The sequence below is a fragment of the Brassica rapa genome, chromosome A02, assembly GCF_000309985.2.
Source record: "Brassica rapa cultivar Chiifu-401-42 chromosome A02, CAAS_Brap_v3.01, whole genome shotgun sequence".
Taxonomy (NCBI): Eukaryota; Viridiplantae; Streptophyta; class Magnoliopsida; order Brassicales; family Brassicaceae; genus Brassica; species Brassica rapa.
The window spans coordinates 20613497-20674444 of record NC_024796.2 but is presented as its reverse complement, the minus strand read 5'-3'; the positions used below and the strand labels follow the sequence as shown (position 1 = coordinate 20674444).

Sequence of the window (60948 nt, the reverse complement as noted above, 5' to 3'; positions counted from 1 at the left end):
GTGGAAAAGTATTTATATATGGTTTATTTAAAAATATTTTTTTTAAAATATTTCTCATTAAATAATTACTATTTAGCTATATTTCTCATTTTTAAAAACAGTTATGGCGTCTGATTGAGAAGCCGAATACTTTATTCTCTCGTGTTTTCAAAAGTCGGTATTACAGGAATGCATCACCCCTGGAACCGATCCGTTCATACTCTCCGTCATATGCCTGGCGGAGTATCACATCTGCTAGATCTCTGGTTAGCAAAGGACTAATCCAACGGGTGGGATCAGGATCATCCATTTCGGTATGGAATGACCCCTGGCTCCCAACCACTCGCCCGAGACCAGCAAATAAAAACCAACACAATTTTTATCCTGTCCTTACAGTGGATGCTCTCATTGATCCTCATTCGCGAAATTGGAATATGCAGGCAATTCGGAATCTAGTGGACCCACATGATGTGAAAATTATCGAAAGTATACCTCTGAGTAGAATTCAGAGGATTGATAGAGATGGTTGGCATTTCACAAACAATGGGAAATATACGGTCAAATCAGGATATCAGGTAGAGCGGGTTTACCCAGATAGAGATAAACCACCAGTAATGTTTGGACCTACAGTTGATGCGTTAAAGTCGTTTTGCTGGAAGATTCGATGCCTACCGAAGATGAAACATTTTTTATAGCAACTGGTGACCGGATGTATTGTAGTCAAGAAGAATTTGCAAGCGCGAGAGCTAAATGGTGATATATGTTGTGCACGATGTGGCGCTGATGAAGAATCAGTTAATCATGTATTTTTTGAATGTCCTCTAGCATTACAGGTTTGGGCGCTATCCAAGATATCATCAAATCCCGCTATCTTTCCAACAGGATCTCTTTTTACAAATATGGATCATCTTTTTTGGAGAATTTATCCGCAGCTAGATGATCATCAGTTTGCATGGATTCTATGGTATATCTGGAAAGGAAGGAATAATAAAGTTTTTAGTAACCTTGATATGGATCCAAGGGAGACGATTAAACTGGCAGAAACAGAGTCCACACTATGGGCTGAGGCGCAGATAGTGAAGGAACAGAGAGGGCCACATGTAGAGGGTTCGGCAGTACCGTTAATCCAAGGAAGATGGTGCTTCACTGATGGGTCCTGGAAAGAGGATAGTGGTTTCTCTGGCCAGGGGTGGTTTAGTACTTTAGAAGGCTTTGAGGGTTTGATGGGAGCAAGGAATGTTAGGGCTAGTCTATCTCCTCTACATGCAGAGATGGAAGCATTACTTTGGGCAATGGAGTGTATGAGGAACTTACGACAATTTCAGGTTATATTTGCAACGAATTGTTCTCAATTGGTGAAGATGGTTTCGTAACCAGAAGAATAGCCAGCTTTTGCAAGTTATTTAGATTATATTAAAGTCCTGAAAGAGAGTTTTTCCCGATCAGAGATTGTCCATGTGCCAAGAACGCAAAATACAAAGGTGGATAGCCTAGCACGTAGTGTCAGGAAGCAGCCGTCTATCGTCGTTCACATGGATCGCCATCTCCCAGTTTGGTTCACAGAGTTTGTATGAGTCTGTTTATGCTGATGACAAAAAAAAATAGGTTTAATGGCACAAAATTTATATTCCAAGAAAAAATAGGAGTAAAATATATCAATGATTCTGAATTAATAATATTGAAGTATAAATCTTTGGTGTATTATAGTAAGTTGAGTATTAAATAAGAGCACTGGTTATTTTATAGTTAGAGAAATATAAGGTAATTGATTAATGTATAGTTAGAGAAATATAGGGTGAGACCAAAAAAATAGTTAAGTCTAGTGAATATGGTTCTCAATTTGCATGGATTCTATGGTATATCTGGAAAGGAAGGAATAATAAAGTTTTTAGTAACCTTGATATGGATCCAAGGGAGACGATTAAACTGGCAGAAACAGAGTCCACACTATGGGCTGAGGCGCAGATAGTGAAGGAACAGAGAGGGCCACATGTAGAGGGTTCGGCAGTACCGTTAATCCAAGGAAGATGGTGCTTCACTGATGGGTCCTGGAAAGAGGATAGTGGTTTCTCTGGCCAGGGGTGGTTTAGTACTTTAGAAGGCTTTGAGGGTTTGATGGGAGCAAGGAATGTTAGGGCTAGTCTATCTCCTCTACATGCAGAGATGGAAGCATTACTTTGGGCAATGGAGTGTATGAGGAACTTACGACAATTTCAGGTTATATTTGCAACGGATTGTTCTCAATTGGTGAAGATGGTTTCGTAACCAGAAGAATAGCCAGCTTTTGCAAGTTATTTAGATTATATTAAAGTCCTGAAAGAGAGTTTTTCCCGATCAGAGATTGTCCATGTGCCAAGAATGCAAAATACAAAGGTGGATAGCCTAGCACGTAGTGTCAGGAAGCAGCCGTCTATCGTCGTTCACATGGATCGCCATCTCCCAGTTTGGTTCACAGAGTCTGTATGAGTCTGTTTATGCTGATGACAAAAAAAAATAGGTTTAATGGCACAAAATTTATATTCCAAGAAAAAATAGGAGTAAAATATATCAATGATTCTGAATTAATAATATTGAAGTATAAATCTTTGGTGTATTATAGTAAGTTGAGTATTAAATAAAAGCACTGGTTATTTTATAGTTAGAGAAATATAAGGTAATTGATTAATGTATAGTTAGAGAAATATAGGGTGAGACCAAAAAAATAGTTAAGTCTAGTGAATAAGTCCAACAACCTTTCATAAATAGATTTTTGGGACTCCTTCCCTTTTAATAGTATAGATACATATTCCATTTTTGATATCAAACGGTTGCGAAAAACCTGATACGTCGGTACGGTTGCCAAAAACCTGATACGTCGGTAGCTGAAGTAGAGCTGGGTTGCGGGTCAAACCCGCCCCGCTGACCCGCCAACCCGCGGGTAAACTGACTTTTTTTACTCAAAAAATTTGACCTGCTTGACCCGCAAGAAGAAAATATGAAATCCGCACCCGCCCCGCTTAAACCCGCGGATGATCCGCTAGACCCGCGGATAATATTAATAATATTAAAAATTATTAATTTAAATATTTTTTATTAAAAATAACAATAAAATTTAATATTTAAATATTTTATATTAAAAATAACAATAAAATTTAATATTTTAAATATTTTTTATTAAAAATAATAAATATTAATCTATTTATAATTAAAATTAAATTATTTTTAAAAAAAATTCCATTTAAAAATAATATTTAAAAAAAAATCTTTTTTTTTAGTTTTTGCGGATTGGCGGATACCCGCACTGAATTTTGGCTGATCCGCACCCGCTCCGCATAAAAATCACTCAACCCGCACCCGCGAACCAAATTTTTCAAATCACTCGACCCGCACCCGCCCCGCAGCGGATCAAATAGGGCGAGGCCCGCGGATAATGATTCATATTCCCAGCACTAAGTATACACTCCGTTTCCCATGAGAAGTGATGCAGCGTACTCTTGCATTCATCTATGGTTCGCGCCACTACTCTTCGTACGTGGAGGGAAACATCATTATCTTTTAGTTGGGTTTTATTAGTTAGGTGGTTTTCATCATTATCTTTAGGATGTCATTAGAGCCGGGCATAAGATTCCGGAAACCTTATCCAAAATAAAAAAATATATTTAATTTTTTTAAAGATATTATTTTGATTTTTTTTTTTGAATTTTTTTTAAAGATAAAACCTCTTTTGTTTACTTAAAAATTTAAAAGAACATTTTAAGTCTATTATAAATTTTTTTATATAATTATAATTTTTAAAATCTGTTTATTTTTATCATTTTTTCTATTTTACATTAAACATTTATATATTTATTGTATATATATATATAAATAGTATCTCCACAAAATACTATGAAATCATATTATATATACATATATTTTCGTTTTTCAATTATTTTTTTAACTTTATTATATGTGTATATTTTCAGAACTTTTTTAAAAGGAAACTAAATAAAATAATAAATAATAGTATTTTAAGTGTAAGTTAATTTATTAAGGATATCAGTGTAATCAACTATCGTGAGAATTAACGTGAAAGCGACACATAAGAAACTGATTTCTCAAATAATATTATAGAGATTATCTTATTAGGAGTTGAGATTTGGTTCTTGTATATATACAATCTTGTAACGTGAGGAAAGATCACGCTTTTAATATTAATCTGAAGAACTTTCAAGTTCATCTTTTCTCTTTGAGTTTCCGTTATTCTCTTCGAAAAAACGAAACTCAAAGCTCAGTTGACGTTCGGGTATTCCTAGTCTAAACGAACCTCTTCTTTATTCCTTGTGCTGCGCCAAGAAGGCTTCGAGTTCCGTGTGAGGGGATGAGATTTTTCGCCCCTGGTTTCGTGCTCCCAATAGCTAAGTTACTCTTGTAAAATTTATTCATGTCCATCCATAACCACTGAAGAATGCATCATGTTTCCATGATCCACATCTATCATGTATCTGTCAGAAATTGTTATTTGTTGTGAGTTTTGTGTAACTTCGGGTTCTTCATGTTTGCTGTTTACTTCTAAACCAAGCATGACAATGTGACTTAGCATATTGGACAGTTTCCAATAGGTCTCTATTTATTCTTCTGAATAATTTATTATTTTTGGTTTTCCAAACATACAATATAATCCAAAAATATGGATCTTCAGCTCAAGGTCTTCTATATCGTTTTTCCTCAAAAAAAAATAGTCTATGTTCGTGTAGTGGCTCGCGCAGGGGAATATCAATGGTGGAGTTGAGATTGCTGCATGTGCCCATGTCTGTAAAACTGGGGGACACTCAAAAATGACATGATTTATAGTTTTGTCATCTGCTTCGCATCTAGGGCAATGTTGTCGCATCGCATATGACGATGTGCTAGTTTGCTTGTTACTTAGGGCTGGATTGCGGGTCAAACCCGTCATGCTGAGCCGCTAACCCGCAGGTTTCAAATAATTTTTACTGTCAAAAAATCTGATCCGCACAACCCACGAACAAATATATTTATATCCGCACCTGCCCCGCTTAATTCTGCGGGTAACTCGCAGAACCCACGAGTTATATTTATTTTAAATAATTATTTAATTTATTTTTTTCTAAAAAATACTATAAATAATATATTTATAATTAAATTTTTCTATATTTTAAAAAATTTTAATTATTATTTTTAAAAATTCCCCTATTTTCTAAAAATATAAACTCTTTTTTTTAAAAACGCATTCAAAAAAAAAAAATTTGCGAGTTGGTGGGTACTTGCACCTGCCCCGTTTAAAATAATCACAACTGCACCCACACCTGCCTTGTGACACGGATCAAACAGAGCGGGACCCGCGGGTTAAAACTCAAATTCCAAACCTATTGTTACTGTTAATTGTCCAGAGATTGTGTGCTAGATAAAATGTTTTAGTTTCAATGGAGTTTGTCTCTTCCAAGCAAATGCTTGGAACTTTATAATACTCGATTCTACCTCGTTGTCCAATATATCCCTGTTGAGAATGTTCCTGGCTATCCAATATCCTGACTTAACTGCGTACGTCCCATCCAATAACTAAGTATATTTATAGTAACACACACAAAATATTTAATATACATATTTTATTATGTTTCATTTAATAATATAGTTTAATTTTTATTATTAATTTGTTCAAATTTGTAACTAAACATAAATATATTATAGTATTCATATTTTTAAATTAATTTTAAATAATTAAAATATTTTTCTACTATTTTCATGTAGGAAATTACTAAATGATTAATATCATTTATTTCATATTGTAAAAAATAAAAAAAAACATAGAACTTTTATATTTTATTTTGAATGATATAAAATTTAATTATTATTTTATAAATATAGAAAATAATAATATAAGCTGGATAAGATTAAATGCATATTAAATTAAAAATAAACACTTAAAAACATAAAATAAATATATTATTTTATGTGCTTTTCATAATTAATAGGTTTAATTTTTAATATAATACTTTATATTAAATAAATACATAAAATTTATAATATTGTTAAACTGAAAAATATAAATAAAATTTATAAATATAAAATTACAAAAATTTAACAAACATAGTAGCTAAGGGTTATAAATATAATTATTTATCAATTACAAATAATAAAAATATAAAAAATTATTAAAATAAAAAACTTCAAATAATATATAATATTATTTTTGGTGTAATATTATTTGGTGTTACGGTTTGAGATAACAAAAAAAAGTATGACACCAAAACACCCAATTTAGTGTAATTTTAACATCAATCTTAGTGTCATGGTTGGAGATGTCTTTAGCATAGCCACAATATCCAAACACCAATTTAAAGTTCACAATTATTATTTTTTAACTTAAAATTTTACAATCTTAAAACTTAAAGCTGATTATTTTATTTATATACATACTGCCGACAAAAACCAAATCAAATCTTTAATACATTTGCTTTTACGTTTTGTGTACCAATACATTGGAATAGTGCGTTCCTCAAAAGCGACAAGATCTCATGGGGTTCTACTACTCTTTCTGAAGTCCCAACATAAGTTAGTTGTGTTTTACCTGGTCGCAATTTTCCAGTCAGTTTGGAGGTGACTGCATTCTAGTGAGTCGTGGACTTTATCCAATGCTCTCCTCCGGTGTTGCAACAAAGCTTCACTCTGACTCATCTCCTCGCCTTTCTTTCTCCTCGGTAACTTTCTGGTGAAGATCTTCCATTTCGATTCAAACGAGGAAGCTGGATATTTCAGACAAGAGAGGCTCATCATTCATAAGGCAATGTTTAGATTGTTATAGATGAAGAAAAGTAAGAATACCTTTGCTTAGACAAGTGAATCCAGTGATGATGCAGGCGCAGAGCCAAGGTCTTCCTGCACTTGAAGCTTTTGCACCTCCTTTGATTTCACCATTGTGCTGCTTTAATCTGCAACAAACAAGAACAAGCATTTTGCCTCTAGAAAAAAAAATTAGATTCAATTACAAAGGAGAAGAAAAGATGAGGAACCGGCGTGCGAAATCGGTGGTGATGCCGACATAGGTTTTGATGGGTTCCTTGGTCGAGAGAATGAGATAGACGGACCATGATTTGGGGTTTGAAACCTTGGAGTTTTGTTGGGAAGAAGTGGATGAAGAAATCGGGAATTGGGTTTTCAACGTTTTCGATTTAGAGATAGGGTTGTGATCGCGAGGCTTGACGGACGGGAACGTCCCCGATATCAATCTCATCATAACCTCGGTTTGAAATTATGATTGTCCATCATGATTTCGTGAATACTAAAGATTAAAAGCAAAGAAAAAGATCGGAATCTGCATATCACGTTCTGTTCCGTTGTATTTTGTTGTGGGCTCACCTTTCTCGTCAAAATGGGCCAAAAGATAAAATCAAACCCAAAGTGTCAAAAAGAAAAAGTCGCTAAAGAAGTCTCCTTATAATTTTCTTGGTCTCCAAACAGAGGTCAAAGGTTGTTTTGGTCGAATAACAGAAATGCACGAAAATGCAGAGCAACAAACGAAGTATGTATTGAAAAAAAAGATTTTCGAAAGATAAACGAGTATGTAAACCAAAATCTATACATGGCCCCTGTGCTGGAATTGCGGTAAGTCTAAATCGAGCGGCCGATCTAGATCTACTGACTTAATAACAAAACGAAAATAAAATTCGAAGTACTCAGAAACTAGTTTTATAATGATTTAATTTAGAGTTATTCTTGGGTTCTAATTATTTCATATTCGATATTTTATAGTAAAAGAAATAAAATATTGTCAAGTTATATTATGTTTTGAAAATAAAAAAAAATAAATATAAAAAATAATAGTAATTAGAAATTTTTTCTTTTTTGAAAAACTATTTTTACCCTTATCTGGAACACAATAACCCTAAACCCTTAGATAAACCCTAGACTCTAGATCGAAAACACTAAACACTAAAACACTAAACCCTAAACTCTAAATCCTAAACCTTAAACCCTTGAGTGTTTTAGTGTTTAGTGTTTTTTATTTAGATTTTATGATTTATCCAAGGGTTTATGGTTTATGATTTAGAGTTTAGTGTTCTATTGACGACGTAAAAAATATATTTAAAAAAATATATATATTTTTTTTGTAACTACTACTATTTTTTCCTTTTCTTTTTCTTTTTAACTTTTTATTTAAAAAACATAATATAACTTGACAATATTTTATTTCTCTTTAAAAAAGATATTGAATATGAAATAACAAAATCATATTGGTTGGTGAACCTAGAGGTTCACTTTAGGGAGTGAACCCAAGAATAAGTCTTTAATATCTATAGAAGCCGGAAAACCGGACTGAGATAAACGATATAATGAAAGCGATGTTAAGGAAATTGATGATTCTAAAGATGAATACAAGAAACGATAAGAAACCGTATTCGCAAACGGACATGGAGTCGATATATAATTTATTTCCTAACTCTAAATATTCGCTCTGTAGTGACACAAGACTGTACGAATATCGAGTCCCATGATAGCCAATAATGCTTTCGGAAACTCTGTCATATCCGCAACATGTTGTTTCAAAGGCATGGTTGAAAATAACTCCAAGAACGTTTCGTGTCGGATACCAACTAATTGATAACATAAGCTTAGATGCAAGAAAGTGTAACGAAAACAATAGATTTTTAAGCTGTCGATACGCTCGACCGAACAAGAAGGTCCTTTGATCTTGGTGATACTCTCAAAGTCAAAATATGGTTTAGAATATTCATCTAAGTGTTATAGATCTCTTGATTGCTGTTGTAAGTTTATAAAGTATATTATAATATGAGAGTTTTTGCTCGTTCCTAAAGGCATCCACATCAGCATGTTTTTTATTTGTGGGTCCCACCTTCATTTCCGAGCTTGGTTTGGTTTTCAGATCGATATGTTTTCAATTCGGTATAAGATTTCGGTTTAATTTCCAGAAAAAAAGTCCAAGTCAGGTATAAAGCCATTCGGCCAATGTTTAGTTATATGGCCCATTTTGAAAAAAAAGTCTAATGTTTTATGTTTTATGTTTTATGTTTTAGTAGGGGAAAGTGTGCCATTTTTATTCGTCAAACAAGTTTTATGATTAGGTTTTCAAAGTTCTTATTCTTCAATATCACAATCTCAGACCAGATATTCGTATAAGAACTTCGTAGAATCCCTTTTGTAAGATGTTCCCAAACCTGACTAGCATAAGAACATTCATAGAAGAGATGATTCATTGTTTCGACAACACTCTTACAAAGCACACATGTTTCATCAACCCCCTGATTCCACCTAAGTACTCTATCCATACTAGATAGTCTGTCCACCATTGCAAGCCAGGTCACAAAAACAAATTTGGGAGTAGCTTGGGAGAACCAAATACCCTTTGCCCAATTACAAATAGGCTTAGTTTCTCGTGTAAGCATCCACGTTTCCTGCGTCGAGAATGTTGATTTAAAACCAGACTTTCTCTTCCACAAAGCTACATCCTCAACATCACTTCTCATTTTCTCCTTTATTACCAATAACTCAGCTTCTATGTTGTTAAGCTCCAGAGTGCGATGTCGTCTTCTTCGCCTTGTACTAAGCACAACTTCCTCTACAGTAGCATCTCTACTTATCCCCATATCAGTAATACCCCTCTCACCCAAATGATCAATCAACACTCCTTTGGCTGACCAGTTATCGTACCAGTAAGAGATGTGCCGACCATTCCCAACTTCCTTCTTATAGAAATTCTGTGCCACCTCTCTCAGTTTTAATATCTTTCTCCACATCCAAGATCCTGCTTGAGTTTTGACTTTCACTTGCAAAAAACTTTTTCCTTTAAGTAAATTAGCCTTTATCCATCTCCCCATAACGATTCCCCTGATACCATTCTCCATATTTACTTCAAACCATAGACCATATTAACTTCCTTTAGGTCTCTTATACCCAAACCACCTTCATTTTTTAAATTGCAGACCTCTTTCCATGCGACTTTTGGCCCTGTAGACTTAAGAGCTGGTCCTGTCCAGAGGAATGCAAAACATAGTTGCTCCACCTCCTTCAAACATTTACTGGGAATTCTGAAAACAGCGGCCCAGAAATTCTCAATACTCATCAAAACTGACTTAATCAGTTGAAGTCTTCCTGCATATGATAGGAACCTACAAGTCCAAGTGTTGATCTTGCTTCTAATCCTTTCAACCAACGGAATACATATTTTTTCATTAAAGCTATTTACAATCTAAAACAACTATCTGTTTCCCTTCGGATACAATGAAACCGAAAATTCACTTCAACCCTTATAAATTGGAGAGGCTTAATAGCAGGATTGATCTTCACATACGCTCTCAGTTTATCTTCTATCTTCAATTGGAGCTGCACATCCTCATCCTCGACGAACATGTATGATTTTTTTTTCTCTGAAATTTACTTCTTACGAAGCCCAAAGAGATCTATCGAGTTGCTGATCTGCGTGTAACATTTGTTTCTGGCACAGATCTGTCCTCTTCCATCTTCACCACATATGGATCCCTATCAATGCTGACCGGTTCAGATTCCACGTTTTAAGTCCAACTGTGGACTCAGTGGAGACCTCTATGGTAATCTCTGAAACGGTCTTCAGCTTATCTTATATGCGTTGTATTTGATGCATATTATTGAGCTTCTTTTCTAATTTCACTTTATTACCACTATTGTTGTTTACGGGTTTAAGATACTTTGGTAGCAAATCGTATAAACAACAAGAAAACGTAGAACTAGAAATTAAAACTTTTTGTTTTGTTTACGTTCTAATTCTTCTATATTCTTCTATATTTTGCCTACTGCTTTGTTACTTTTATAGATGATCTCCATTGAAAAAAGGCTTACGTTTACATGAACAAGATGAATCAGGTAAAGTATTGTTTTCCATGTTTCTAAAACGCTACGAGATGAATCAGGTAAAGGCTCCATATTCCCACAATATATGTTTAATGTCTCCAAAGCTCTGTCAAACATATATTTATGTACAATATCTTAATACAAAACTGGCTTACAAACTGATAATTGATTGTGCATAAACAAACGAACAGGTCAATGGAATATAGCAGACTTAAGGCTAGGGTTGATCTTTGGGAGAGGAACCAAAGGTACTGATACATTTTAGTAATGAAAATGTATAAATATGTTATAATTTTCTTACTTAACATTGGGGATTAACAAAAGTGAGGATGATATGGATTCATTGCCGACATTATGTGGGAAAAGATTTAGAATCAATTGCGCAAGGAAACTCCAGACTGGACATTTCTCTTGCTCCAGAAAAGCATGTATGTATATCTTCCTTATGGGCACATACACACGCACACATCTCTGTAAAATGTTTGAGTTTGTGCAGATATAAATATATGCCTAACTATTGTAAGTGATTTAAAAAGATTCTTTTTTTTTATCACTAAAACTATAGTTATAGGTCATAATATAGTGTTATAGAGATGAATGAATGAATATAATTTTGACTCATTGGTGTGTAATCAACTTATGTACGAGTCCCTCAACCACCTTCAAAAAAAGGTACGTTAACACCACTTCATCTCTGAAGTCGTGACTTATGTAAGCGGGGATGCCGGCACCAATACATCTCTTATATTGGAAGACTCATGAGGGACTTAGGCAGTACCGTGCGAAGAGTTTTAAGGACCTAAGGCAAGTTTTAAAAATAAATTTATTTACAACCGCAATGAAAACAATTTTCTAATATGATATATTATTTTCATCAAATACACAAGTTTAATACTGTAAAAGAATAAGTTTATAATGTAAATATGTTATATTATGTCATATAGAAAAAAAATACATGAATTCAGAAAGTAAGTTAATTAATTTTCGTAGAAATGTTTTTTTTCTTAAATAAGTCTAAACCACTAGACTATAAATTATTTTAAATTTTGGGACTTTAAAAAATTATGTTAATCGGAGGCCTGAAGCGAATGCCTTTTTCAATACACTGTAGGCACACCTCTAGACTTAGGTATGGAGATTTTTATTGGTGGGATTTTCAAGTTCATGTGTTCTACTCCACTTCATTCTTGAACTTGAGCTAACAACTTTATATTTCTATAAAATTATTTTACCAAAAAAAAAAAAAAAAAAAAAAAAAAAACTTGAGCTAACATCGCTCCACTTTGGGCACCAAATGATTCTTAAAATGAAGAATTAGTTATTTCTTTTTATTTGCATAATATCATGCTGCAAGCTTCACATAAGGTGGGCTATGTCCGTTTAGTATTAAAGTGTCTCCTAGGTTTGAACTTGAACTGTCTTGTCTTCACATTATCGTGGTCTATATGAATACACTGCACAAACAATAATCATGAGCTTTATTATAGGAAAGACACGTGTGGTTTTTATTAAATATGATTGCACACACCATCTCTGCTTCTTTTCTCTCTCGACGAAATTGAAACTAAAAGCTCGAAAAAGGGAAACATCTATTTTTTTTTTTTTTTGGGCTTTTTGCAGAATTGACCTACAACTTAAAGTCAAACACAAAACTAACCTCTTTTTTTTTTTGAAAATTGGTTTTGCCCTATTCACCCCACAAGTTCATATAATTTACGAAAATGCCATCAATTTTTTTTTTCTTTTCGAAAATGACATTTTTACTCTCTCACCCTCATCATCTTCAAGTAATTACAAGATTGTCATTGTCATTAATACCACAACCACCATGAACAACCAATTTGAAGCTCTTAATGCTCCCAAAATCGATTTACCCTTCTTCTTTTTCCATTCTTGTGAACTAAATACAACATATCTCTCACTTTCTCTCCACAATGAGCTAAAAAAACCCAAGATTTTGATTCTAAATTTTTTATGGTTCATAGAGTCATAGAAGCTAATGATTCTGGGTGGGTTACTTTCGTTTGTGATTATGTGTGCTTGGAGAAGCCTTATGTATGCTAAGGAACTTATCTCACCAATTTAAGGTATGACATCGAGTTTTTTTCCAGATCTGTTCGTCAGACGACTTACTTGGGAAGTCGTCTGGCTGTAGACGACTTACCTGGAAGTCGTCTGGTCAACACAGAGGTTATTTTTGCAATTGACTTTGAAATCTGTAACCTAAGACGACTGAAAGTTAAGTCGTCTGTTTTTGTTTGGTTTCAAAAAAATTTCCAAAGAACCTAGACGACTTACATTTCAGTCGTCATAGGTTAGTTTTGCATTTGACTGGATAATTTCAGAAGTTTGACTTCCCCAGACGACTTACATTTCAGTCGTCTGGCAAAAATTAAAATAATAATATTTTTTTAAAAGTAAACGACTTACAATTAAGTAGTCATAGGTTAGTTTTGCAATTGAAAAAAAAAACTTCAAGATTTAATTATACAGAGACGACTTATAATTCAGTCGTCCACGAGACGACTTACTTGTAAGTCGTCCAAGATTTTTTTCCGAGATTCTGGTCAAACCTCGTAAATCCTGGACGACTTACATTTCAGTCGTCTCGTGGACGACTGAATTATAAGTCGTCTGTATATAATTAAATCTTGAAATTTTTTTTTTCAATTGCAAAACTAACCTATGACGACTTAACTGTAAGTCGTCTACTTTAAAAAAATATTATTATTTTAATTTTCACTAGACGACTGAAATGTAAGTAGTCCAGAAAAGTCGAATTTCTGAAATAATCCAGTCAAATGCAAAACTAACCTATGACGACTGAAACGTAAGTCGTCTAGCTTTTTTGGAGTTTTTTTTAACCAAACAATAGTAGACGACTTATTTTTCAGTCGTCCGAAATAACAGATTTCAAAGTCAATTGCAAAAATAACCTCTGCGTTGACCAGATGACGTATAGTTTAGTCGTCTGAACAACTTAGATTGAAGTCGTCCGCGTCTTCTCTGCTAGTTTTTAAGTGTTCTACGTTAGTTTTTGAATAACTTGTATTTTTAAGAGTGATAAGTAACTTCAAGATATGTAAAACTCATATTTACAAAATATGTTCTGTCCCTTAGTTTTACTAAATTTGACTAAGTTTTTCAACGTAAACTTATAAAAAATATGATATGCTTTGACTAGTTACTATTGTTTGTTTCCATCTCTTAAATATTATTGTTATAAGCAATAATGATGACTATTGTTATGAGTTGGAAGAAGGATTAAAATGTTTCTTAAAATGTTGTATCAATATAAAGCTACCAACATTCTTGTTTATTAAGATGAGAAAAATGCCATTGGAGTTTATTATTGCATATGAGAGATCCAAAGATAAGAAAAAGGCTACTGAAGTCTATTATTTCATTGATTTGTAAATGTGTAAACACATTGTTAGCACATTTAATACATCTTGGAAAACATTATTACTGATTTTACAAAAAAGTCACAACTAAAAGAGTAGACATGCAATTCACAAAACAGACCACAAACAAAACTATTATAGATCATTCCTATATAAAGACAAGCTTGGATTCCATTTGAGTAGACAAGACCAGACGACTTTTAAGAAGTCCAGACGACTTCTAAGAAGTCCAGACGACTTCCAGGAAGTTCAGACGACTTTGTCAGAAGACTTTTAGCAAGTTTAGACGACTTCCAGACGACTTTACAGGAAGTCCAGACGACTTTACAGGAAGTCCATACGACTTTACAGGAAGTCCAGACGACTTTACAGGAAGTCCAGACGACTTCCAGGAAGTCCAGACAACTTTGTCAGAAGACTTCCAAGAAGTCCAGACGACTTCCAGACGACTTCCAGACGACTAACAGGTAAGTCGTCCCAGAAGTCTTCCAGATCTGAAAAACCTGCATATTAAATCCAGATCTGAAAAACCTGCATATCCAAAAACGTTCAAATGGCTTAAAAACAGAAAAAAATGTGTGGAAGATTAGATAAATCTACCTTTACAGAACACACAAAAATACATATCTAAAAATAATAGATCTACCTTTAAATTAGTGGAAGATGAGTACCATTTAATTAAAAACCTGCAAAAAAGATAGATTAGTAAGAAAGACATGAGACAAAACTGAAAAATTCATATAAAGTTTGGTGTTTTCAAGTCAAAGAGATTAGAGTGGGTTTGGAGAGTTTTAGTTTGGGAAAAAAGTAAGAACTTTATACAACAAGAAGTTACCAAATGAAGAAAAATCAGACATAAGAACTTACCAAAACGCTCAGATCTATTATGAAAGGGAGACTTCGTCAGAAGACTTCCATGATGTCTAGACGACTTCCTGGAAGTCCAGACGACTTCCTGGAAGTCCAGACGACTTCCTGGAAGTCCAGACGACTTCCTGGAAGTCCAGACGACTTTGTCAGAAGACTTCCAAGAAGTCCAGACGACTTCCAAGAAGTCCAGACGACTTCCAGACGACTTCCAGACGACTAACAGGTAAGTTGTCCAAGAAGTCTTCCAGATCTGAAAAACCTGCATATCAAATCCAGATCTGAAAAACCTGCATATCCAAAAACGTTCAAATGACTTAAAAATAGAGAAAATGAGTGGAAGATTAGATAAATCTACATTTATAGAACACACAAAAATACATATCTAAAATTAATAGATCTACCTTTAAATTAGTGGAAGATGAGTACCATTTGATTAAAAACCTGCAAAAGAGATAGATTAGTAAGAAATACATGAGACAAAACTGAAAAATTCATATAAAGTTTGGTGTTTTCAAGTCAAAGAGATTAGAGGGAGGTTGGAGAGTTTTAGAATGATGAACATTACATTTTTGTTGCAGCCATTTGAGAGGAGGAGAGAGAATGTGTAAATTTTTCTTTATATAGGGAGACAAAAAATCCAATTAGGTTAAATATTTTTGACTCAGACGACTTCCTGGACGACTTACATTTCAGTCGTCTGGTGAAGAAATTAAAACAGACGACTTACATGTAAGTCGTCCAGAAGAGTTTAATATTTTTAGCGGGAAATTAAATATTTTTACCGGGAAACTAAAATAGAAGACTTTCCAGACGACTTACAAGTAAGTCGTCTGGTTTAAATTATTTAAGCGGGAAAATAATTTTTTTAAAAAATTTTAGGCGGGAATATTTGGACGACTTACATGTAAGTCGTCTGTTTTAATTTCTTCACCAGACGACTGAAATGTAAGTCGTCCGAGTAAAATGATCCGGTTAGGTTAAAACGTACATTGGTAAAATTAAAGGTTCGGTACGATGTGGACGACTGAAATATACGTCGTCCGAGTAAATTATTCAACAGACGACTGAAATATAAGTCGTCCACACCCTAAACATAACCCCTAAACTTAATTATCTAATTAAACACTTCATAAAATCAAATCAAACTTGAAAAGTGTTTACTATACACAGAAATAAACACATATAGGTGAAAACTAATTTTTGAAAAAAATATTTTAGTTTTCCAAAATCTAACCCTAACAATACATACAATACTACAACATATTTTTGCCAAACTCCTAAACCAAAGCATTTCATGATTCACTACTTCCACTCATCTATCTTCAAAACAAATCAATTTTATCATATCTTAATTTATATCACTTAAAACTGTTTATAATTACTTGATATTTATTTTTCACGCATCAAAATATTTTTTTACAAGATTTATAAATTATTTTTAAATTAAATTGGTACCAGACGACTTACACTTCAGTCGTCCAGACGACTTCCAACATCTCAGACGACTCAGACGATTTATTGGGGCTATATTCGTAAAAATGGCTTCTGTTTTTTTGTTTGGTCACAATGGGCTGAGCTGTAATTTCACTAGGCTTTTAGGTTAGTTTTGCATTTGATTCAAGTTTGGATATAAGTTGGGGTTAAAATCAAGTTGTAGGTTAGTTTTGGCAAAAGCCTCTTTTTTCTTTTGGTCAAAGACAAACAGCTATTCAATTTTTTCCACCGCCAATAAAAGGAACATGGCTCGATTTCATAACCCCAAGCCCATTTAAAATATGCATTTATTTTAAACTTAAAATTCATTATTATATCTTAGTTTAAAAAGATATGATTCATAGTATGGAATTATGAGTAAAGTTAGTAAAATAGTTGGCATCCGATCTAATTGTCGCAATAACGGTAAAGAGAAATATCAAACTCAACAACTCCGCGTGTGCGCGGGGCTCTGTGTATGAATAAGGTGAAGCTTACCTTGTATAAAGCTTGCTTTTTAAACTACTCTAAAAAGCATTCGTCTAATCCCCTATATATTAAAAGAAAAGTATTACAACATATTTTTGTAGACACATGTCATCACCACAATCATTCCTAGAATCTTTAGAAAAATATGTTGGTCCATATAAATATATAATAAGGTTTTTATGAAACTAATCATAAATTAATCATAAATGATTTTCATTGTTTCCTTAAATAAAAACCACGGAATTACTTAATGTGGCTAAAGTATATATGACAATTAATGATTTTGAATAACAATGATTTGATAAAAATAAGTCTATTTTTTATCATTATTAATTCATTTTAAAATAAATTAAACAACCACATTAACTATATAATAAAAATTTAGATTTTTTTCGTATATGTTATATTTTGAATTTTAAAAAACAAATATAAATGACTAAAGTTGTTAAAAAATTTCACACTAAAATTTTTGTGATCCATGGTTTAAAATTTATGTTATAACAAGATACAAATGATTACGAAATTATATAAGTAGGAAGTCTCATTTAATAAATATTATATATATGCATATAAATATTTTTTTAAAAATAAATTATATACCATATAAAATACATAAGTATTTTAATTTCGAATTTGATTTGAAATTTTTTGATAAATATTTTGAACAATTATTGACAACTTAATATTTAGATTTTAAACTTTGCATTGAATGTTTTTAAAATTATAAATTATTAAAACTATTAAACATCCAATAAATGTTTTATTGTTATCATTGATTTAAAGTTTTTGTTATAAAGAAATACAAACGATCAAAAATAATATGAGTATAAAATATTTTTTAAGAGATGTCAATATTAAAAATGTACTATATATCTATGTTAATATCATTTAAACTTAATTTTATAACATATAAAATAGAAAAAAGTGTTTGTCTGGATAAATTTAATTTATTTAAGTATTTGTACCAATTTAATTATATACGTAATAGTTACTAAATTTTAATTATTCAATATATATTTATTATTTTATAATATGTAAAAAAATATATAATACTTAAAAATAATTTATATACTCCGCGTAAGGCGCGGATCTTAGCCTAGTCCTATTAATAAAAGGAAAACAAAACTTAAAGCACATGTAAAAGCCTAATGACACTTAAGCCCGCAAGAATGACGGTGTCGATTATGAAGATAGGCATCACATGTTCATCACATTACAATCATATTATACTACTAGATTACTTGCAAAAGAACCCTTAGAGCATATGCAATGGTGAACCTCACCAATGAATCCTTAGGAATATTTTAGTAATTTTTTTTTTGGTTTTTGTTTGAATAGTTAAGGATTCGAATCAAAACTGGTCGTACAATGGTGTTCCCGAAGATGGGTCCTTAGAAAAAAAAAATATTATTAATTTTTTTTTTAAAACTGAAATTGAAATTTTATTATTTGCATGATTAAAAATAAAGATACAATGATTAAAAATAAAGATATAAAGATAAAGTAATTATTAATCTTCATCACCAAATTTGTTCCAAATATTTTCGATTAAATCATTCTTCAATCGTTCCGATTGGGAAACATATTATTCAGATTGAGATTGACTAAACAGAAGGTAAAAGAGAAGAGAATAAAGAGAAGCAAGATTGTAGTTAGCTAAACAAATTTAAACTTACAAGAGTAGAGGAAAAAGATTTAAACTTATAAGTAAGTTGATATTCGAGAAACACAAGAACTTGAGTCTAAACTGAACTGATCATACAAGTACATTGTAGCAAGGAAAACAAGAGGATAGAAGCTCTAAACAAGTCCGAGATACATAGCAAAAGAGACGCAAGCTAAAGAGATGGAAGACTACTTGACCATTCTCCTAATTCACCCGTGAGCCAGAAGCAATGTCACCTGCAGAACAAAACCAAACAAGCAAGTTAAACCAGAAGCAAAGAAAGAACAAGCATCTTAAAGACGTCTCAAGCAAGGCAATGGAGAAGACTCACCATGCTTTCTGCTCAAGTGTTTGCTCAGTAGTTCATAAAACTCTTTACTTTCCGGACATACACACAACAATGGAGTAGATTTCCCATCTCCAACCAGATTGAACACAAATAAGTCTCCTATGTCGCATTTGTTATCACGACAGAACTTTCTCCAGCCTCTTGTGATGTAATACATGCCGCCTGATTCGCTAAATCGCAAACTCGCAGTCCATGAATTCCCTTCTTTGTTCACTAGTATCATCTCTTGGCATTGTTTGTTCAAAGCAGTAGAACTCGTAGCTCGCTTAGGAAGATACTGCAAACACAGAATATGGTTTATACATATGAAAATTGACTAACTAAATATGGTTTATACGTATGAAAATTGACTCACAAGTTTGTCTGCTTTTAGATTTGAAGCAGTGACCTCAGCCAAAAAACAGTAGTCGAATGAGAAAGAAGACATTGCCCCTGTTCCTCCTGAAATAAAAGAAACAAGTTTCCACGTCAAAACATCTCACAACAGGTAGGACCAAAACGATGAACTTTGATTGAGACTTACTAATCTCAATGTCATCAGCATCACCCGCGTCGGCTTCTTCCTTGATGATGTGAGGATGTGTATACTGAATCTCACAACAGCTAGGACCAAAAGGAATGACATGAAACACCATGTCTCTTTTGTGTTTGAAGATGACAAGGTCACCGATTTGAAGGTCATGTGCTGTGGTGAAATATTTCCAACCTCCGGTGCGTGTCCTGCCTTCTTGTATCACTTCCCAAGTTTGATCTGAAGCGTCCGATCTTAGTTTCCATGTTTTCTGGTTCGTCTTCCCTTCTATGTGCTTTGAGAAGAAGGCAAGTGGTATTGTCTGCAAGAAAAGACAAAGTTAATCAAACAAGGAATACATCTAATCAAGAAACGCATGTAAACAAATAGAGAGTGTGAGGTTCTTACGATGCCACTGTGGAAACCAGGAAGCAGAGGCTTAAAGAAATGAGGTTCATGTGGATTCGCCATCTGCAAACAATAAATGAATGTAAACAATATCAACAATGAGTTTCCAAGCAGACGAAAACCCCACAATCGAATCCATAAACACTGATGAAAGTGACATACATCAACTCCAAATGCAAAAATAAAGAACTAAATAGTCCGGGAGAACCCGAAATCAATGAAGCAAATGATCTTTTTTGAACCAATTATTAATACAAACTCAAAAAGCCCCAACTCCTTTTGAAATCCTAATTTCAAACCAAAAGAACCCAAAATCGATGCTAGCAGTATCGTTTTCAAACCGATTATTACAAACACAAAAAGCCCCAAATTCGAATTGAAACCCTAATTACAAACGTAACAAACCCCCAAATTGTGTTCAAACCCTAATTTGAAACGAGATCGATTCAACATGTAAACTAATATATATCGATGAATCTACATCAGAAGGGTGCGATTTACCTTGTTCAGTCGACGGAGACAAATCACCGTCGTTCGCCGTGGGAATAGCCGTCTGTCGTCGCGGGATTCGCCTTCGCTTCGTCGAGAGAGCAATCGCCTCTCTTCATCGGGACTTTTTTTTTTCTGCTTCGGTCGAGAATGACCAGTGTTTTACGCGTAACCAAACCGAAAACCCTTCCATTCATTCAAAACACGCCACATACCCTAAGGATCAAGTCCTAAAAATCCTTAATAATGTATCAATCCTTACTCCTATTAACCAAACAACTATTATTATAATCCTCCTAACCTATGATTAAACGCTAAGGACCCTGCATGTACCTCGGTTGCGGACGCTCTTATATCACCATATTGAGCTTGTTGGTATTGTGGCTTAGCTTGTATGTTGGGCTAATACTTTATTTTCACTACCTTGGAATTTAAGTTTATCAAACTCTATAGTTTTTTTCTGGATACATGCACCTACTAAGGGTTATTATGTGGCTAGTCTTTAGGGTCTTGTCACTCTATGTTTGCGTTTAATATGTTTGGTCATGTCATATATTCCATGAAAAACAGTGAATCCATCCAACACATTTTTATGCAAATAACTAACTTTGGCGTCTTGTTTCAAAAAAAAAGAAAAAAAAAGTAACTTTGGTGTCTTGACGATTAAATTATCATCAGAAGCTTATAAATATAACGATTCTGTGATAATGAAGCTTTCCTATTGAAGTAACGATTCTGTGATAATGAAGCTTCCTATTGAAGTAATCGATACATTAGAATAGATTTAGACATCTGAGGCTCTCTTTCCAGGACAGCAACCACATCCTTCGCCGAGATTGTCCTCACCACTTTTGGTTGAAGCGACGAACCTTGGTTCTTCCCTAATCTTCGACCACCTGAAAACAAGAATCCAGAGCTTGTTATATGGAACAAAACCGTGAAGTAAATATAAAAGCTATTAAAAGGGAAAAAAGCTCACCAACTCCAGTAAACCGTCGCCCACTGTCTTGCTTGTCCTTGGAGTTTCTTCCTCCACTTGAAGTAGCTTTCTGAGTCCCATCTTTACCAGATTCAGATACAGATTTCTGACGTGCTTCCGCCATTAATTGCCATTTTAAAAACGTATCATCTCCTCCCACAGCAGCACGAGCAGCAACGTTTGCAGCTGTCGTTCTCATTTTGTCGTCGTCCTCTTTATTGCCCTTCACAAATTAAAACCAGACTTTGCAAAGTTACAGTCAAACTGCCTCCAAAAATGTGTTTTTAATTTCTCCCTTACCTTCAAACCCTTTGAACGGTTATCTTCTTTCTCCTTCTCACTATCAACTCCACCATCACCTTCTTCACTCTGCATCATTGAGAAAATGATACAAACAAACTTTGCAATGTCTGTATGCTTTAGTAAAAAATTAAGAAGATAGATAATGAGCACAGAATATACCTCACTCGGTTTCTTAAGCTTTTCTGCTTCAGCCTGTTTCTTCTCCCATTCCTCTTTCACCTTCTGATTCATTTCGTTGATTTGCTGCCGAACATCTGACGTGATAACAGTCCGGTGTCTGGATTTCTCAGTATCAACTCGCTGCAGAAACACTTGTAAAACGTCAGATACAAAAATGTTGAGGCAGCAAGAAAGAGACAGTTAGACTAACCTGCTTGGACAACCGAATTATATGAGATAATAGTCCTCGCATCCTTTCTTCCACACACTGAGAGCGCAAATGCATGAGAAAAGAAAAAGAAAATAGGCATTATGTGCAAAAAACAATGCACAAAAAGTTGACATCTCACCAAAGACAAGCACCGTTCAACATCATTGCTTATCTGCTTTAAGCCGACTTTTGCCACTGCCACAGAAGAAAAACACATATATGTAAAGTTTCTCCAAGTGATTCATAAAGCGAAAGCAGATAAAAAGATACGGAAAGTATCGCAACTAATTTCAGCCAGCTTTTTCTGCAGAGGAATTTTCTGCAAAATTAGTCTTTCTTCCTCTTCGTGCACAACTCTCCGAGATGCTTCAGAAACACGACCATCCTCCTTTCCCCCAGAGAACAATTGTTCTTCCTCTTCCTAAACCAGAAATATTATTCAGTACTCCATAAACAGAGATTTTTATTCTAAACCGAAGCTAAAGCAAACGCACCCTGAGATTAACACCACTGACTGCAGTGACATCATTGAGCTGTTCAATACTTTGATCCATAGAATTCGGGACCAGTTTTTGCTTCTTGCTGCAAGTTGAACCATTCAAAATCAAAATAACCATGATTATAGTTTTACGTTAGGAAACCAAGTGTAAATAATTTCACTTTTTTTTAAACAAGAGGAGCTCAATTACCTTGGTGGTGACGATGAAGAACCTAACGTCTCAAGAGGTTTCTTCTGACCAACAAAAGGCTTTTTGGGTGGCATCCTAGCATTAACTCCTGCTTGAGACGTACCCAATGGACCACGAGAATTCATCTGGTGGACATAAAAAATTTGGTCAATGATAAATATTTTCCAAAACTGAAACTTTTTCCTCAATATTACCAAAAAAAAAAAGGAAAACGAGGAATAAAATCGATGCCAAGGTTTTCGAAAATAAAAAGCCAACAGAAGCACCATGGTTGCCCCAAATGCTCAAAGAGAAGAAGAGGCAAACAAAGATCAACTGAAACTGACTTTTTAATGAGAAGTTTATATATCAAAAATAGCTCTTACTGCTGTGCTAGCGTCCAGTTGAGTTGTGATGGAAGAAGGAGAAACAGAGCTTGCATGCGACATGTTTCTAGAGGAGTCCTTCTCTAAATCCTCCTTCGAAGCCCCTGAGGCTGCATTCTTCTGTTCAAAACTTTGATCAACTGATTCCTGCTTCACATTGGACATTGATGATCCTTGACCAGGTGGCAATGATGAGCTGTTTTGGAAGTGCGATGTAGCGCCACCTTGAACCCTACTAGGATCATTGACAGAAGTTTGCCTCTCAAACTTGGGCATAGTCATCATGTTCGTCGTAGACTGTGGCGGTCCTCCAAGACCAGATGATCCCATGGTCTGGTTATGCGCCACATGTCTCATATGGGGATCATGAAGGTGTGGTCTCAATGGGGAACCAGAAACATTGGTGTTTGAACCCGGGAATGAGTGAAAATTACCGGAGCTGGTATACATGGGAAAAGAGCTTGGTGGAAGCTGCATCTGGTGCGGCGGATGTTTGGTAAGCCCCTGCACAGGAACTGAACTGCCTGTTGACGAAGATAGTTGGTTAAGGTGGACGACTCCACGAGGGTCAGACTGAGACTTTTGATTATTAATTTCTGCGATTGAACAGATTGAATCAGTAAGGGTTTTGGATTTTGCACGGAACTAATAAGACACATCTACGGAAAGCATAAAGCTTTATGATGATCGTGAAAAGAAAAGCAAGAATGCATCAGTGAATAATCAATACCAGTAGAAGGAGCTTGAATTCCCATTTTTCCCTGGTTATAACCCACCTGAAAACGACCACAAGTTACCAATAAAAAAAAAGTATTTAAGAGAGACCCTTATACATTACAAATGGTAATACCTGCTGTAGTTTACTAACTGCTAGCCTAAGCATCTGATCGCCTACAATATCCTTCATATGTCGGGTGAACCCTTCTTTGGGGATTTCATTTTTCTGCAATCAAGTAACAGAAGGAAATCAATAAAAAAGCAATATCTGAGGGAGCAGAATGTCAGGTGAGTAACCTTAAGTCTGGAATAAAGGGTACGGAGCTGCAGCGCTCTGTCTTTGTCGAGTTGGGCCATTAAGGTAGGAAGCAAAGCAGCAAAAGGAACTTGCTTAGGGTTGCGGTTCAGAGGATTAACAGGAGGCTGTTCCACTCCACGAGCCTGTTGACTAGTCATCTTTTGCAGTTTAAGAAACTGAGATTCACTCTCAGGTTCATTACCAGTAGGGTTCTTTTCAGAGATCTGCAACCCAGATGTTTGGGGCACCTGCGGAGGATTGTCCCAATGCTGACCTGGTCGATGAAGGTCTTGAGGTTCATTTGCACGTTTTAAATCATGCTGGTGTTGACCGTCTAAAGCCGATCCATGTTGATCCTTCATACTGGCATCTCCTATACCATTCTTCCATGTAGCTGTGAACTGTTGGTTGGGAGAATGGGTGTTTCCTACAGAAAAGGGACTGAGATACCTCAAATCCTAATTATATCTAATGCAGAGAAAGGAAAAAAAAAAACGAGCTGTCGTCTAGTGGTAAACAAGAACTCGGCCACTCAGGTTCAATTCTCGTTGAGAAGAACTATTTATACTGTTTGGGTTCCCGGCAGAGAGGCAAAGTAGATAGAGAGGCCACTGAACCCTTAAAAAACGGGTCTTTCATGAAACATATACCTATCTGTAATAATATAAACAAGGATTCACAAGGTCAATATTGAAATCGATGGCCATACCAGGAGGGTTCGTAGAGCCTTCAATATCTCGATTCAGAGCGGCCTGGAACGCGTCCACATCAGCTCCCGAGTGCATCGATTCATCCTAATCACATACAAATTCGCCCCAAATTTTAAAAGGACTCACGACGAGACTCCTCCATACAAACAAATCTGGAAGAGTATGTAGAAACCTAACCTCGTCTTCTTCGAGGAGTTTGAAAATTGAAGGATCCATTGATTTGGAAAGAGAAAGCGAGAGCTCGGCCAAGAGAGGAATTTAAAGGAAAGTATTCTCGTCTCGTGAGAAAATTACACATGCGTCCTTCCTTTAGCTGAAATTTGTGGATCAGTCCTTCTGTATATGAGTAAAATAGGTTATTTTCGGTTTCGCAATCACCATTCGCAATCACGGTATTGCGAATCACTTCCCGATAATAGGTCACTCATCATTTCACTACTTCAGCCTAAGCACGTTTAGGGCCTGACTGGATGGTTGCTGTTTTAAGATAATTGTATGATTAGTACTGCGGTTAAAAACTAGTATGTTTATGGAATATTTATGATTGTTAACCACTAAATACAACATCGGTTAAATAATAAATTAACTATATTTACATTTTATATGACTATAAAAATATTAAAATATTTTTAAAATTATATTTTTATTTTTTAAAATTTATAGAAAATATATTTATTTTTAAAATTTATAATATCAATTAAAATATAATAGATATATTTTCGTATTTGTATTATTTCAATTTAAAATTCTTAGTTTTATTTTTATATTTGCATTTATATTGTTTTTAAAAAAAAATTTTACCCACGCACAACCGTTCGCAACCGGAAACGCTAGTTGGAACCAACTTTCGAATTTAAGTGGTTTAGAGCGATTTAAAACAGTTTAGAGCGGTTTGAGTGATTGTTGTAAAACGCCAACAACCGCTACCAACCGCAAAAGATAGGTCTGCGGGTGGTAACAGGGAAACCAGGCATGCCCTTAATCATGTAATTTTAAACGGCAGAAAAGGTAAGTCAACTTTGATGACATAAATTGTCAAATCAATTCTCTTAAGTTATTCTACATATACCAAAAATCGGAATGTTACATATATTTTCATTCAAAACTGAAATACAAGATTGAATTCATATAAAGTGGCATAAAACAAAGATATCGCCAAAAATTAAATCCTCAAAATCAAAATTAGACAAAGTGCTTAAACTAGTTAAAAATATTTGAAATAACCACAATAATCTATAATATAATAGATGAGTTTTTGCTTACTTCTCAGGCTATCCACATCAGCAAACTCTCATTTATTGTGGGATCCACAGAGGCTTAGAGCACCTCTAATGGGAGTTCTACCCATTGGAGTTCTAAACTTTTAAGAAGAGTTCTTCCCAAAATAATAGACCCGACAACTACATATACATATACAATATATACATATACATATATGGCAAGTTTAGAACTTCAATGGGTAAAACCCCCATTGGAGGTGCTCTAATCACGTTTTTAGTTATTCGTTCAATGACTTTTGAGCCTGTTTACTTAACTCGCTGCCCACTTGCGAATCCAATTTATACATAAGACCAAAAAAGCAAGCAGCAGGCCCATATTTAGATTTCTATCATACCAACCCAAACATGCCTGCTAATCGTTTACTCTTCGTCTTCCACTAAGACCTAGGATTCCCCACTACGTCGATTAACTCACACCATTAAGTTAGGAGGTGATTAGTTGACCTTCGTATCCCTTCCCATAAATTTCTTTTACTTTTTATACTTTTCCAATCAGTATCCATGAACCTCTTTATCTCCTCCCTATCTCTTGATCTTCCCCTCTTTACTCATACCATCAAGACCTCAAGTGTTTCATAACCAATGACAGCATGATTGCTATAAATAGTTGATGCTATTGCCGGCAATCCAGCATCTCATATGCCTTCACTAAGTTCCTCTGCCGGCGAAGCTTGCTTCTGATGCTATTTCTGCTCAACCTGCTGCTACTTTGAGATCTTCGCCTTTGTCGGTCTTCTCATGTGATTGATCGCCTCTTAAAATTTTGTGTATCACGTAACATCAAGAAGAATGTGATAAGATCCAAGGAGGATCCGATCGTTGTAACAAGAAAGGATGAGAATAACATAAGATAAGAGATAAGAGAGAGAGAGAGAGAGAGAGAGAGAGAGAGAGAGAGAGAGAGAGAGAGAGAGAGAGAGAGAGAGAGAGAGAGAGAGAGAGAGAGAGAGAGAGAGAGAGAGAGAGAGAGAGAGGATAAGAGATAGGATTTGTTGATTAATTATTTTATGATAAACTTAGGAAATGAATTCCCGTTAAGTAGCTTACAATTAACCTCCAAACGACATAGTATCAATAATTAAATGAAACGACATAGCATTATACTCATAATAGAAATGAAACCCTCCTTCTCACAAGGAGGCTTCTCTTCAAATTTCACAATTCATCTTCTTCCTTTAGCCACTTTACTTAACTCTCCTTAACCTGAGCCTCTTATGTGTGAATGCCAAAAGGACTGCTAGCTTATTTATACCTCTCCGAAGAAGACTCAGCTTGAGACAAGCTGGAAGTGAGGGAACTGCTCTGCCAACCTCTTCACCGGTTCCCATGAACACTCAAACTCGGTAAGATCCTTCCACTTAACCAACACTTCAGCATGCTTATCAGTTCTCGACTTCCTGATATCAAGCAACTCTTCTGGCTCTGCATTCCATTCCAACGAAGATGATAGGAATAAAGGGAGCTTCTGCACCTTGGTGAGTGGCGCTGCTGCCTTCTTCAGCTGAGAAACATGGAACATGGGGTGAACCTGACTCGTAGGAGGTAATGCTAATTTGTATGCCACCTTCCTGATGCGCTTCTCAATCAGATAGGGATCAAAGAAGCGCGGAGCTAGCTTCTCCACACGCCTCATTGCTACTGTCACTTGGCGATACAGTCTCAGCTTCAAATACACCCACTCTCCCACACTAAATTCCACATCTCTACGCTTCTTATTAGCAGAATCCTGCATGCGCCCCTGAGCTATTGCCAAATTATCACGCAGTTCCGGCAAGAGAGCATCATGGTTCTGAATCAGCACTTCAACTTCCGCGTTACCCGTAGGAATATCTCCAAATCTCAAAAACTTAGGAGGATCCCTCCCATACAATGCCTTAAAAGGGGTGGTGTTGGACGAGTAGTGATGGGACGTGTTGTACCAATACTCTGCCCAAAGCAACCACTGACTCCAAGATGAAGGCTTTCTTCCCGCGAAACACCTCAAGTAAGCTTTAACGCATCGATTGACCACCTCTGTCTTCCCATCAGACTGAGGATGATAAGCAGTACTCTTATGCAGATTTGTGCCCTGACTCTTGAACAAAGCAGACCAGAAGTGACTCAAAAAGACCTTGTCGCAGTCCGATACCATCGTCTCGGGAAAACCATGAAGTTTAATGATCTCTTTCACAAACACATCCGCCACTGTCTTAGCTGTGAAAGGATGCTTCAACGGTAAGAAGTGTGCATACTTAGTTAACTTGTCGACCACGACCAAGATCACATCAAAGCCCTTAGAGAGAGGTAACCCTTCCACAAAGTCGAGACTGCTATCAGCCCAAACTTGAGTAGGAATAGGCAATGGCATTAGCAGCCCTGCTGGTGACAACGTAGAATACTTGTTCTTCTGGAAAATATCACAAGCTTTGATGAACTCAGTAATTTCGCTTCTCATACCTGGCCACTAAACTTCACGAGCCATTCTCTTGAATGTCTTCAGCACCCCTTCATGCCCACCAATAGCACTAGCATGAAATTGATTCAACAGTGCTGGAATGAAAGCAGATTTCGCTGGAATGACCAGTCTGTTGTCTTTGAACAAAACCCCTTTCTCCACTGTATAACCTTCAAACTCCTTATCACCCTCCAATACTCCTCGTATTATCCTCTGTAAAGTATCATCCTTCTCAACTTGCAGTGCCAACTCATCCATATCGATCGATAGAGGAGCTGTCAACTGAAACTCCAAGAACTTCTTTGGCTCTTCTTTCACTTCAGTGCGTTGAGACAAAGCATCTACTACCCTGTTTTCCTTCCCCGGTCTGTACTCAATGGTGTAGTTCAACCCAAGAAGCTTCGATGCCCATTTCTGCTTTTCTACAGACACTGCCCTCTGCTGCAAGAGATACCTCAAGCTCTTCTGGTCAGTCCGTATGGTGAACTGATGCCCCGTGAGGTAGTGTCTCCATTTCGTCACTGCAAAAACTATGGCCAACAACTCCCTTTCATAGACAGATTTCACTCTCTCTCTCTGCTATAAAACCCCTTGCTGATGAAAGCTATCGGTTTATCCCCTTGAGACAGAACTGCTCCAATTCATGTACCTGACGCATCAGTTTCAACCGTAAATGGTTTGGAGAAATCAGGCAGCACCAGCACATGAATACTACTCATGGCTCCTTTCAAAATCTCAAACGCCTGAGTCGATTCCTCGGTCCATTTGAACCCATCCTTCTTTAGCAACTCAGTCAAAAGCCTCGCAATCTTCTCATACGCTTCCACACACCGGTGGTAGTAGCCAGTCAGCCCTAATAATCCTCTCAACGCCGTAATATTCTTTGGCTGTGGCCACTGCTTCATGGTTTCGATCTTCTCAGGATCAGCTTCTACACCTTTCTTTGAGATCACGTGGCCTAGATAAGCCACCTTAGGCTAGGCAAAGGCGCACTTCTTCTCGTTAGCGTAAAAATTGTGATCCTTGAGAACTTGCAACACGATCCTGAGGTGTTCTTGATGTTCCTTCTCACTCCGACTGTAGATTAATATATCATCGAAGAAGACCCACACAAATTTCTGCAGGTAAGGCTTGAATATATCATTCATGACCGACTGAAACGTTGCGGGGGCGTTGGTAAGGCCAAAAGGCATCACCAGAAACTCGTAGTGCCCTTCGTGCGTCTTGAAAGCAGTCTTCCCCACATCACTGTCCTTCACCCGTATATGGTGATATCCCGACTTCAGGTCCAGTTTGGAGAACACTGACGCACCAGCTAACTCATCGAGAAGCTCCTCGATCACTAGAATGGGATATCAATCTTGTATGGTGCTCTTATTAAATGCCATGTAGTCTACACAGAACCTGAATCCTCCATCTTTCTTCTTTACCAAGAGTACATGACTGGAAAACGGGCTAATGCTTGGCTTGATTATCCCCGCTTGTAGCATCTCCTGCACAAGCTTCTCAATCTCATTTTTCTGAAAATGAGAGTAGTGGTAGGGCCTGATATTTATAGGTGAGGTCCCTGCCTGTAGAGTGATGGCGTGCTCGCAAGACCACTTAGGAGGTAACCCACTTGGCATGTTGAAAACAGTCTGGAATTCCTTTAAGAGTTTGTGAATTCCCAGGCTGACAACCTTGCCTGACGAAGGCTCGTGCTCATTTTCAAACAGCGCTTGCAACTCCAGCAAAATAACCTCTTCTTCATTCTCACAAAGTTTCTCCATGGTCTTGAGTGAAGCTTGCACGTGAAGCAAATAAGGATCCCCGTTGAGAGTAACCCACTTGTGTTCCACCAGAATTAGACCCCTCAGTTGATGAACTTTGCATATCATCTGGGAACCGATATTAGATCCAGATTTTGCCAAGCTAGGGTTCGACTCCGGTTTCGCGTCAGGGGGTTTCTCTTTCGCCGCCATGACCTTTTGGGGACGCTCCTCCGCTCGACATTCACGTTCTTCAGCTTGCTTCTCTGCTTCAACAGCTCGCTGCTCACGTGCGTCTGCCGTCTTGTGCATCTCTTCGAAAGTGATGGTGAGACCACCGATCTGACTCTCCATAACATTGATCCGTTCTGCGTGTGAATCCTGTTTGGGAGCCATCGCTAGCTCTGATACCAATGATAAGATCCAAGGAGGACCCGATCGTTGTAACAAGAAAGGATGAGAATAACAGAAGAAAGATATAGGAGAGAGAGAGAGAGAGAGAGAGAGAGAGAGAGAGAGAGAGAGAGAGAGAGAGAGAGAGAGAGAGAGAGAGAGAGAGAGAGGAGAGAGAGAGAGAGAGAGAGAGAGAGAGAGAGAGAGAGAGAGAGAGAGAGAGAGAGAGAGAGAGAGAGAGAGAGAGAGAGAGAGAGAGAGAGAGAAAGGATAAGAGATAGGATTTGTTGATTAATTATTTTATGATAAACTTAAGAAATGAATTCCCGTTAAGTATCTTAAAATCAACCTCCAAACGACATAGTATCAATACTTAAATTATACTCATAATAGAAATGAAACACTCCTTCTCACTAGGAGGCTTCTCTTCACATTTCATCTTCTTCCTTTAGCCACTTTGCTTAACTCTCCTTGACCTGAGCCTCTTCTGTGTGAAAGCCAAAGGGACTGCTAGCTTATCAGAATGGTGAATTCATGGGATTCACGGTGAACGGTGAAGGATATGGTTTTCCTGATGAAGTTGATTGGAGAGAGAAAGAGATGACGTTCCAATCATAAATTAGAGACACATTTTTGGTATGATTTTCAATATTTATTTGCAAGATTTGATTTTGAACATTGCCACTGCCGTTGAGATTGAGGTTAGGTTCGATAAAATAAGTTGTTGGGCGTTCTCCGTGGTTGGAGCGGCTGAAGGTATAAACAAGATCAAGAAAGGAGAATCGAAATATTTTTTCGGAATAAGAACTGATTGGCTACGACAGAGGATGGAAACAGTGGATGTGATGGAGGTACAGCAGCCAACCTTTTAAGTTTATTGTACAAACGTTGGTATTGTTAAAAATATAATTTACCCTTTATACCGCCACTAAAATATGCTAATGATTACTGATATCACTCAAATTACCCTAAAGAGTGTTACTCTCATCAAAAGAGGTCGAGTTATAGTACTTAGGGATCGAATCCACAAGGAGCTAGTGAACCGATTAGATCTAATAGTTATATGATTAAGCTAGGCTAATAGGTTTTAAAGCAGTAAATAAAGCAAGTAATAAATAAAGCAATAAACAAGATGAACAAGGTAATTGTTCAGCTTGGCAAGGAGTAGTTTGATGGAAGGATGGTTGATAGATCTAGGGTTTCTATTCAGGTGTTGGAGATTGTAATTCCTATAGGTACCTATTTGTTGCATGCATGATATGTTAGAGCTCAACCGCTTAACTCAGTGATCAGCTGTCGCATGTTTCACTGGTTAACAAGCTAGATCTCGTGTCTCAACGGTTAGTATGTTGACAATGAAAGAGTGTCGATCGATGGTCCTATTGGGACATCGACCGATACACCTTTGCCTACGTCGACCGATAGTCAGTTGAGGACATCGATCGACAGGTTCTAGCCAGGCCTATGCGTGAGTATGATATGCCCTATTAAGATACTAAATTGGCGGTTAGCTCTCTCTAGCAGTCCTAATATGATAGATAGATGTCAGGATGGGATAACAAGGGTGCTTGAGTATGCAATCCTATGATCAAGTTCTAGTTAATTACTCTAAAACAAGCAATGAATACAAATCTATCATGAATATCACAACAAGACAGATCTATAGTTTGGGGGCTAATCTCACAAACCTATCTGAACCCTAACCTAACAGCTGGATCTATTCAGACATGAAGTTAGTCACATAAATCATAGATGAAATATATGTAAAACTGAAATAGAAATGATTAAGAAAACCAATGGAGTTCCAGGAGGACTCTGATAGGAGTTCCTCCCTTCTCTCCTCTAAGAGAAACAATGGAAATTAAAGCGTAAAGAAGTCTCGAAAGCGTTGCCGTCAACAATGGCTTAGAAATGACATAAATAGGGTTTCTGGTCATCGAAGGGCATTATGGTAATTTGTGGCTTCTGTGCTTCACGCAGTCATAAAATATACAAGGCCCACGATCTGGGATCTCCATCGATCGACCTGGCTTCCTCTTCTCGACATCATCCTCTCGCGAGGTAGACTGACCACTCTTCAGTAAAACAAGCATAACTTCTGCTACAGGATGCTGATTGACCTGAGACCGGTGGCATTGGAAAGCTAACTCAAAGCTCTATCTTGTGTTAAAATATAGGCTCAATATAACGGTCGAAAGGTCTCCATCCATAGCTAAACATCTGACGCGTCTGTGCAACTCTGTACCTCCAAAGACTCCAAAATCACCATATTTCTCTTAAACGTTCCTGAACCTGTAAATACTCTAAATAGACTCCAAAACATAATAATTGTATCTTAAAACACTTTAAAACACTTATAGACCATGATTAAAAATGGGTAAATATATGGTCTATCAACCCCCCCAGACTTACCCTTTTGCTTGTCCTCAAACAAAACAGACGGGCACTCTCTGAAAGAGGTTTTGAAAACAGCAGAGACTCACATGATTTAAAACTTAGAATCATCACCTCTACAATATTGCAATCCACATCTAAGAAGTCCTAATGACAGAAGCACAATATACAATATCCTAGCTTAGCAACCAAATTCACCTAGCCAACATCTTAGCAAATCATGTCTGACATTCCCCTCTACCAACCTAATTTCTTAACATAAATAAATGTGTATGCTTTACCTTGGGAGTATCGATCACAAGACACATGGACTCTTACCCCAACAGGTATCTGAGAACACAGGTAATCTTGTTCTGGTTTCTTTTACTCTATATCTCCCTTCTCTGAATCATTTTTATCTCAATTCCAGTGAACAAAGATGCTGATGCAGTCCATCTTATTCACCTTCTTTTCGATTTTTTTTTTTTTTGACAAAGTGTAGGCGAATAGTGGGGTCATCGGTAATGTACCTACCCCTCGCTTCCAACAATGTGTGATCATTCTATTAGAGTAGAATAATGGGGTCATCGTTAATGTACCTACCCCTCTAAACCGCAAGAAAACATCTCAATCTTTTATTTTATTTTATTAGGATGCCAAAGGGAGGAGATAAGGAAACCAAAATCACTCAGACTTTTACCTTTCAGACCTAAAGGAGGAATCCGATCCAGTGTATACCAAGCTCCAAGACAAGCAGTTAAGTCAAATTAGGTTGGAGGTCAGCTTCGGTTCCTTCAAACAATCTCAGCAAGTGTAAACATATTTGACAAGTTGATCCACTTTAGTATCTTTAGTACTATCTGCAATCAGTAAGTCTAGAATGGTGCTAAAGAGTGGTTAGATAACAAGCATGAATCTAATAAGTTCATTATCCCCTTCTTGACTCAATAAAAACAGATTTTGAAAATATTTTAAATAAGACTCATAAAGGTAGATAAACGTTAGTAATCCCCCTAGACTTAAATTACACTGACCCCAGTGTAACACAGTCGGTGGTAAGGTGAAAATCATAAAGCCGAAGTATAAAATTTAACAAGTAAGAACGATAACCTGCTCAGTATCGATCGATACAATGAAGTGACAATCGATCGTTGTTAATGAAGTGTTGTCGATCGATATCGAGATGGTCTCATCGGTCGATGATCTGAGCAATCGTCTACATGGATCTGTGTTTTTTTTTTCATAACTAAAACACAATATCAGTAGAACCTCCCCAGACTTAGATAACGTTGTGACCAGTGTATATCCAGTCGGAGTTATGGTGTAAATAAATCATAAGTACTCAATTTAACAAGTTAGAATGATATACCTGACCGGAATGGATGTCGATCGATGTAAACGTGTAGTCATCGGTCGTGGAAAATGAAGCAATGTCGATCGATATCGACTTGTTCTCGTCGGTCGATATCATGGCAATCGTTTACTTTGGTCCATATTCTAAACATCTAACTAAAACCTAATATTAATATAACCTCCCCTAGGATTAAATAACATTGTGACCAATGTTATTCAGCCTAAAATCGGTGGGAGAATAAATCATAAGGACAATATTTAACAAGGAAGAACAATATACCTAACTTTGATGTGAATATTGACCAACACAGTTAAGTGGCGATCCATACCCTTGATACTCTGTCGATCGATGTTAGCTAGCCATCGTTGATTTCTATGGAAACTCGTCTTCCTCAGATCTTTTCCTTGTACCTAACATAAATAAAACACTAAAAGTCTAAAAGTTAGTAATATATAACTAATAAAACCAATTAACTAAATTTTTTTTTTACCTGAAATCATTAGAAAACAAGAAAAATTATTAATAAATGAAAATTAAACCATATTTAAAACAAACCGAACAGTGGGTTGCCTCCCACTCAGCGCTTATTTTTAGTCATTAGCTTGACTTCTGGAGATCTGATTCAGTCCGGATGAGAATGAGAACTTGCTCCAAACCAAGTCTCAATGTCTACTCTTTGAAGCTTTATCATTCTTGTGTAAAAGCCTCCATATACCCTTCTCCTTTGTCTATCATCTCAACAATAAGGAGTGCTCTAAGTTTTGCATATGGATGTGAGAAGCATTTGCTGCGCACTCTTGATTTTCTGACACTATCTGAGAAGTAATGAGTCAATGGTAATTGAGAACCTCCTTTGGTTTGTTCCCGCTTCTTCCAATTTCTCCCCTTCTTTCCCACAGACTTGTGTAATCTCAGTCGGGACTTCTTGGCATCATTTGAGAAGTGAGAAATCAATGATATCTGAGAACCTTCTTTGGTTCGTTCCCGCTTCTTCCAATTCCTCCACTTCTTTCCCCCAGACTTGTCTGAATGCGTGGTGGTATCTTCATAAAAATATTTCCGTACAATTCATACTCATTTTGCTCTGATTCGCGTCTGGTGTCGATCGAGGGTATCTGATTGGTATCGATCGATGATGAAGTGTTAGTGTCGATCAATTTCGATTTGCTGATGTCGCTCAATGGTGCTTCTGCTGGGCCTTCATCTACTTCATCTATAAATCGCAGACCTCTCTGATAAGCTTCTACATGATGTTGATCATTCAATACTTCAATGTAAGAACTCAGATACACACCTTTATCTGGTGGGATAGGAGATTCAACTTCAAACACTGCACATGGAACCATAATCTTCACAGGATCATGTATCCTCTTCACTCTTTTGCAAATCCCAACGCCTTCTTCTGCGCATATAGGTGGTCTTAGATGTTCGGGGACATCAATGTGTGATGTCTTAGACATGTGCATTATCTCCTCAATCGTTCCTTGTTCAATTGGGTATCCAGATAGTTCATCCAAACATGAGTGTCGATCGATACAATTGGGCGGGCGTCGATCGATACTGTCAGGTGTATGTTGATCAATGTTAGACGGCGACTGTAGATCGATGTCGTAGGGTTAGGGTGGGTGTCGATCGATCTCATCAGGTTTATGTCGGTCGATGTCGTCAGCCTTTAAGGAATTTTCCAGACCTTTTCCTGAAGTGTGCTGATCATCAAACTTCTGCTTCGGGTTCTGGTCTAAATCCCCAAGCCATTCCTCCAGCTCCAAGAAGTCTTCCATAGTTACTTCTTCACTCGAATCCAAATCTCCAAGTTGTTGCCCATCCTTTAACTCCAAGAATTCTTCTAGTTCCAAGAAATCTTCCATGGTGATTTCTTTTTCTACTTTTTCGTTAGGATAACAACTTAATACATCGATGCTCTTCAGTGTCGAGTCTGCAATGTCCTGAGGACAACTCGATTTTTCAGGGATTTCGAGTGATATCGATCGACAACAGGAGTTTGTGTCAATCGATGTTTGAAGGCTGGGGTCGATCGATGTTACGGTTGGGATGTCGATCGATGTTGAGGTCGGAGTGTCAATGGGTTCTGAGCTCATGTCACTAATATCGACTTCTTCTATTCTGCTCAGCTCTCCAGACACATGTTGTTCATCATCTTCCACCATATATTCCATCATAGATCTCATCTCAATCTCTAGACTTGCTGCAGCATCATAGAGAAACTTGTTGACGAAAGCGTTTGCAATGTCATTCCAAGCATTGAGAGATCCTGGTGGTAGCTTCTTCAACCAATGAGCTGCATCCCCAGCAAGACAGTATGAAAATAATTTGCATAAATAGTAGTCTTCAGAGACTCCATTGCATTTAATGGCCGAGGCTAGATCTACAAATATCTCCAAGTGGCTAGTGGGATCTTAAGGAGGAAAACCATGGAAAGAATGCTGACCCACAAGAGAGATATATGCAGGGTGCAGCTCAAGGACAGTATTCTGAAGTGCTGAACGACGCGATGCAGACCTTTTAGCATAGGCGTCCTCAGGACTGTTATAGTCACTAATTGCCTTTAGTCGTCCAGTCCTAACATACACAGTGGTAGCATCAGGGATTGTAGAAGGTATCGATCGATGACAAATATTTGTATCGATCGTTTCTGAAGTGCGGATATCGATCGATTCTGAGTTACTACTATCGATCGATGCTGAAGTCGGATCTTTTGTATCAGCTTCTTCTACTTTGCTCTGCTCTCCTGATACATGATATTCATCATCCTCAACTGTATCATAGTTGACCAGCTTTTCTCTGTTCAGTTCGTCCTTCTGCTTACTCTCATCTGCATGGTGAACCTGAATGTTTGGCTGCTTGACATGAGTTGTCGGTGTTCCAATATCTCCATTCTCCTCGCTGTAGATGAAGTCAAGAATCTGACTCATACTAATCATTATTCCTTTCTCCCGTTCTTTAATCATGTAATCAAGCCTTTTACTTCAAGTTTCTACAGCCTCGCTGAAAAATTTGCCTATGAAGGCTTCTTTGATGTCTTCCCAGCAGGTTAGAAATCTTGGTTGCAGCTTACTGAACCAGCTAAAAGCATCTCTAGATAAACAATAGGGGAAGATCTTGCAGATAATGTGGTCTGCAGATATTTCATCGTGCTTGTTTGCTGAGGTTAACTTCTCAAGTCTCTTGATAAGATATTTGAGATCCTCATGAGGGAGACCGTAAAATGGATCCTCACTTCCCCAATCATACCATTGACTTGTCAGATTAAAGGTATTCGTCTCAGCCACATCAATTACATCAGAGATTACACTACCCTCTGCATTAATTAATTGTCCTGTGAGGCTGCAAGGGCGACCTTTTTCGTCTCGCCAAATACCTTCTTGTCGTTCTTAAGTATGAGCGCTTCGACCTTCTCTGTCTCTCCGTAAGTGGTGTTCGTCATTGGAGGAACAGTGCCGCGATGGATAGTGTTTCGATAAACAGTGTCACGATGAACAGTGTTCGGATGAACAGTATCGTTGTCATGTCCCCGATCCTAGATAGGATCGGCCGGACGGGCCATGGTGCGGGGAGACGCACCAGTCAGGTCACTAGACCTTAAGACAAGCGTATCATGGCCCTGAATGAAGGTTAAGGGCATCAGTCAGTTGAGACTTAACCAGGATACGATGGAAACAAGGGTAAAGGAGCTGGGTGAGTGTTTAGGCAGCTGGACGAGTGTTGGTTTGAGTTCAATCAGCTCGGTTCAGCTGGTATTCAGTTCACCAAGATCTGTTCAGCTCACAGGAGCTGGAGAACTAGCTCACTCAGCTGGGAACAGCTAGAGGTCAGCTCAATCCGGTGAACGGTGCGTTTTGGTTCGGATCAGTGTGGGCGAGTCCGGAACGGTTACTGGGCGAGCCGATGGTCCGGGTGCAGGACGGTTCGACCAAATGGGTCTTAGGCTTGGGACAGGGAGTGGGCAAACTTCCAGAGTGTGAGCTGAGGCTCAGTGATCGATTTGCCAAAGGAAGAAAAGGGGAGAAACCGCCAATGGGCGGTTATGGGGCGGTTATGGGGCAGTTTTGGGAAGAAGGGATGTGATTGGTTGGTAACTGTTCGCCCAGGCGGTTGGGGACAGTTTAAATCGTCTTCTCCCTCTCATTTCTGCCAGACTGGTCGATTTTTACTCAACTAGACACAGAGAGAAACACAGAGAAAATTCAAGAGAGAAAGAGAGACACAAACCTTGGATTGGCCGATTTGATCCAAGAGATTGCTCTTGAGTGTTCCTGGTGTGTTTGGGCGTGTGATCAAGAGAATGGATTTGAGACAGAAAGACAAGGAGAAGGCAAAGGAGAAAGAGAAGGAAGTCGCCCCTGGAGACCGAACTCCTAAGGTGAGAGGTGTGGCCAAGAGTAACCGGACAAGGCCGCGGATGATGGCCGTGTGAGCCTGGCCGGTTTGGATCGATTGGCCACTCCTTACTCTGACTTCTTCTACTCTGTTTCTTCATATATGTTGTGCTATGGATTGTTTTATGATGTTACAGGGAAGGATCCATTGATCTTAAGGCCTTGGCCTGATCAATATTCCCATGAAAGTCCCTTGTTTCTTGTGTGGGCTGTTCATGGCCGAGATCACTATGATCTGAGCCGATTCTTTTGAATCTGATTATGGGAATATTTTTCTTCTGAATTATCATGAGTTTTCATGAATTTTATTTGGTTTTTGGATCTCTTTTGAGAGGGGTCAGATTTGACATTTTTGATGATTGTTCTTGATTAGATTGGATCCGACCATGCAATGTGATTGATTCTTGTTTTGTAATCTAACCTTGCGATTGTGTGTTTGTTTGTGTTGGATCCAGGACCAGAAATGGACCGTGGTAAGGGAAAAGCACCATGAGGACCGCGGCCATGGGAAGATGTGTGGTGATTGAGTTGATTCTGAAAATTGTATGATTATTGTAGCCTATTGTGCAACTTGTGAACTTATGCGATTCTAGTGTGTATTCTATTTATTAGGATGATGAATGATGTATGAACCTTGGTTAATATCTATGAAATATCTATTTGCATTAGTTGTTGCTTGATTATTTAAGTGTGAATGTTGGAACCTCCAAAACTCTGAAAAAGACTTAGAAATATTTAACACTTGAACTTAAATATTAAAGATGGAACTGGTTGTGTTGTTAAGTGAGGCCGCGGTCTGGTTGGATTGAGGAATCCAGGATCGGGTCTTACAAGTTGGTATCAGAGCATTCTTGATTCTAGGATTTGTTGGGTTATTGGTTCACCACACACTTGGCCGTTTGGACTCATGGTGAGATAGTTGGGTTCTAAGTAATCTTTTGTACTGATTAACTTAGGAGTGATTGAGGTTTGTGTGTTCAGTTTTGGACTAACCTTTTGTTTGTGTTTGGAACTCCTAAGGGTACAAGAAGGTACAAATCTCGGAAAGGAAAGGAGGCAACTGGAGCGTCTGGAGCAGTGGGGCAGGATGGTGCTGAACAGACCGGAGTGTTACCAGCTGGAACCATTCCAACCCTAGTGCTACCCGCTCTGGTGGAGCAGGTGGACAATGCAACCGGACTTCCAGTGGGTCCAACTCTTCCTACTGGGGTTAATGAAACTAATGTGGACGAGCAGCAAGAGCAAGTCCATGGAGACGATACTGGGTCGTCCAACGTGGGTGCTGGGAGTGGCCAGAATGTTGATGCAAACAATGTTCGGGTCACTGGTGCCGAGGAGGTCATTGAGCCGACCATAAGGGGCTTGGTGGAGGCTATGCAAATCATGGGAGCTCAGATAGCCTCCTTGACACATGCATTCACACCATTGGTGAACTCGTCCGTGGGACAGGCTAATCCCCCGGTTCGGGTTGCTGCTGGAGCGGCTGATGTTGGTGCTGGCCGTGTGGCTGAGGTGATTGAGATAGACCCACCGGTTAGGCCAGTGTGTGGTATGGACTACCTGAAGGTACTGGAGCATATCTCCAAGTTGGGAACCAAACACTTTGCTGGAAGTGTTGATCCTATGGAGGCGGACGAGTGGAGAACCAGGTTGGTTCGAAACTTCAAGTCCACACGATGTCCTGAGGATTTCCAGAAGGACATAGCAGTACACTTCCTGGAAGTAGATGCACATAATTGGTGGTTAGCTTTGGACAAGCGTACCAATGGTACCATTGAGCACTTTGCTGACTTTGAGGTTGAGTTCAACCATAAGTACTTTCCTGCTGAGGCGTGGGATCGTTTGGAGTCCAAGTTCCTGGACTTGACTCAGGGACGGAGGACTGTTCGTGAGTATGAAGAAGAGTTCAACCGACTCAGGAGGTATGTGGGAAGAGAACTGGAGGATGAGAAGGTTCAAGTCCGAAGGTTCATCCGAGGCCTAAGGGTGGAACTTCGAACCTACTGTTCTGTTTGTAAGTTCCACACGGTTTCTGAGTTGGTTGAGAGGATGGCCTTGCTGGAGACCAACCTCACTGAGGAGGGTAAGCAGAAGATGAAGAGTGTGGTGGTATCCTCGGGTCAGAGTGGTGACAAGAAGAGGAAGAGGGACTCGACCGAGGAGGGTAAAACCTCAAGTGGTAGGTCAGAGTGCCCTAAGTGTGGACGATACCACGGTGGAGAGTGCTGGAAGGCCATGGGTGCCTGTACTCGATGTGGTAAGATGGATCACTCAGCCAAGGATTGTCCAAGTCCGTTGGGTGAGTCCAGGACCTGTCACCACTGCGGCCAGAAGGGCCACTACCGCAGGGACTGCCCTAAGCTGCAAGGCAACCAAAGTAAGGGACGTGGGGAGGCTAGCAGGCCAGTCCAGGGACGAGGCCAGACCTCAACACCTCGGGTGTATGAGCTATCCAAGGAGGTGGTTGGGACTCAGCCTTTCCAAGCGATCACTGGTAACATTCTAGACTACTACTTTTACAATTCCAGTAGAATTGCATGGTATGGAATCTAGGATGGATAGATATACTTTGATGGGTCTTGTGTAGGGACCTTAAGTATTGGTGGTGTGGAAACACACACATTATTTGATACTGGAGCTACACATAGTTTTGTGAGTCCAAGTATGATAGGAAAAGGTTTGTTCCAGTATGGAGCATGGGATGGTCCTGAACGAGTGAGTGCGGCCGGAGGGCAAGTTATGAACTCACTCGGTCTGGTTAGGGACATCCCTGTGGTGATCTTGGATAGGCCGATGCCTATAGATCTGATTGTTGTCCCCCTCAAGCATCATGAAGTGATCTTGGGCATGGACTGGTTGGGAAAGTATCGGGCAACTCTAGATTGTCACCGGGGAAGGGTGCAACTTGAGAACGAGTTTGGACCCCCGATTAAGTACCAAGGAATCAAGCCAACCTCTTGTAATTTGGTGGTTTCAGCAGTCCAAGTAGAACGGATGCTTGGAAATGGTTGTGAGGCCTTTTTGGCTACCATTTACACTGATGAGGTTGTAGGGGCCTGTGACCCAGAGGGTATACCGTTGGTTCGGGAATTTCAGGATGTGTTTGGGGCACTACAGGGCATTCCCCCTGATAGGGCTGACCCATTCATCATTGAATTGGAACCTGGAACGGCCCCATTATCAAAAAGTCCATATAGAATGGCACCAGCTGAGATGGCAGAGCTGAAGAAGCAACTTGAGGAGTTGCTTGAGAAGGGGTTCATACGCCCTAGTGTATCACCTTGGGGAGCACCAGTCCTATTTGTTAAGAAAAAGGATGGTAGCTTTAGGTTGTGCATTGATTATAGGGGTTTGAACAGGGTGACTGTGAAGAACAAGTACCCTTTACCCAGGATTGATGAGTTGTTAGATCAACTCCGTGGAGCCAAGTGGTTCTCCAAGATTGACCTGGCCTCTGGGTATCATCAGATCCCCATTGCACCAGATGATGTGAGAAAGACAGCGTTCCGGACCAGGTATGGCCACTATGAGTTTGTGGTTATGCCGTTCGGACTGACCAATGCGCCTGCTGCATTCATGAAGATGATGAACGGCATCTTCAGGGAATACTTGGACGAGTTTGTGATCATCTTCATTGATGATATACTCGTGTATTCCAAGACAAAGGAGGACCATGAAAGACACCTTAGGGCGGTGATGGGCCGCCTGAGAGAACAGAAGCTCTTTGCTAAGCTAAGCAAGTGTAGCTTCTGGCAGAAGAGCATTGGGTTCCTTGGACATGTGGTGTCTGATAAAGGAGTCTCAGTGGATCAAGATAAGATCAAATGTATTCAGGAATGGCCACAGCCAAAGAATGCTACGGAAGTTAGAAGCTTCTTGGGGTTGGCTGGTTATTACAGGAAATATGTCAAGGGGTTCTCGAGCATAGCTCAACCTATGACTAAGCTGACAGGCAAGGACGTGAGGTTCACATGGTCTGAGGAGTGTGAGGAAAGTTTTGCAGCACTCAAGAACATGTTGACTAATGCACCTGTCCTGGTGTTGCCTGAGGCTGATCAGCCTTATGTGGTGTATACGGATGCATCCATAACTGGTCTTGGTTGTGTTTTGACACAACATGGGAAGGTGATAGCCTATGCTTCCAGACAGCTAAGGAAGCATGAGGGTAACTATCCGACTCATGATTTGGAGATGGCTGCTGTAGTATTTGCATTAAAGATATGGAGATCATATCTTTATGGTGCCAAGGTGCAAATACTCACAGACCATAAAGCTTGAAGTACATATTCACTCAGCCTGAGTTAAACTTAAGGCAGAGGCGATGGATGGAGTTTGTTGCAGATTATGATCTGGACATAGCTTATCATCCTGGGAAAGCTAACCTGGTGGCTGATGCTTTGAGCCGCAGAAGGGCTGAAGTGTCATCTGAGAGGGAGGCGGATGAACTGGAAGGGATGATCAGGTCCTTGAACCTCAACACCTTGGTTGGTTCAGAAGAGCCATTGGGGTTGGAGGCAGTGAACCAGGCCGATCTCCTGACCAGGATCAGGCAAGCACAGGGCCTGGATGAAAACCTAAAGAAGGTAGCCGCCAATGACAAGACTGAGTACCAGACAACTGAGAATGGTACCATCTTGGTCAATGGGAGGGTCAGTGTTCCTAATGATAAGGAACTCAAAGAAGAGATTATGAGACAGGCTCATAAGTCTAAGTTTTCAGTTCATCCTGGACTGAACAAGATGTATAGGGATCTAAAAAGGTACTACCACTGGGTGAGAATGAAATCTGATGTTGCAGAGTGGGTGGCTAAGTGTCCTACTTGTCAACTGGTGAAGGCAGAACATCAGGTTCCCAGTGGTCTACTCCAGAACCTACCCATACCAGAATGGAAATGGGATCACATCACAATGGATTTTGTGACTGGGTTTCCCACAACCAGGAATAAGAAAGATGCGGTATGGGTTGTGGTTGATCGGCTGACCAAGTCGGCTCATTTCCTGCCCATCAAGAAAGGTGATGGGGTCGACAGGATTGTGCAAGTGTACATAGACGAGATAGTGAGGTTGCATGGTGTTCCAGCAAGCATTGTCTCGGATAGGGATCCAAGATTTACATCTTATTTCTGGCAGGCTTTCCAAAAGGCCTTGGGAACCAGAGTGAATATGAGCACATCTTATCATCCTCAAACGGATGGGCAGTCTGAAAGGACAATCCAAACCTTGGAGGATATGCTAAGGGCATGTGTGTTAGATTGGGGAGAGTCTTGGGAAAAACACTTACCCTTAGTGGAATTTGCTTATAACAACAGCTTCCATACAAGCATTGGTATGTCGCCATATGAGGCTTTGTATGGTAGGCCGTGCAGGACACCCCTATGCTGGACCCAAGTGGGGGAGCGTAGCATGTTGGGTCCTGAGATTGTAGAACAGACCACTGAGAAAATCAGGATGGTCAAAGAGAAAATGAAAGAGGCGCAGGACCGCCAAAAGAGCTATGCAGACAAGCGTAGAAAACATCTTGAGTTTGAGGTCAATGACCTGGTGTATCTCAAGATGATTACCTTTAAGGGTAGGACCAGGGTTTCTGGACGAAAGAAACTGGATCCTAGGTACTTGGGTCCATTCAGAATCATAGAGAGAGTGGGTGCAGTGGCATACAAGTTGGACTTGCCATCAGCAATGGATGCATACCACAATGTGTTCCATGTATCCCAACTCCGGAAATGCTTGTCTGAACAAGACATTGTCTTGCCCGAGGTTCCTACTGACCTTGGTAAGGACCTGACTTTGAAACTTTGCCGGTTCGGATTGTGGATCGGTCAGAGAAAGCTATGAGAAAGAAGACAGTTCCCATGATCAAAGTGGTGTGGGATTACAATGGTAAAGACCTCATCACTTGGGAAACGGAAGCAAAAATGAAAAGTATGTATCCGGATTGGTACAGACAATTTCTTCCTGATGAAACACTTAACATGGATTCGAGGACGAATCCCAAGTTAGTGGGGGAGACTTGTCATGTCCCCGATCCTAGATAGGATCGGCCGGACGGGCCATGGTGCGGGGAGACGCACCAGTCAGGTCACTAGACCTTAAGACAAGCGTATCATGGCCCTGAATGAAGGTTAAGGGCATCAGTCAGTTGAGACTTAACCAGGATACGATGGAAACAAGGGTAAAGGAGCTGGGTGAGTGTTTAGGCAGCTGGACGAGTGTTGGTTTGAGTTCAATCAGCTCGGTTCAGCTGGTATTCAGTTCACCAAGATCTGTTCAGCTCACAGGAGCTGGAGAACTAGCTCACTCAGCTGGGAACAGCTAGAGGTCAGCTCAATCCGGTGAACGGTGCGTTTTGGTTCGGATCAGTGTGGGCGAGTCCGGAACGGTTACTGGGCGAGCCGATGGTCCGGGTGCAGGACGGTTCGACCAAATGGGTCTTAGGCTTGGGACAGGGAGTGGGCAAACTTCCAGAGTGTGAGCTGAGGCTCAGTGATCGATTTGCCAAAGGAAGAAAAGGGGAGAAACCGCCAATGGGCGGTTATGGGGCGGTTATGGGGCAGTTTTGGGAAGAAGGGATGTGATTGGTTGGTAACTGTTCGCCCAGGCGGTTGGGGACAGTTTAAATCGTCTTCTCCCTCTCATTTCTGCCAGACTGGTCGATTTTTACTCAACTAGACACAGAGAGAAACACAGAGAAAATTCAAGAGAGAAAGAGAGACACAAACCTTGGATTGGCCGATTTGATCCAAGAGATTGCTCTTGAGTGTTCCTGGTGTGTTTGGGCGTGTGATCAAGAGAATGGATTTGAGACAGAAAGACAAGGAGAAGGCAAAGGAGAAAGAGAAGGAAGTCGCCCCTGGAGACCGAACTCCTAAGGTGAGAGGTGTGGCCAAGAGTAACCGGACAAGGCCGCGGATGATGGCCGTGTGAGCCTGGCCGGTTTGGATCGATTGGCCACTCCTTACTCTGACTTCTTCTACTCTGTTTCTTCATATATGTTGTGCTATGGATTGTTTTATGATGTTACAGGGAAGGATCCATTGATCTTAAGGCCTTGGCCTGATCAATATTCCCATGAAAGTCCCTTGTTCTTGTGTGGGCTGTTCATGGCCGAGATCACTATGATCTGAGCCGATTCTTTTGAATCTGATTATGGGAATATTTTTCTTCTGAATTATCATGAGTTTTCATGAATTTTATTTGGTATTTGGATCTCTTTTGAGAGGGGTCAGATTTGACATTTTTGATGATTGTTCTTGATTAGATTGGATCCGACCATGCAATGTGATTGATTCTTGTTTTGTAATCTAACCTTGCGATTGTGTGTTTGTTTGTGTTGGATCCAGGACCAGAAATGGACCGTGGTAAGGGAAAAGCACCATGAGGACCGCGGCCATGGGAAGATGTGTGGTGATTGGGTTGATTCTGAAAATTGTGTGATTATTGTAGCCTATTGTGCAACTTGTGAACTTATGCGATTCTAGTGTGTATTCTATTTATTAGGATGATGAATGATGTATGAACCTTGGTTAATATCTATGAAATATCTATTTGCATTAGTTGTTGCTTGATTATTTAAGTGTGAATGTTGGAACCTCCAAAACTCTGAAAAAGACTTAGAAATATTTAACACTTGAACTTAAATATTAAAGATGGAACTGGTTGTGTTGTTAAGTGAGGCCGCGGTCTGGTTGGATTGAGGAATCCAGGATCGGGTCTTACAATCGTTATGAACAGTGTTTGGATGAACAGTGTTCGGGTGAACAGTGTCGAGCGACATAATATAAATAGTATCGATCGACGGAAGATGAATAGTATCGACCGACACGGGATGAACAGTGTCGATCGACGGGATATAAATAGTGTCGACCGACACGGGATGAACAGTGTCGATCGACGGGATCTAAATAGTGTCGACCGACACTGGATGAATAGTGTCGATCGACGGGACATGAATAGTGTCGATCGATGGAATTTGAATAGTGTCGATCGACGGTAGATGAATAGTGTCGCGATGAATAGTATCGCAATGAACAGTATCGCGATGAACAGTATCGCGATGAACAGTACTAGGATGAATAGTATTATGATGAACAATACTTGGATGAACAGTACCTCGATGAATAGTATTACGGTGAACAGTACTCGGATGAACAGTAACATGATGAACAGTACCCGGATGAATAGTAATGCGATGAATAGTACCCCGATGAAAAGTGTTTTCCGAGACATGCTGAATAGTGTCGTTCGACGCTTGGCTCACGCTATCGATCGATGTTGCTTGAAGGGTGTCGATCGATACATCCCTCGTAGACATACAGATCGTGCATAAACCAGCAGGCTCCTTCCTTGAAGGACCTATAAATCCTCTCTTCATTGTTTTCTGGTACTAAGAGTTATGTACCTGAGATAGAAGAAAAAATTTTATGAGTTTTTCGAACAATAACAAAACCTAGACTAAATCTAACTAAACAAGATCTAATGGCGATCAAAGCTCCCCGTCAACGGCGCCAAATTTGATATCACTCAAATTACCCTAAAGAGTGTTACTCTCATCAAAAGAGGTCGAGTTATAGTACTTAGGGATCGAATCCACAAGGAACTAGGGAACCTATTAGATCTAATAGTTATATGATTAAGCTAGGCTAATAGGTTTTAAAGCAGTAAATAAAGCAAGTAATAAATAAAGCAATAAACAAGATGAACAAGGTAATTGTTCAGCTTGGCAAGGAGTAGTTTGATGGAAGGATGGTTGATAGATCTAGGGTTTCTATTCATGTGTTGGAGATTATAATTCCTATAGGTACCTATTTGTTGCATGCATGATATGTTAGAGCTCAACCGCTTAACTCAGTGATCAGCTATCGCATGTTTCACTGGTTAACAAGCTAGATCTCGTGTCTCAACGGTTAGTATGTTGACAACGAAAGAGTGTCGATCGATGGTCCTATTGGGACATAGACCGATACACCTTTGCCTACGTCGACCGATAGTCAGTTGAGGACATCGATCGACGGGTTCTAACCAGGCCTATGCGCGAGTATGATATGCCCTATTAAGATACTAAATTGGCGGTTAGCCCTCTCTAGCAGTCCTAATATGATAGATAGGTGTCAGGATGGGATAACAAGGGTGCTTGAGTATGCAATCCTATGATCAAGTTCTAGTTAATTAATCTAAAACAAGCAATGAATACAAATCTATCATGAATATCACAACAAGGCAGATCTATAGTTTGGGGCTAATCCCACAAACCTATCTGAACCCCAAACCTAACAGGTTGATCTATTCAGACATGAAATTAGTCACATAAATCATAGATGAAACAGATGTAAAACTGAAATAGAAATGATTAAGAAAACCAATGAAGTTCCAGGAGGACTCTGATAGAAGTTCCTCCCTTCTCTCCTCTAAGAGAAACAATGGAAATGAAAGCGTAAAGAAGTCTAGAAAGCGTTACCGTCAACAATGGCTTAGAAATAACATAAATAGGGTTTCTGGTCGTCCAAGGGCATTCTGGTAATTTGTGGCTTATGGGCTTCACGCAGTCATAAAATATACAAGGCCCACGATATGGGATCTCCATTGATCTGGGATCTCCATCGGTCTGGGATCTCCATCGATCGACGTGCAGAGTGCTGCATCGATCGACCTGGCTTCCTCTTCTCAGCAGCTTCCTCTCGCGAGGCAGACTGACCACTCTTCAGTAAAACGGACATAACGTCTGCTACAAGATGCTGATTTTACCTAAGACCGGTGGCATTGGAAATCTAACTCAAAGCTCTATTTTGTGTCAAAATATAGGCTTAATCTAACGGTCGGAAGGTCTCCATCCATAGCTAAACATCTGATGCGTCTGTGCAACTCTGCACATCCAAAGGCCCCAAAAGACTCCAAAATCACCATATTTCTCTTAAACGTCCCTGAACCTGTAAATACTCTAAATAGACTCCAAAACATAATTATTGTATCTTAAAACACTTTAAAACACTTATAAACCATGATTAAAAATGGATAAAATATATGGTCTATCAATTACCACTATTATGGTTTTTTAAGTTTTCATGGTTTTAATTTAACACTAAATAGCAATAAGGGGATTAACTCTATATGATGTGAAAACTTATCTCCAATATGGTTTGAACTTATATTAACTTATATGTGTTGTTTCATCACGCAGATGATTGCCACTCCTGTTACCATCGATGGTCATGACTCATGAGTATGCTCCTCTTAAGTATGAGACATCTCAACAACATAGGCATTAGTGCCATCAATGAGATAGCTCTTTTGCAGTTTCGGTCAGTCTTTGGATGTTTTAGCAAAATGGTTCTATAACGCCTCGACCCGCCCACGGCTAATGGGCCACCGGTCCGTTAATTTTCCAAGGCTCGAAATCATTGTTTACTGACCCTGCAATCACCACCCGACCTTTTCCCATGCTTTGGCCTCACTCGCACGCTATCGCGAATCACTTCCCGATAGGTCACCCATCCTTCCACTACTCCAGCTCAAGCACGCTTAACTCTGGAGTTCTTTCAGGATGTGTTCCGGAAAAGGTAAGTCAACTTTGGTGACATAGGTAGCCAAATCAATTCTCTTAAGCCTTTTCACATATCACAACTCGGGATGTTACAATTCACCCCCTCTCAAAGAACGCAACGTCCTCGTTGTGCCCCACGACAGGTCTCAAGACGCCTCTCAGGTCAGAACTGAGATGGCTAACCAGCTCTGATACCACTTATAACGCCTCGACCCGCCCACGGCTAATGGGCCACCCACGCCCGCTCTCTCGGCCCTTGGACCCCATCCCGTCTGACGGTCGGTCCGTTAATTTTCCAAGGCTCGAAATCATTGTTTACTGACCCTGCAATTACCACCCGACCTTTTCCCATGCTTTGGCCTCACTCGCACGCTATCGCGAATCACTTCCCGATAGGTCACCCATCCTTCCACTACTCCAGCTCAAGCACGCTTAACTCTGGAGTTCTTTCAGGATGTGTTCCGGAAAAGGTAAGTCAACTTTGGTAACATAGGTAGCCAAATCAATTCTCTTAAGCCTTTTCACATATCACAACTCGGGATGTTACAGGTTCGTTGATACTTGGTAGTAGAGTTGTATTTGTCGTTTAGGATGTGAATAGATAATAAAATTTGTTTAAAGCTTGAAGGTTTGAGATTGCAATTGTCATATACAAACAAATCCCTCTTAGAAGGAAGCGAACGTACTCATTTTTTTCTTTGTAATAAATAAGAAAGACACATGATTTTCTTACACAGATGCAAGTACTGCCTAAACAAGAGGTCTTGATACAAAAGGCAAGTCATTTTGAAACTTGGTTTGAAGATTTTCCAAGCATATTGGATCTACAAAACAAAAACGCAACTCTCACACAGACCAAGCCATGTTATTGATTGTGTTGGGCTTGGAAGCTTCCATGAGTCTTAACTCTTCAACCTTCAAGAAAATAGCAAAGTGAGCCAGAAGTTCATAGCAAGAGAAACAATGCATGTGGATATGACTATAGTAATCAGCTCTCTTTTATTACTTCCTTTTCTCTTATAACAGAATGAGATAGATAATGATCAAACAAAGCACAAATGAATCATTTCAAGGAGCACAAGATTACACTATGAGCTACTACTAATGCAACCCCTGAACAAGAAGCAACAAAAACTGTGACACAAATTACAAATAGAAGCTCAACCAAACGCTAGAGAATCCAAATCTAACAACGCTAGAGACATGTGCTTGGATCAATCAAAGAGTTTCCGAAGATAGCTTCTTTGAGACCAACTTCCTTTTCTGATGAATTGAATCAAATCAAGAACAAGATATAAGAGAATCTCCCTTCATTAAAATATCAAAAGCTACCTTTCTATGAAATAATACAAAGACTATAAATAAGAATTCTAAGCTAGGGTTTTCTAAGAATATACAATAAAAGGAAAACTGTTGTGGTCGAAAACGGTCACGACGAAGTTAACGTCCAAATCTCCGAAACATATAAGTATGACTCTCCGCAACATAGCTTTTCGAGATAAAGTTTCATCTCGAACTTCATCTAGATCAAACATAAGCCATCGGAAACATACCCAAACCATGTACGGATAAGTTCGAGTATGACAATCGGAACACGGACAAACCAAGCTCGGTCATTGCGCAACTACCGCACATGCACGCTGTCCGGTCGCTACATAGCGACCAAGCTCGAGCTAAGCTCGGTCGCTATGTAGCGATCGGGCGTTCGTCCCGTTCGGTCGCTACGTAACGATCGGGCGTTCGTCCTGTTCGGTCGCCACGTAGCGACCGAGTTCGGCCAAGCTCGGTCGCTACGTAGCGACCGAGCTCTTCTGAAATGTCGATACGGCACCAGTCCGTGCATTCTCGTCAAACCTTCGATGATATCTCCCGATGACCGTAGCAAACTCAGTTCATGTTTTCCGCCATTCTAAATCATCGATCAAACTTTACGGGTAAAACCGTGGAAAGTTCGTTCTTTATCGAAAGAAGTCGCAGTAAACGCTTCGAGTCAGAAGACGGCCCAAAGGGACCTAAATACGACTCGAGACCCAACCTACGATTTTCTTAACTGAATGCCCGTAAACCGTAGCACGGTTTACGCTTGGCGCGCAAGGAAGGATAAATATCAAGTTTCCGCGGATGAATACGAAATTTTGAGGATAATTACAAGATCGGAAAAAAATTGGAATATCTCCATTTTATGCTATGACGGCTTAAGGGCAGAAGAGTAAAAGCGTAGACCGACCTTGGAGCGAGTATATAAGGAGTCCTAGGAGAGAGGCATGGGGTAGAACATTTCCAGAGCAAACTTAGCACTTAGAGCAATTTAGGCATATTTCCATTTTTGTTATTCGAGCTGCGACTCAATTAGGTTATTGCCGTCTTAGGGTTTTAGAACTAGGAATCTCGCCGACAGCTCTCGTAGCCCAGGCTCTTACCTTGTTGTAACGCTCAAATGCGAATTCAGAATAAGATCTATTTTGCTCTCTTTTCGATTTCTTATACTTTATCGTTGCTATTCCCGTGTTCTGATTGCTTGACGTGTGGTATTAGCAGATATCCGGGACCTCTGGGAAATTAGGATTTTCCTAGTTTCCTTATTTAAACGGAAATCGACAGTGCGGATTTTGGTTCCCACAGTTTGGCGCTAGAAGGAGGGGGGGGGGTACGGATCAATCTAACCCGCAAAAGCCACATCACGCTCAATCAGACACGTCAACTAACGACGCGGATAACATGCAGACTCCTCTTAACGGAGGCAGCGGTACCGATCTCCACACTCCAGCAGCAGACGTATCCGCGGCCAACGCACCAGCCAACGCCGCAGCGCTCGAGGAGTTTAAAAAGATGTTCGCCACCTTTGAAAAAAAGTCGGAAGAACAGGACAGGCTCGTGAGCACCTTAACCAAACAGGTCGAACCCTTTACGGCAAGGACTCGAGCAATCCGTCCCCACGGAACCACTAAAGTCTGCAGGATAAGACTCGACTTCACTACCCCACTCGATACATCTGGAGTCGCGCGGGAACGACCTTCGGGTCAAAACCCTAGCGAGAAATCTCCCGTGGAAAAAGAGAACCCCGAAAGTCCACCGCCTCCCGCAAAGGATTCGGAGGATAACGAAGTCGAAAGCGTTGACCTGGATCCTAGCGATGTCTCCAACGACACCGATGAGAACGTCGACAAACATCCACGAAGGACCAGAAGCCGATCTGCTCTGGAAAGCTCTCCGTTCGACAAACCAATGACGGAAGAGGAGGAAATCTTCTATTGGAACGAACAGGAAGAGCTGGCTGAAAATCAAACCGAGCTCACTCGCAGTAAACGCCAACAGGCTCGGAAATCTACTGACGAGACGTCGGATATCCGTGATCTTCGCGATTACATCACCAAGACTACGACAGAAGTAAGAGCCGTAAAGTCTCAAATCCATCACGATACCAATGCTGCCCTCGAGATCGACAGGCTGCTGGAAGGGGCTCGGAAGACCCCCTTCACCACTCGCATCTCAGATATAAGGGTGTCAGATCCGGGAAACATCAAAGTACCAAAGTACGACGGTACGACCGATCCAAAGGCGCACCTTCAGGCTTTCCACATTACGATGGGAAGAGTGAGACTGAAGGATGGCGAAAAATACGTCGGCTATTGCCGCTTGTTCGTCGAGAACCTGGAAGGAGCAGCCCTCGAATGGTTCGCACGTCTTAAGCGAAACTCTATCGGGAGTTTCCGACAGCTCGCGTCGGAATTTCTCAAACAATACTCTATGTTCATAGATAGAGAAACTTCCGATGTCGATCTCTGGAGTCTATCCCAGAGGGAAGACGAACCCCTCCGCGAATTTATCAGCCGATTCAAGCTGGTAATGTCTAGGGTCAGCAGGATATGCGACAAAGTGGCCATCGACGCGCTCAGAATGACGCTCTGGTACAAGTCGAAATTCAGAAAATGGATAACCCTCGACAAACCGCGGACGATCGAGGACGCTCTCCACAAGGCAACGGATTACATCATAATCGAGGAAGAAACGAAAATTTTGTCGCAAAAACATAAGTCGGCAAGACCATCCTCGAAAGACGTAGATCCGAAAGCAAAAAAGAAGAACTCTCGTAACGACATGTATGTCCATCACGAGGGGGAAGATCTCCAAGGAGCGCATAATTACGCGATCAATTCGGACCAAGGCCAAACCACGGGTAATACGTGGACCCGCAATCAAGGATATGACGAAAACACCTTCTGCGAGTTCCATCAGTCCCGAGGACACTCCACGACTAACTGCAAAGTCTTGGGAGCAAGGCTGGTCGCGAAGCTACTCGCTGGAGAGCTCTCGGAAGTAACCAGCGTCAAAGATCTCATCCTTGATTCCGATCGCCCTCCAAAGACGGACAAAAATCCGCCCGCTGAAAAATCCCCTCAACGAAACCAGCCCGGGGATAAACGCGGCAGGAGGCCGGAGGACAAGGGGAATGATAACAATCGTCGAAGAATCAACATGATCATCGGAGGATCGCAATACTGCAATGATACTGTTTCGGCCATCAAAGCTTACCAGCGGAAGGCACAGTCGAGTGCAAACTGGCCTACATCGTCTCCTCCTCGAGATGGCCAAAATTGCTCAATCACCTTCACAAAGGAGGAAGCTGGCGGCATCAATCAACCTCACTGCGATCCGCTCGTCATAGATCTCATCATACGAGACCTGGAAGTCGGAAGGGTACTCATCGACACGTGAAGCACGGTCAATGTAATTTTCCTCGACACTCTTAATCGAATGAGCATCGAACTCGGGGAAGTAATTCCGACCCCGAAACCACTCACGGGTTTTTCGGGCAAAGAATCGATGACTCTCGGATCAATCCAGTTGCCAGTTATGGCCAAGGAGATCACGAAAATCGTCGAGTTCGCGGTAGTCGATCATCCCGCTATCTACAACGTGATCATGGGAACCCCATTGTTCAACGCCATGCAAGCAGTTCCGTCAACCTACCATCTGGGTCTCAAATTTCCAACCCCAAGCGGAGTCACGGCTATCTGGGGATGTCAAAAACAGTCGCGGCTATGCTTCCTCGCAGAGCACAAGTTAAGGCAAATCACGATTTCCGCAACGGCAAATCGCAAACGCACGAAGATAGATCAATCTTCGGCCAAAAACGCCCTAAGAAAAGACGATTTAACATCTTCTGCCGTCGCAAACGCCTCGGACGTTTAAACTCAACACGAGTCCGAAGCCGACGCTACAACTCAACCGGGACATCCGGAAAAGAGCATTGACCCGGCCACGATCGTATAGATCAAGCCGGTCAGCACGGCGACAACCGCCGAGTAAAACACGCTCGCGGCATGAAAAAGAACTATGAGATGGCTTGATCCTCGAAAGGGGTACGTAGGCAGCTCGTCGAAAGACGAGTTCAGCTATCCCTTCTCTAAAAAAGGGGGAGTGGGTGCGTATACTCGTATACTCCCACATAGGAAAAGATGCATCATTGTAACCGAGTTTTTAGAAATTCCAAAAACTTTCGTTTCAATTGCTCCTTTTTATCAAAACGCTTACGCTTCAGTTAAACACAAAAAATTTCAGGACAAGCCTAGAAACCTTAAGACTCTTGTCAGCGGCCTCATCCGGCCCAAAATCGCAAAATAATCATCCTTCAACACTTAAAGATACTCGTATAGTCCTTGAAACGACTGCGAGACGTCGCAAAGTTAAAATTCGAGATGATACGAACAAATTGTCCGAACGCGACCACCAAAACCTTACACCCCGTTCGTTGATTGGCCCCGATGAACACGTCAGCCGTCTTAAACAAACGCAACTCAATCACTCTTTTGATCTTCAAACGTCCAACGCAAGGACGAAAGCGAGCTACAATAAAAATTCGAAATTTTGGTTTAGCACTTCCAGTTGGCTTAAAAATTGTCTCTGATAAGATGCTCGATTCGTACCATACAAGTTGTATAAGCCGAGAACCTATCGCGGACTTTAAATTGGTACGAATCAGGAAGAAATCGCAACAGGAAAAACGATAGCCGGCTAGTCACCGCACAAACCTTAAACAAAAAGTAAACCTAGTTCTTGCCCTAAACCCATCGCATTGGTTTCAAACATCTCAAGACATGATATCTAAATGATACGAGATCTTAAATCATATCTCTCCGTTCACATCTCAACGTTCTCGAAAATCGTAAGAATAAGTAATTTTCTACGAAAAATCACAAACGAACCGACAGATTGAACGTCTCATCGGAATTAAATATGAGACGACAACTCATATACACTTGGAACCTACTTAGGAAAATTCAAAATAAAACATCCATCATATATATAAAACCGCGTAAAGCGGTAGGGATTCAAAGCCACCAACGGCCAGTCCCGGTAAACCATAAAACGGCCAAAACATGCCCATACAATCTCTCGAAATAAAGGCCACATTCGGCCGCAAACATAGAACGGATAAACAAACACCTCCCTCTCAATGTTCACTCCACCTCTCAAGGTCCAAAGTAAAAGTCTCCGGACAACGAAGCGCCGAACGCATCCGCAGGATAATCCACTTCCTCGCCACCATCGGGAAACCCGGTCGCAACCTCCTCAGTATCACGGGAAATCGGGATGGGATCCCAGAACCCTTGGATCCTCCCGTCGATCGAGGGAATGAGTGCCTCAGCATGAGCATGTTCGTCCATGCCGCTCTTCGTTCATTTCCTTCTTGAAGACGTAGTCGTCGGCTCGCGTCCTCCAAAGACTTCCGACTGAACCACGGTACTCACGGAAATTTCCCACCGAGGTAAAGGCGTCCTTGAGGTTCCCATACTCGACTTTGAACTGAGAGGCACGAGTCTTCATCACCTCGATGATCTCCCTCTTGTCCTTCCTTTCCGCCTTGCGGATAGCCCTCACATGTTCACGAGCGAGTTGCGAATCTCGCTCCAACATCTCGCCTTGCACGCGAGCAAGATCTTGTTCCGCTTTCTCCGCCTTAAAGCGATAGACCATGGCTTCCCTGTGGCTCGCCTCAATAGCCGAGCCAAGAAAGTTGAGGCCCTGCGAAACCGGTTAACACGTTACAAGCAAAAAAAAAACGCTTAGGCAACCGCCAAAATTTTCGAAAAAAAATCTAACCCCGTTGATAATGTGTGACCCTTCCGCGACGACTTTCGGCCTCCCTGATTCATTTGTAGGCGGAGGAGCATCGAAGCCGGAGGGAATACCAGCGAAGAAATCATCAAAGTCCAGAATAGGAACTTCGCTAGTACCGCTTCCGTCGCCGTAAGCAAGGTCTGGATCCCATCCCGGAAGCATAGAATCATCCATCGAAAACTCTATGTCACCAAGATCGATATCCTTCCCCTTCGAAGAGTTCCACCCGTCGCAGCAGTGGGGGCAGCGTCAGGACTCTGATCATCGGGCTGGGAGTCGTTCCCTGTCTCCGCAGGACCGGGACACACAAACTTCAACGCCTTCCGAACTCGCTTCGGCGTAAAGGAAGTCCAGAAAAACGGACCATTCCTAAGAAGATCCCTCACTTCAATGATATCCTCGGGGAACGGGACAAGCGGGTTGATGAAGGGATGATCATTCGGCAACCTCCGGAGCAGTGGGATACAACTCTCTTCGACAAACGCAGCGTCTATACGAACAAAACGAGGCCCATAAGCTATCCACTTAAGTGTTTCTTCATGTTTTGTTGAATCAAGTAGCACCTGATAAAGTAATAGCAAGTCATACACCAAAGCAGTTGGCAGAACATAACCAAGGGAAATTTAAAAAATACAAATACCTGTTCTTTAAGCCACGATGCAAAATGTTTAGTATGCATCTCGAAAACATCTTTCATCTGTGTCTTGTAAATACTGAAGATGCACACTTGTAACAGATTGGAAACCGAAATGAGTGATTATACATATACCTAAACAATGAAAAGTAATTAAGATACTTACTCTACATATGGTTCGACGATAGCCATATTTTGGATGATAGCTAGATGTGAAACTCTCTTTTCCATTTCTGTGAGAGTAAAGGTAGTGCCACTGGATATCGGACGACCCTCTAAGATAGAATTGTTTTTATAGTCCATGTTTCTATCTACTTTCTCTTGGACATTCGTTGTCTTCTTCAGAAACTCACTGCAAAACCGGATACATTTCTCAGCTAGATAGGACTCTGCAATGCATCCCTCGGGCCTTGCAGGATTTCTCACAAAGTCTTTGAGAACTTTCATGTACCTGAATAAAACATCAATGTAAATAGGTAAGTAAAAGAGGGCTTCAAAATTTTAAAAATTCATATATAACATACCTTTCAAAAGGATAAATCCATCTAAAGTGGACTGGTCCACCAAACCGAGCTTCTCTTCCTAGATGCACAATCAAATGGAGCATGATATCAAACAAACTTGGAGGGAAAAATCTTTCAAACAAGCACAGAGTCTCAACAATCTCAGCTTCCATAACCAGAAGCTTCTCCCTGTCAATGACTCTCTGACACAGCAGATTGAAGAAAGCGCATAACCTAAATATTGCAAGCCTCGGTCCTTTAGGTAGCAACCCTTTAAGTGCAATCGACAGAAGTTGTTGCATCAGGACGTGGTAGTCATGCGATTTCAGACCACTGACTTTACAGTCATCTACTGAAACACCTCTTAATATGTTAGAACAATATCCATCTGGCCCTTTGAAGTCAAAAGACGCCGGCAAAAGATCTTCTTCTCTGTTTTAGACAAAGACCACGGTGCTGGAGGCAGATAGGTTCGTTTACCCTGGATTTTTGGATGCAACTCCGGCCTAATACCCATGTCCTCAAGATCCTTGTGAGCCGCAAGACCATCTTTTGATTTCCCACAGTGCAACAACGTCGAAACTAAACTCGCAGCAACATTTCTCTCCACATGCATTACATCTAAGTTGTGCTTAACCGGGACTTCCTAATCATAAGAGAAAGATAATAGAACATTTAAGTTAACCATCAGACAGTATCAAGGAATTACTATTTAAGTAAAAGAGTGTAAGCATCTTACCTCCCAATAAGGTAGCTTGAAGAAGATTGACCTCTTCTTCCATCTAGATAACTCATCTTCATCAACTAGTACTTCTTGCTCTTCCTCTTCATCTTCCTCTGATTCACTCGGTATAACCTCAGAATATGAGCCAACATCAGCAGAACACTGAACCCTTTTTCTCTTACTTGCAGAACGTTTGAAATTTCCAAAATCATTGTGGAAATTTCTCAGGTTTTGAGAAATGTCACGACCAGTTAGTATTCTTCCCCTTCTCCCTTGTTCAGCTTTTCCATCAAACCATTTCTTCTTGCCTCTAAAACTATGACTTGGTGGCAGACCCTTTCTATGGCCCATGTACACATGTTTTCTACTGAACTTCTACCACTTGTTATCTGTATTTTTCCCACATAACGGACACCCCATTTTACCTTTAACTTTGCAGCCTGCAAGATTCCCATAGGCTGGAAAGTCGCTGATCGTCCAAAGCAGCATGGTGTTAAGAGTAAAAGTAGATCGAGTAAGAGCATCGTAGGTTACCTCTCCAATGCTCCACAGACTGTTAAGATCTTCAATGAGGGGTTCTAAGTACACGTCTATACTATTACCAGCCTGATGTGAACCAGGAATCAAATGAAAGCATAATGTTCTCCTTTTTCATGCATAAGTCAGGTGGCAAGTTATAATTCACCAACAAAACAGGCCAGCAACTGTACATCGAATTCTTAATGTTGAATGGATTGAATCCATCTGTTGAAAGTCCAAGCCTGAGGTTCCTTTCTTCGGCTGCGAATATAGGGTATTTAGCATTCATCTTATCCCATGTCACTGATACAACAGGATGACGAAGCTTCCCAATGGTGCTCTTGTTGCCAAAGTGCCACCTTAAATCCTTGGCCATCTCTTCCGACCGGAACATTCGCTTCAGTCTTGGTATTATAGGAAAGTAACGAAGAACTTTCTGTGGGACGCCTTTCTTCTTCTGACCAGTGTGCATATTAGTCTTCCACCTTGAAGTCTTGCACTTTGGACACTTCTCAAGCTTCTTGAACTTCTTTCTGAATAAACAGCAGTCATTGACACATGCATGAATCTTCTCATAGCCCATGTCAAACGTTTTCAAAAACTTCTTCACCTCATACAGTGATGTGTGAAGCACATTTTCTTCTGGTAACATCTCCGGCAATGTCTCAAGCAGATCATTGAAGCTCTTGTCAGACCACCCATTTTGAGTCTTCAATCTAAATAATGAAACAATTGCAGACAACTTGCTATGGCTTGCACAACTCGGATACAATGGTGTTTCAGCATCAGCTAACTTTGCCAAGAACTCATCTTCCCTCTTGTCGTCTCCCTCTGCCGTGTCAGATATATCCCCAGTATCAGTTAACTCTTCATCAAAACACTCAGCAGCTATGTACAACCAAAAGATCTCATTGTTCCAGTCACTTACTCTGCTTTCACCTTCGACCTATGAGTTCAAATCTCCATGTAGATACCAATCTGACCACATCTTATAACCCTCTTCCATTGCCCTGGTAACAAGATGATCAAGTACCACACTGCCTGAGTGACGATCAATGTTACGGCAGTCAATGCACGGACATACAATCATATCAATCCCTCCCATAGCTGAAGCCACATCCCGTACAAACTTTGCAGCCACTCTCTCATAACTAGGATCAACTCTTCGAAGAACAATCAAAAGAAAAAAATAAAAAAAGTTAAGTCTCTAAACACCAAAGGAAACATAAGATATACGCTTAAGTTCATTACCTGCGTAGATGTACCCATGCTTTGTCCATCATTGTGTGTTCGACCCCTGTAGGAACCAAAATTCGCACTGTCGATTTCCGTTTAAATAAGGAAACTAGGAAAACACTAATTTCCCAGAGGACCCGGATATCTGTTAATTACCACACGTCAAGCAATCAGAACAAGAGAATAACAACGATAAAAATAAGAAATCGAAAAGAGAGCAAAGTAGATCTTATTCCGAATCTGCGTATGAGCATTACAACAAGGTATAAGCCTGGGCTCGAGAGCTGTCGGCGAGATTCCTAGTTCTAGCAACCCTAAGACGGCTAAACCTAATTGAGTCGCAGCTCGAAATAACAAAAACGGAAAATTGCCTAAATTGCTCTAAGTGCTAAGTTTGCTCTGAAAAAGTTCTCCCCTCTGCTCCTCGCCTAGGACTCCTTATATACTAGCTCCAAGGTCGGTTTACGCTTTTACTCTTCTGCTCTTAAGCCGTCATAGCATAAAAATGGAAATATTCCATTTTTCCCGATCTTCATAATTATCTTCAAAACTTCTGTATTTATCCGCGGAAACTTGACATTTATCCTTCCTTGTGGGCCAAGCGTAAACCATGCTGTGGTTTACGGGCTTTTGGTTAGGAAAATCGTAGGATGGGCTTCGTATCGTGTTTTAGGTCCCTTTGGGCCGTCTTCCGACTCGACACGTTTACTACGAGTTTTCCGCGATTTCTAATCCGCGAAGTTTGATCGATGAATTAGAATAGCGGGAAACATGGACTGAGCTTGCTACGGTCTTCGGGAGATAG

The 60948-nt window shown here is 39.9% G+C and overlaps 5 protein-coding genes and 2 long non-coding RNA genes across 9 annotated transcripts; 4 read left to right on the top strand and 3 right to left on the bottom strand.

Moving 5' to 3' along the window:
* The first annotated feature begins 989 nt into the window (after nt 1-989).
* On the top strand, nt 990-1352 carry LOC117131990. Its single transcript, XM_033285263.1, has one exon. The coding sequence runs from the start codon at nt 990-992 to the stop codon at nt 1350-1352; it is 363 nt and encodes a 120-aa protein (XP_033141154.1).
* Nucleotides 1353-1881: 529 nt separating this feature from the next.
* LOC117131989 lies at nt 1882-2244 on the top strand. The gene has a single exon (XM_033285262.1). It carries the CDS (start codon nt 1882-1884, stop codon nt 2242-2244), a length of 363 nt encoding a protein of 120 aa, XP_033141153.1.
* A 4039-nt stretch (nt 2245-6283) lies between these two features.
* On the bottom strand, nt 6284-7935 carry LOC103848805 (structure-specific endonuclease subunit slx1). Its single transcript, XM_033284740.1, has 3 exons — nt 6969-7935; nt 6781-6887; nt 6284-6701 (listed from the first exon to the last, which is right to left on the bottom strand). Exons 1-3 carry the CDS (start codon nt 7190-7192, stop codon nt 6523-6525), a joined length of 510 nt encoding a protein of 169 aa, XP_033140631.1. The 5' UTR covers nt 7193-7935; the 3' UTR covers nt 6284-6522.
* A 2224-nt stretch (nt 7936-10159) lies between these two features.
* Nucleotides 10160-12061, top strand: LOC103848804. The gene is made up of 2 exons (XR_004455257.1): nt 10160-10323; nt 10418-12061. It is a non-coding gene; the product is annotated as an uncharacterized LOC103848804 (long non-coding RNA).
* Nucleotides 12062-17894: 5833 nt separating this feature from the next.
* Nucleotides 17895-20791, bottom strand: LOC108870489 (B3 domain-containing protein REM5). Of its 2 annotated transcripts, XM_033284742.1 has the most exons (3): nt 19971-20791; nt 19575-19884; nt 17895-19492 (listed from the first exon to the last, which is right to left on the bottom strand). In XM_033284742.1, the coding sequence occupies exons 1-3, from the start codon at nt 20031-20033 to the stop codon at nt 19383-19385; spliced, it is 483 nt and encodes a 160-aa protein (XP_033140633.1). In that variant the 5' UTR covers nt 20034-20791; the 3' UTR covers nt 17895-19382. The 2 variants fall into 2 exon arrangements, with proteins under 2 accessions (XP_033140633.1, XP_033140632.1); XM_033284741.1 differs by having other exon boundaries at nt 17895-19884.
* Nucleotides 20792-21031: 240 nt separating this feature from the next.
* On the bottom strand, nt 21032-25223 carry LOC103848801 (transcription initiation factor TFIID subunit 4b). 2 transcript variants are annotated; one of them, XM_009125620.2, is made up of 15 exons: nt 25068-25223; nt 24890-24974; nt 24180-24607; nt 24016-24108; nt 23896-23941; nt 23166-23761; nt 22801-22925; nt 22606-22693; nt 22397-22532; nt 22251-22306; nt 22112-22168; nt 21901-22041; nt 21739-21807; nt 21439-21661; nt 21034-21355 (listed from the first exon to the last, which is right to left on the bottom strand). In XM_009125620.2, the coding sequence occupies exons 1-15, from the start codon at nt 25104-25106 to the stop codon at nt 21213-21215; spliced, it is 2325 nt and encodes a 774-aa protein (XP_009123868.1). In that variant the 5' UTR covers nt 25107-25223; the 3' UTR covers nt 21034-21212. The 2 variants fall into 2 exon arrangements, with proteins under 2 accessions (XP_009123869.1, XP_009123868.1); XM_009125621.2 differs by lacking the exon at nt 25068-25223 and having other exon boundaries at nt 21032-21355; nt 24180-24621.
* Nucleotides 25224-47916: 22693 nt separating this feature from the next.
* On the top strand, nt 47917-51820 carry LOC117131859. Its single transcript, XR_004455260.1, has 3 exons — nt 47917-49191; nt 49955-51143; nt 51178-51820. It is a non-coding gene; the product is annotated as an uncharacterized LOC117131859 (long non-coding RNA).
* Nucleotides 51821-60948: the final 9128 nt, after the last annotated feature.

What these genes read in the sequence shown, in the direction of transcription:
- LOC117131990 (XM_033285263.1), top strand. Translation starts at nt 990, where the DNA reads ATGGATCCAAGGGAGACGATTAAACTGGCAGAAACAGAGTCCACACTA.
- LOC117131989 (XM_033285262.1), top strand. Translation starts at nt 1,882, where the DNA reads ATGGATCCAAGGGAGACGATTAAACTGGCAGAAACAGAGTCCACACTA.
- LOC103848805 (XM_033284740.1), bottom strand. Translation starts at nt 7,192, where the DNA reads ATGATGAGATTGATATCGGGGACGTTCCCGTCCGTCAAGCCTCGCGAT. An exon ending in ACCACCGATTTCGCACGCCG is followed by an intron (nt 6,888 to 6,968) that starts GTTCCTCATCTT and finishes TGTTTGTTGCAG; the next exon opens with ATTAAAGCAGCACAATGGTG. An exon ending in ATTCACTTGTCTAAGCAAAG is followed by an intron (nt 6,702 to 6,780) that starts GTATTCTTACTT and finishes TGAAATATCCAG; the next exon opens with CTTCCTCGTTTGAATCGAAA.
- LOC108870489 (XM_033284741.1), bottom strand. Translation starts at nt 20,033, where the DNA reads ATGGCGAATCCACATGAACCTCATTTCTTTAAGCCTCTGCTTCCTGGT. An exon ending in CTGGTTTCCACAGTGGCATC is followed by an intron (nt 19,885 to 19,970) that starts GTAAGAACCTCA and finishes CTTTTCTTGCAG; the next exon opens with ACAATACCACTTGCCTTCTT.
- LOC103848801 (XM_009125620.2), bottom strand. Translation starts at nt 25,106, where the DNA reads ATGGATCCTTCAATTTTCAAACTCCTCGAAGAAGACGAG. An exon ending in CAGTTAGTAAACTACAGCAG is followed by an intron (nt 23,942 to 24,015) that starts GTATTACCATTT and finishes GGTCGTTTTCAG; the next exon opens with GTGGGTTATAACCAGGGAAA. An exon ending in AACTGGACGCTAGCACAGCA is followed by an intron (nt 22,926 to 23,165) that starts GTAAGAGCTATT and finishes TATGTCCACCAG; the next exon opens with ATGAATTCTCGTGGTCCATT.